The following is a 72,089-nucleotide window of genomic DNA, read 5'->3' as shown; positions in this document are numbered from 1 at the left end:
CGGTCCTCGCTGGGGACGATCACCCCCACAAGCACACCTGACAAAGCGACGAAACATTCAATCCAACGGGACCGTGTAGGCTCAGCCAAGATGGCGACCCACACAAACGTCAAACCGCCCAAGCACACGGGGGCCTTCATTGACTGGCTACGCACCTATTTCTGGGCGATACTTAAAGCCCGGAGACAACTCTACAGGCAGGCGATGAGAGAGGTGGCGGCGTAGATACGCCCGACCACCCGACGCACTCTACAATGGGACCCCCCTCCAGTCTGCATCAGAGCCGAAGCTCTAAAAGACGAGAGCCAGGGCCGGGCCCCTTGAATGCCGAAACCCACGAGCAAAAGCCAGAGAACAAGGCCCACAATACCCCTCACTCAGAGGTCCCAGCAACCAAAGACCAATACAATAAAACAATCTGGCGCACTCGAGGGGCTGGGACACGGCCGGCACCATGCAAAACCAAGGCCCGCCAGCGCATCTCCCAGAAGCAGAGACACAGAGCCGCGAAAAGCACCCAGAAGGGCTATGCTCCCATACCACAGGGACACACGGAAACTCCAGCCTGCAAAACAACGAGGGGAGCGGAGAATTGGCCAAACCGCCAAAGAAATACCCCCACCACCCAAGGTACTCACGGAGGACCGGGTGACAGCGGCGGAATCCCTCCAGCCTACTTGACCCGCGATGCCGAAACCCTGCTGGACTTTCTATGTGTTTTGCGGGCACCGACGACAGGAGTAGGCTGACTCCAACTGCCGCCATACGGCTAAGACAGCTACCACTCCACCAAGCCCACGCAGCCAAAGAGGACTCTGACTCTCACCATCCCTATCCAACTTCACACCCACTGCTCCCAAACTACTGGACCGCCAAACCCACCCTGCCTCATGGGACTCTGTCATGCCTGTAGCAGACATTGGAAAACTCTAGCCCGAACATGGCCAGCCTGATTAGCCTAACTGATCAATTTTTACTATGCTCGATACATGTATGTTTTTTCTTTTGTTTTTTTTACCTCCTGGCAGTGGTCACAGTGGGCTATTTAATACTGAGCATTGGTGTTGTCACTCACCTATAGGGTCCTGTGGAGTGGGACACTAGCAGGTCTGTGGTCACCCAACCTGTCTATTAGCCTGAACTCAATATGTTCCTATCCACCCAACATGTTACATACATGTTATGCTGTGTAAAGGCTATATATTCTGTAGGTATCTGCACTGCTGAAAATTATATATGCAAACGCAATACATTGGGCTCACCACGAGAGGTACACCTAAAAGTTGTCTGCGCCTGAGCGCACCGTCTTACCAGCAAGCAACATAATTTGAACAATCGCTAGAAATAGCTTAGTAATCAACACGCAGGCACCCATAAGCAACAGCCAGTTCGCCTATATTATCATAACTCAGTGTCTTAATGCTTTGGTATTTCTGCTTTATGTTCTTATATCGACTCTACCTAGGATTTAATGTGATAGTGCCCTGCCCCTCCATGGGAAACATAGATATAATTGAAGGAACACGGCCCCAGGGGCTACCCCCATTTACTGCCTTTGGCAGCTTAGCAAGTTTACTTACCAAGTGTAAATCACCCAGCCTTGTCAGTGCACTAGGCCAGTTCTCCTGCACTCTCCTACGCAGCACTACAAGGCTCCTCGTAGACCACCAGGCACACCACACACTTAACCCCCTTAATTGTCTAACCAAGATTAACGTGCTTAGCGCACACTCAAACACGATAATAGACCTCTACCTGACATCAACTGACTAGCGAGTTTACACCTTGCTTAACCTCAACGTTGGCGCTATAACACCATAAGCCTGTTTGTTACACCAATTTATGTCATTATGTTACAAGTTCAACCGTGATGTGTTAACATTAGACGTTTATACTTCCATTATGCATCTATATATACAAAAAATGTGCACTACTTAAATGCCATAGTTGTGAATCACTGTATTATGACCATGCTTACGAAAGCTATTGTGGCAGAGTAAGCTGTTTTGTTCACTCATGCACTCAAAAATAAAGAATTTAAAAAAAAAAAAAAAAAATTGGATGTGAGTATTCCTGTCCATCTCACTTATTATCGTATATACTCGAGTATAAGTCGAGTTTTTCAGCACATTTTTTGTGCTGAAAAACCCCAACTCGACTTATACTCGAGTTAATGTCTGTATTATGGCAACTTACTGTGACGAAGTGCCCTTCGCCACTTGGGCCTTAAGAGGACTGCTTGCCAGCCTCTTGCCATGTGATTATGGTCCCTGGGAGGTTTTGCCCTTTAATAACAAGATTTGGGCACAATGGATTTTCGTTGTGTTGCTGCTGGCCCTTTTACTTCCAGAGGAAGGGTTTGTACTTTTAAATTGGCACTTCGAATGCAGTCGAAGTGCGAAGTCGTTGAAGTGGCCGCCATTCGACAAACGAACACGTGGCGGCGGCCATTTTAACTTATTCGAACGCGGTCAGCGGTGTGTGCAGCCAAATCTATGGAACTGTTTGCGGCTACCCAAAGGAACGAACACCGCTGACCCGTACCTTCTTCGACACTGCGGCTGGAGACTAAGTCCAGTTCGAAGATTCGAACGCTCGTTCGAATGGGACTTAGTCGTTTTCACTTATAACTATCTCCCGAACGGCTGAACGGATTTGTATGATTTTTGGGTATGTTTGTATTTGGAATGTGTTGATTAATAATATGTAACTGTTATTAATATTGGATGTATGGTTTTAGAGTTATGAATGTTAGGTTAAAAGTATGTTTTAAACTGTACGTATAATTGGGTTACCTCTCAGGCTAAAGGGAGGAGATGTGTGGGATGTAACCATTGTGTGATTGGGTAATTCATAATTGTCTGTGGGCATCTCTCTTGCATGGGAGAATTGCATAAAAGCAGAGTGTGTGTCATTAAAAATCAGTCTTGTTCCAGCATTAAGCTTTGGCTCATGTGTGGATTATTTGGCGATACCAGCGATATTTGTTCCTGCGGATTATTGGAGTTATTCTGCTATTGGGAAAAGGAATACTAGACGGTGATACAGATGACTACCGTCACACTTACATTGCCATAATACAGACCAAGACCGCCGGGCTCATTACAAACCCGGCGGTCCTTTTGGCGGCTGGCAGAGAGCTGTAACTTACCTATCTTGCAGCTCCTGTCAGCTCCCTTCTCTCTCCTCCGGTCCGGTCAGCTCCCACTGTAAGTCTCGCAAGAGCCGCAAGAGACCGCGAGACTTACAGTGGAGCTGACAGGGGAGCTCAGCGGACCGGAGGTGAGAGAAGGGAGCTGACAGGAGCTGCAGGAAAGGTAAGTAAGAGCTCTCTGCCAGCCCCCTCCTACACAGGCCATCCACTGGATCACCAGGGAATGAGAGCCCCCCTCCCTGGCTGTGTATCAAGCAGGAAGGGGGGACGAATTTAAAATTAAATTATTAAAATTAAATTATTAAAATTAAAAAAATTAATAATAAAATGAAAAAATTATATTCAAATACTTTTTTTAAATATTAAATTTTAAAAAAAAAAATATTAAAATTAAAAAATTAAAAATAATAAAAATGTCCTCCCCCCACCCAGTTCACACACACTACACACAAACACACACTCATACAAACACACTCTGCATTATATACACACACACTCATACACACACTGCATTATATACACACACACACAAACACACTCATACAAACACACACACACTCATACAAACACACACACTGCATTATATACACACACACACTCATACAAACACACACACAATCTGCATTATATACACACACACTCTGCATTAACACAAACACACACACTCTGCATTATATACACACAGAGTGTGCGTATATAATGCAGAGTGTGTGTTTGTATGAGTGTGTGTGTATATAATGCAGAGTGTGTGTTTGTATGAGTGTGTGTGTGTGTATATAATGCAGAGTGTGTGTCTGTAAGAGTGTGTGTGTATAATGCATATTGTTTGTATGAGTATGTGTGTAATGCAGAGTGTGTGTTTGTATGAGTGTCTGTGTATAATGCAGATTGTTTGTATGAGTGTGTGTGTAATGAAGAGTGTGTGTGTATATAATACAGTGTGTGTGTTTGTATAAGTGTGTGTGTATATAATTATAAAAATCACAGAATTTCATAGCCCCAAGTTTTACCCTCGACTTATCCACGAGGCATAGCATATTTCACAATTGTTGGTCACAAAACTGCACTCGACTTATACATGAGATCGACTTATACACAAGTATATACGGTACTCTTGAGCGCTCCACTACGGTATATACCGGGGTTGAAAATTTGATTTAAACCTTGTTATATATTATCAAATTATGTTGTAGGTTTATACAATTTGCACTGATCTGCATGAACACAAAAACAATTTTGCCTCCATTAATTTTGTGAGGTCTTTGCAGTTGTACCATTGTTTGTCCGATTGTATCTGTTATTTTTTAAGGACCTTCCGAGTTTGCCTCCCAAGGTCCAGTTTTCCTAAAAGTTTACAACATGACCATACCCCCCTTTAAAAACTTTGAAAAATCAGAATGTGCCATTTTGCGGATACGAGTAGCTGCATGTGGAAGGATTTGCAGCATTTGCAACCAATTATTTTTAGCAATCGCATCTTTCTGTGGGGTAGACAAATATGCTTCATTAGGAAAATTCAACTGCATTTTCCTGCCTGTCATTAAGTCAAATGGAGTGTATTGTGTAGCTGAAGCCATAGTGCCTCTAATACCTATAAATACAGCAGGAAGTGCCTGTACCCATGTGTTCCCTTTCTCAAGTAACATTTTTGAAAGTCTAGATTTCAATGTTATATTCATACGTTCCACAATCCCAGCAGATTGTGGATGATATGGAACATGGTATCTTTTCTCTATGCCTAGAATAGCACACAGTGCTTGCATGACTTTCCCTGTGAAATGAGTACCTCTGTCTGACTCTAGAAGTCTAGGAAATCCCCATCTTGAGAAAATGTGTCCATAATGCTTCAGCTGTCCTTTGTGAATCATCTTTTGATAGTGGAATTACTTCCAACCATTTAGAGAATGCATCCGCAACTACTAACGCATACTTTAATCCATTTTACCTGTTGGTAATGACCCAATGAAATCAATTTGTAAGGTAGTCCTAGGACCACTTGCAGGTGCTATATGTTGTGTCGGTGTTTTTTGTCCTTTAAGTCTTGGATTTATTTGTGCACATATCAAACATGATTGTACTACCTGATGTACAGTGTTTTCCATGTTATCCCAATAAAACCTATCTCTGACTACCTCTAAAAGTTTTCTGCTGTCCAATATGACCTAAACTTTCATGATTATATTGTGTAAATAACACTTTTAGATGTTCTGGCATGACCGGACACAGTTCTCCATTTTGGTCATGACACAAAACCCTGTTCTCATGAAAAAATTGAGGTTTTGGATCAACCCAAGAAGCCGCAAGGGAAGAATCCTTTGCCTGTTCTTCTGCAAAAGACGGAGGCTGTGTGTTAGTCTTTCTAGCCACTGCTACTGACATAAACTCTGTCTGCAATGCATTTTCACCAGTTAAAGCTGCTCTTTTGCAAATTCATCAGCTATTTCATTTTCTTCACTAAGTACGTCTTTACCTATTTGGTGGGCAGGTACTTTAACTGTAGCATGTAAACATGGCTCTTGAGACGCAATTTCAAATATGGTCTCTAGTGTCTCTTTGTGTGCAAACACTTTATTTGAGGCATCTACGAAACCTCTTCTTTTCCATATAGCTAAATGTTCTGTTAGGGATCTGACCACATATCTCTAAGGGACGCCCTTCTTTTTCCTCAAGTGTTAGCATTGTTTTTAATGCTTCTAGTTCTGCTCTCTGTGCTGACAAATGACCTGGCAATTTATGTACTACTGAATATACTCGTTTTGGATACTATATAGCATAACCTGTATAGTACTTCCCATCTGAACAGAATCTGGATCTGTCAACAAACACAGGTTCATCAGATTCATTTGCTAAATTTCTGAAAAGAGAAAGAGAATTCTCTTCAACTTCTGCTAAATAGTGATGTACCGAACTGTTTGCCGGCGAACAGTTCCTGGCGAACATAGCGTGTTTGCGTTCGCCACCGCGGGCGAACACATGGGCGGTTCGATCCGCCCCCTATTCGTCATCATTGAGCAAACTTTGACCCTGTGCCTCACGGTCAGCAGACACATTCCAGCAAATTAGCAGCAGACCCTCCCTTCCACACCCTCCCACCTCCCTCCCAGCATCCATTTTAGATTCATTCTGAAGCTGCATGCTTAGTGAGAGGAGGGAAAGTGTAGCTGCTGTTCATTAGATAGAGAAATTGATAGCTAGGCTAGGGTATTCAGTGTCCACTACAGTCCTGAAGGACTCATCTGATCTCTGCTGTAAGAACAGCACCCCAAAAAGCCCTTTTTAGGGCTAGAACATAAGTCTGCTTTTTTTTTTCTGTGTGTTACAAATGGCTATTTGTAACTGGCCCTTTAAATGAAAAATTGCCCTGCTTCCCTGGATTGTGGAGAAGCCTATTTGCCAGCCTCCTGCCTCATGACTATGGCCCCTGGAAGATTGTGCCCCTGAAAATGTATTAACTTTTATTGGTGTGTATGGCCCTTTAAGAACCGTCTGGGGACATATTGTGACTTTGGTGAACAATGCCCCTTTAAGACTATGTCCCCAGACCTGTAAAATAACTTGTTCCTGGCTTTCCCCCACTTGGTTCAGTAAATAGGGCTTACTGAACCGAGTACCACACAGGCGGACCACCCAGAAGCTAAAGTGTGCAGGCAATTTACCTCCCAGGCTGTGAGGTTACTGCCGGTTAATTGCACGTGGCGGCGGCCATCTTGGTTTCCTCGAATGCGGTCAGCGGTGTATGCTAAAGATTCTGTGGAACTAAAATCGGCTACACATTCTGCCGAACACCGTTGACCCTTACCTTCTCCCATACGGAACTTGCAGCTCCAGAGACTAAGTCCCGTTCGAAATGGTCGTTTTTTCGCATGAAATTGACCGACCGCACAGCCCAAATCTATGGAACTGTTTTGGGCAGGAAATTGTGCTTGCGGTCGGTCATAAAGGATTTCCAGCTAACTTTTGATCCACTGGAGGGATTTGGCTGATTTTTGGAAGTGTTTATGTTTGATGTATGCTGAGTCTGAATATGCAACTTTTATTGAAATTGGATGTATGGTTTTAAAGTTACAGTGTGTGTGTAAAAACTGTATTTTTATTGTATGTAATAATTGGTTTAACTGTTTATCTGAGGGGAGGGAATGTGTGGGCTGCACCAGATGTGTGATTGGTGATTTTATGCCTCCCCCTGGGAGTGTCCTATTTGCATGTAACCTCAATAAAAGCCAGGCTGGGTGTTCCAGCATCTCAGACCTCTTCTGACCCTCTAACTTGCAGCCTCGACTCATGTTTGTAGGGGACAGCTATAATCACTACAGGGATTGCTATGCTCTTCATACTCCCTTAGCTACTGAGCTCTTGTAAGAGCTCTGGTTCCTGATCCTGCTTCGCTCGACAGAAGGAAGAGGTTCGCCTATTGGAACCTGGAGCCTGGTCGTAGGTCCAGGGCGCAGAGCAGACGGCGAGATACCAGCCCAGCAGCGGTGGTTCGTGGGGTCTGCAGTGCTTATGGTGGCTGCGGTGCTGATGGTCCTTTGGTGAGCGCTAGGAGCATCCATTTCGACGGTCCAACTTCCAGCCAGCCTGGAGGCAACCGTAACATTTGGTGGCAGCGGTGGGATGGCGTCCTAGCGCAAGGAGCAGCACCCCAACAGCACTGGTATCGTATGAGAGTTATTGAGGGCAACGCTAGCCTCTGCGCAGCGTCCCTACCGAGAGCAGCATGGAGCCAGCCAGTCCGTGCACAGCAGTCAAAACGGAGGAGCGGTTCCTCGCAAGATTGCATGATTTCCTATCCTGGAGAGATGGGGCAGTCTCAGACGAAGAGATGTATGGGTACAGACATGGAGCCAGACTTCAGCTGTGGGAAGAAGCCCTACAGGAAGTTCAACGTTGGCGAGGAGATCATAGTATCAGCCGAGAGCAGCAAATCCGGGCTCGAATGGCAGAGCGGATGCCCTTCCTGGGCAAACAACCCCTTCCAGTGTGGGTAGCTAAACTAGAGAATCTAGTATATGACGAACTGTGGCTCGACACCGCATACCAGGCGCTACAGTGGTACGCAACTCAGCTCGCTCCAGAGATGGCTGAGTATGAATTCCCAGAGTGTGGGGATTACGATGGCCCTGATCTATTCTGGGAGAATATGGACGATGATGACTTTGGTAGGGCTACAGATTCACGCTTCTGGGACCTGTATGATGACCGGGAAGACAAGCTGGGTCTCCCTAGAACTATTAACCTAGAGGCCGATCTGCGGTACCTAGTCACCAACGAATGGGACCTTGAGTGGAAGTACCAGCACCTCATCAATGGGTCCCGGGAAGAGACAACCGGTCCCCTTTCTCCACAGCATCCAGAGGTACCCCAGGAGAGCACAGCAGCAGAGCCAGGTCGAGAGCCCTTCAGCTGGCAGGATATCGTAGAGGTATACTGGGAGGAACCTCTGATGGCAGGTGGAGATGGGACCGCAGTCTCTCTACCGGCCCTACAGGGATGCTGGGCAGGCGGCCCAGATCCCCAACCCCAGGGTGAGTTACAGGGAGCGGAGAGCAACGACCTCCCTCCCCAGCGGCAGCGTGAGTTAAAGGGAGAGGAGAGCAGCGACCTCCCTCCCCAGCGGCAGTGCACTGTACAGAGGGAAGAGACAACCGGTCTCCTTCCCCAACCACAACCAGAGGTACCCGAGGCAGCAGGCCTCAAAGACTGGTCCTGGGAGGACCCCCAGCAGGCAGGTGGAGATGGGACCGCAGTCTCTCTACCGGCCCTACAGGGATGCTGGGCAGGCGGCCCAGATCCCCAGCGGCAGACCCAGCTACAGGGAGGGGAGAGCATCGACCTCCCTCCCCAGCCAGAGTGTGCCTTCCAGGGAGAGGAGACAACCGGTCTCTCTCCCCAGCCACAGCATGTTCCACAAGAAGCGGAGAGCATCGACCTCCCTTCCCAACAGCCGCAGGAGTATCAGGAGGAGGAGGTAAGCCAAGTCCCCCCTCCTCAGCTAACTCCTAACTGGGGCCCAGGGTTAACAGTGGAGATGTTAACCCCCACTGACCCCCACGTTCCCTTTGCCCCCGGGCAGGACTATGCCCTAATTTCCCCAGCAGAAGAGCTGGCAGCTGGGCGGAGTGCAGTTGGCCTCTGCCCTCCCTTTGACCCTTGCACAGAGATTGACATTCTGCCAGCTATCCCAGCGGAAGAGCTGGCATCAGGACAGAGCACCGCTGGCCTCTGCCCTACAGACCCCCTTGTTACAGGACTGGCCTGCAAACCCCCCACCCCAGCAGAAGCGCTGGCACCAGGGCAGAGTGCCGCTGGCCCCTGCCCCCCAAGTACTACCAGCTATTTGCCCAGCTGCACCAGGAAGGCAGCGAGTGCTGCATGTTTACCCTACAACCTGGGACCTACAGGCCAGTACTATTTATTGTGGGGGGGCTTCTCTGCCAATGTTTATTTGTGGGTGGGCTGTGAGACTAACTTAGGCACTGACCGACAGAAGGTCAGGTGCCTGGTTAGTCTCCCTCCAAAAGGGGAGATATGTTACAAATGGCTATTTGTAACTGGCCCTTTAAATGAAAAATTGCCCTTCTTCCCTGGATTGTGGAGAAGCCTATTTGCCAGCCTCCTGCCTCATGACTATGGCCCCTGGAAGATTGTGCCCCTGAAAATGTATTAACTTTTATTGGTGTGTATGGCCCTTTAAGAACCGTCTGGGGACATATTGTGACTTTGGTGAACAATGCCCCTTTAAGACTATGTCCCCAGACCTGTAAAATAACTTGTTCCTGGCTTTCCCCCACTTGGTTCAGTAAATAGGGCTTACTGAACCGAGTACCACACAGGCGGACCACCCAGAAGCTAAAGTGTGCAGGCAATTTACCTCCCAGGCTGTGAGGTTACTGCCGGTTAATTGCACGTGGCGGCGGCCATCTTGGTTTCCTCGAATGCGGTCAGCGGTGTATGCTAAAGATTCTGTGGAACTAAAATCGGCTACACATTCTGCCGAACACCGCTGACCCATACCTTCTCCCATACGGAACTTGCAGCTCCAGAGACTAAGTCCCGTTCGAAATGGTCGTTTTTTCGCATGAAATTGACCGACCGCACAGCCCAAATCTATGGAACTGTTTTGGGCAGGAAATTGTGCTTGCGGTCGGTCATAAAGGACTTCCAGCTAACTTTTGATCCACTGGAGGGATTTGGCTGATTTTTGGAAGTGTTTATGTTTGATGTATGCTGAGTCTGAATATGCAACTTTTATTGAAATTGGATGTATGGTTTTAAAGTTACAGTGTGTGTGTAAAAACTGTATTTTTATTGTATGTAATAATTGGTTTAACTGTTTATCTGAGGGGAGGGAATGTGTGGGCTGCACCAGATGTGTGATTGGTGATTTTATGCCTCCCCCTGGGAGTGTCCTATTTGCATGTAACCTCAATAAAAGCCAGGCTGGGTGTTCCAGCATCTCAGACCTCTTCTGACCCTCTAACTTGCAGCCTCGACTCATGTTTGTAGGGGACAGCTATAATCACTACAGGGATTGCTATGCTCTTCATACTCCCTTAGCTACTGAGCTCTTGTAAGAGCTCTGGTTCCTGATCCTGCTTCGCTCGACAGAAGGAAGAGGTTCGCCTATTGGAACCTGGAGCCTGGTCGTAGGTCCAGGGCGCAGAGCAGACGGCGAGATACCAGCCCAGCAGCGGTGGTTCGTGGGGTCTGCAGTGCTTATGGTGGCTGCGGTGCTGATGGTCCTTTGGTGAGCGCTAGGAGCATCCATTTCGACGGTCCAACTTCCAGCCAGCCTGGAGGCAACCGTAACACTGTGTAATGTAATTGCAGTTGCCTTCCTGATAGCTTCTGTGTCAGGCTCACAGTGCATACTGTGCCCATTTGCCCAGTGCCACCACTCATATCTGGTGTCACAATAGCTTAAGCTTGACATTTAAAAAGAAAAAAAATGTTTTCACTGTAATAGATTGAAGAGCAGTTAGTTGTCTGCCAGCTTCTGTGTCAGGCTCAGTGGATACTGTGCCCATTTGCCCAGTGCCACCACTCATATCTGGTGTCACAATAGCTTAAGCTTGACATTTAAAAATCAAAAAAATATTTTCACTGTAATAGATTGAAGAGCAGTTAGTTGTCTGCCAGCTTCTGTGTCAGGCTCAGTGGATACTGTGCCCATTTGCCCAGTGCCACCACTCATATCTGGTGTGACTATAGCGTGCCTTTAAAAACAAAAAAAGTGTTTCACTGTAAGCTAATAGCACTTAGTTGTCTGCAAGCATCTGGGTGTCAGGCCTTCAGTGTGTGCTCTGCCAACCTCAGCAAGTGTAATTTGCCACTCATATCTTGTGTCTGTATAGCGTGCTTTTACAAAGAAAAAAAGTTTTTCACTGTTATAGATTGAATAGCAGTTAGTTGTCTTCAAGCGGTTGTGTCAGGCCTACAGCGTGTACTCTGCAGACCTCTGCCATTGCACATTGCCACTCATATTTTGTGTCACAATAGCTTGCATTTAAAACCAAAAAACTTTTTTCACTGTTATAGATTGAATAGCAGTTAGTTATCTTCAAGCGGGTGTGTCAGGCCAACAGCGTGTACTTTGCAGACCTCTGCAGTTGCACATTACCACTCATATCTGGTGTCACAATAGCGTGCATTTAAAACCAAAATTTTTTTTTCACTGTTATAGATTGAATAGCAGTTAGTTGTCTTCAAGCGGGTGTGTCATGCCCACAGCGTGTACTCTGCAGACCTCTGCCAGTGCACATTGCCACTCATATCTGGTGTCACAATAGCGTGCATTTAAAACCAAAAAACTTTCTTCACTGTTATAGATTGAATAGCAGTTAGTTGTCTTCAAGCGGGTGTGTCAGGCCTACAGCGCGTACTCTGCAGACCTCTGCCATTGCACATTGCCACTCATATCTGGTCTCACAGTAGCTTGCACGCATAGTACCACTAATCCCCCAAAAAATGACAGGCAGAGGCAGGCCACCCCGCAGGGGCCATCGTGGTCGTGGTGCTGTGATTCCTTTTGGCCCTAGAATAATGCCCTGTTTTCAGAGGCCACGTACCCTGAACTTGAAAAGATCTGAGGACATAGTTGACTGGCTAACACAGGACACCCAATCTTCTACAGCTTCTGCTCGGAACCTTGACGCACCATCCTCCTCCAGCTTAGCTTCAGGCACCTCTCAATATACCACTCACCCGCCTGCCGCCACCAACAAAACTACTTTACTTGGTATGTCAGAGGAGTTATTCACACATCCGTTTGAAGAAATGAGTGATGCGCAACTATTATTGCCAGAGGATGTAGATAACAGGGATATGTCTCAGGCAGGCAGCATTACACACATGGACGTACGGTGTGATGATGATGATGTTGTACCCGCTGCTGCTTCCTTTGCTGAGTTGTCAGATACAAGTGAAGCGGTTGATGATGATGATGCGTCCATGGATGTCACGTGGGTGCCCGCTCGGCAAGAAGAAGAACAGGGCGAAAGTTCAGATGGGGAGACAGAGAGGAGGTGGAGGAGACAAGTTGGAAGCAGGGGGAGGTCGTCGCAAGGAGCTAGTGGCACAGTCAGACAGCATGCATCGGCACCCGGGGTCAGCCCGACAGCACGCCAATCAACGCATGCTGTGTCCACCACCAGAATGCCGTCATTGCAGAGCTCAGCAGTGTGGAATTTTTTTTGTGTGTCTGCCTCTGACAACAGCGATGCCATTTGCAACCTGTGCCAAAAGAAACTGAGTCATGGGAAGTCCAACACCCACCTAGGTACAACTGCTTTGCGTAGGCACATGATCTCACATCACAAATGCCTATGGGATCAACACATGAGTACAAGCATCACGCAAACTCTAAGCCGCCATCCTCCTCCTGGTCCAGCATCTTCAGCCACGTCAACCACTGCTGTCCTCCTTGCCCCCTCTCAACCATCCGCCACTCCGTCTCCCGCCTTGAGCAGTTCCCGCTCATCTGCCCACAGTCATGTGTCTGTCAATGACATGTTTGAGCGTAAGAAGCCAATGTCAGAAAGTCACCCCCTTGCCCAGTGTCTGACAGCTGGCTTGTCCAAACTATTAGCCCGCCAGCTTTTACCATACAAGCTGGTAGAGTCTGAGGCGTTCAAAAAATTTGTAGCTATTGGGACACCGCAGTGGAAGGTACCCGGCCAAAATTTCTTTTCACAAAAGGCAATCCCCAACCTGTACTCGATTGTGCAAAAAGAAGTAATGTCTGGCACACAGTGTTGGGGCAAGGGTCCATCTGACCACTGATACCTGGTCTGCAAAGCATGGTCAGGGCAGGTATATCACCTACACTGCACATTGGGTAAACCTGCTGACTGCTGCCAAGCATGGAATGCATGGCTCTGCAGAGGAGTTGGTGACACCGCCACGACTTGCAGGCAGTCCTGCTGCCACCTCCTCTACTCCTCCTACTCCATCCTCTTCCATAACCTCCTTGGCTGAGTCCTCTTCTGCTGCTGCGTCTTGCTCCACATCAACGGCACCCCCCCAGCTCCCCAGGTACTATTCCACATCCCGGATACGGCAGTGTCACGCCGTCTTGGGTTTGACTTGCTTGAAAGCAGAGAGTCACACCGGACAAGCACTCCTGTCCGCCCTGAATGCACAGGTGGAAAAGTGGCTGACTCCGCAGCAACTGGATATCGGCAAAGTGGTTTGTGACAACGGAAAAAATTTGTTAGCGGCATTGAAGTTGGACAAGTTGACACATGTGCCGTGCATGGCACATGTGTGTAATCTGATCGTGCAACGCTTTGTGCATAAGTACACAGGCTTACAGAATGTCCTGAAGCAGGCCAGGAAGGTGTGTGGCCATTTCAGGCGTTCCTACACGGCTATTGCTCACTTTGCCGATATCCAGCGGCGAAACAACATGCCAGTGAGGCGCTTGATTTGCGACAGCCCGACACGTTGGAATTCAACACTCCTAATGTTCGACCGCCTGCTCCAACAAGAAAAAGCTGTTAATGAACATTTGTATGACCGGGGTGCTAGGACAGCCTCTGGGGAGCTGGGAATTTTTTTGCCATGTTACTGGACGCTCATGCGCAATGCCTGTAGGCTCATGCGTCCTTTTGAGGAGGTGACAAACCTAGTCAGTCGCACCGAAGGCACCATCAGTGACATCATACCATTTGTTTTCTTCCTGGAGCGTGCCCTGCGAAGAGTGCTGGATCAGGCCGTAGATGAGCGTGAAGAGGAAGAGGAAGAGTTGTGGTCACCATCACCACCAGAAACAGCCTTATCAGCATCACTTGCTGGACCTGCGGCAACGCTGGAAGAGGATTGTGAGGAAGAGGAGTCAGAGGAGGAATGTGGCTTTGAGGAGGAGGAGGAAGACCAACCACAACAGGCATCCCAGGGTGCTCGTTGTCACCTATCCGGTACCCATGGTGTTGTACGTGGCTGGGGGGGAAGAGCATACCTTCATTGACATCAGTGAGGAGGAGGAACGGGAAATGAGTAGCTCGGCATCCAACCTTGTGCAAATGGGGTCTTTCATGCTGTCGTGCCTGTTGAGGGACCCTCGTATAAAAAGGCTGAAGGAGAACGACCTGTACTGGGTGTCCACGCTACTAGACCCCCGGTATAAGCAGAAAGTGGCGGAAATGTTACCGAATTACAACAAGTCGGAAAGGATGCAGCATTTGCAAAATAAATTAAAAAGTATGCTTTACACAGCGTATAAGGGTGATGTCACAGCACAACGGGAATCTAACAGGGGGAGAGGTGGAAGTCATCCTCCTCCTCCTCCCACGACCACGCCGGCAAGGACAGGGCGCTTTAAAGACGTGTTGTTGATGGAGGACATGCGGACCTTTTTAAGTCCTACGCATCGCCACAGCCCTTCGGGATCCACCCTCAGAGAACGACTCGACCGACAGGTAGCAGACTACCTCGCCTTAACTGCAGATATCGACACTCTGAGGAGCGATGAACCCCTTGACTACTGGGTGTGCAGGCTTGACCTGTGGCCTGAGCTATCCCAATTTGCGAAAGAACTTCTGGCCTGCCCCGCTTCAAGTGTCCTGTCAGAAAGGACCTTCAGTGCAGCAGGGGGTATTGTCACTGAGAAGAGAAGTCGCCTAGGTCAAAAAAGTCTAGATTACCTCACCTTTATTAAGATGAATGAGGGATGGATCCCGAAGGGACTGACACTGGGCGATACATTCGATTAAAAAAGGCCTGATGAGATGAGCTGCCTTGGGCTAAAAATGGTCCACACGCTGCTGTATTTTAGCTCTGAATGCCGGTTGACTTGCGTGACTTATCCGCCACCAACTAGGGTTTAAGCCGCCATGTTTTAGGGCACTTTCTGCCTGTGAAACAAACATCAATTTTTCTGGCCGCTGCTACAGCAGCGGCTGCAACAATACCAAATTTTTCAGGCATGTGTACATGCCTAACTTTTAGGTCCTTTGGTGCTGCACTGTTTTTTTAAAAAACAAACCAAAAAAAGGCACATAGTGACACTATGTAGGGGGAACAGTCCCTATTCTGCTCTGTGTCAGTGTGTATCAGGGATTTGACTATCTTTATTCAGATTCAAAAATTACAATTCCAGGAAAAATGTAACAAACATTTACAAGAACATGTTATGCACATCATAGAAACAACGTGAACCTCTTTAAAGCCACAAACTTAAAGGACCACTCTAGGCACCCAGACCACTTCAGCTTAATGAAGTGGTCTGGGTGCCAGGTCCTTCTAGGGTTAACCCATTTTTTCAGAAACATAGCAGTTTCAGAGAAACTGCTATGTTTGTGAATGGGTTAAGCCTTCCCCTTTTTCCTCTAGTGGCTGTCTCATTGACAGCCGCTAGAGGCGCTTGCGTGATTCTCACTGTGAAAATCACAGTGAGAGCACGCAAGCGTCCATAGGAAAGCATTATGAATGCTTTCCTATGTGACCGTCTGAATGCGCACGCAGCTCTTGCCGCGCATGCGCATTCAGCCGACGGGGAGGAGAAGAGGAGGATCGGAGGAGGAGAGCTCTCCGCCCAGCGCTGGAAAAAGGTAAGTTTTAACCCCTTTCCCCTTTCCAGAGCCGGGCGGGAGGGGGTCCCTGAGGGTGGGGGCACCCTCAGGGCACTCTAGTGCCAGGAAAACGAGTATGCTTTCCTGGCACTAGAGTGGTCCTTTAAGACAAAAAGTACGTACACACAATGTGTAAGGGTTTGAAAGAAAATTCTGAATCCTTACAGGTTTACTTTATCGTTTGTTTGATATTTGTGAACCATATATAAACTCCAAGCAGCGTGAAAACTATAAAAACTATAAAAACTAAAAAAAAAGTGGCCATGCTGATCAAATTAAATAGTATGCTTTACACAGCCTATAAGGGTGATGTCACAGCACAACGGGAATCTAACAGGGGAAGAGGTGAAAGTCATCCTCCTCCTGCCACGACCACGCCATATCTGCCAAGTGACCCTATGTAGGGGTAACAGTCTCTATTCTGCTCTGTGTCAGTGTGTATCAGGGGCTTTGAGGACAGGTGTCAATCCATACCTGCCAAGTGACCCTATGTAAGGGGAACAGTCCCTATTCTGCTCTGTGTCAGTGTGTATCAGGGTCTCTGAGGACAGGTGCCAATCCATACCTGCCAAGTGACCCTATGTAGGGGGAACAGTCTCTATTCTGCTCTGTGTCAGTGTGTATCATGGTCTCTGAGGACGGAGAACAGTCTCTATTCTGCTCTTTGTCAGTGTGTATCAGGGGCTTTGAGGACAGGTGTCAATCCATATCTGCCAAGTGACCCTATGTAGGGGGAACAGTCCCTATTCTGCTCTGTGTGAGGAGGAGGAACAACGAGAAATGAGTAGCTCGGCAGCCAACCTTGTGCAAATGGGGTCTTTCATGCTGTCGTGCCTGTTGAGGGACCCTCGTATAAAAAGGCTGAAGGAGAATGACCTGTGCTGGGTGTCCACGCTACTAGACCCCCGGTCTCTATTCTGCTCTGTGTCAGTGTGTATCATGGTCTCTGAGGACGGGGAACAGTCTCTATTCTGCTCTTTGTCAGTGTGTATCAGGGGCTTTGAGGACAGGTGTCAATCCATACCTGCCAAGTGACCCTATGTAGGGGGAACAGTCTCTATTCTGCTCTTTGTCAGTGTGTATCAGGGGCTTTGAGGATGGGGAACAGTCTCTATTCTGCTCTGTGTCAGTGTGTATCAAGGGCTTTGAGGACAGGTGTCAATCCATACCTGTCAAGTGACCCTATGTAGGGGGAACAGTCTCTATTCTGCTCTGTGTCAGTGTGTATCATGGTCTCTGAGGACGGGGAACAGTCTCTATTCTGCTCTTTGTCAGTGTGTATCAGGGGCTTTGAGGACAGGTGTCAATCCATACCTGCCAAGTGACCCTATGTAAGGCGAACAGTCCCTATTCTGCTCTGTGTCAGTGTGTATCAGGGGCTTTGAGGACAGGTGTCAATCCATACCTGCCAAGTGACCCTAAGTAAGGGGAACAGTCCCTATTCTGCTCTGTGTCAGTGTGTTTCAGGGACTCTGAGGACAGGTGTCAATCCATACCTGCCAAGTGACCCTATGTAGGGGGAACAGTCTCTATTCTGCTCTGTGTCAGTGTGTATCATGGTCTCTGAGGACGGGGAACAGTCTCTATTCTGCTCTTTGTCAGTGTGTATCAGGGGCTTTGAGGACAGGTGTCAATCCATACCTGCCAAGTGACCCTATGTAAGGCGAACAGTCCCTATTCTGCTCTGTGTCAGTGTGTATCAGGGGCTTTGAGGACAGGTGTCAATCCATACCTGCCAAGTGACCCTAAGTAAGGGGAACAGTCCCTATTCTGCTCTGTGTCAGTGTGTTTCAGGGACTCTGAGGACAGGTGTCAATCCATACCTGCCAAGTGACCCTATGTAGGGGGAACAGTCTCTATTCTGCTCTGTGTCAGTGTGTATCATGGTTTCTGAGGACGGGGAACAGTCTCTATTCTGCTCTTTGTCAGTGTGTATCAGGGTCTTTGAGGACAGGTGTCAATCCATATCTGCCAAGTGACCCTATGTAGGGGGAACAGTCCCTATTACGCTCTGTGTGAGGAGGAGGAACAACGAGAAATGAGTATCTCGGCATCCAACCTTGTGCAAATGGGGTCTTTCATGCTGTCGTGCCTGTTGAGGGACCCTCGTATAAAAAGGCTGAAGGAGAACGACTTGTGCTGGGTGTACATGCTACTAGACCCCCGGTCTCTATTCTGCTCTGTGTCAGTGTGTATCATGGTCTCTGAGGACGGGGAACAGTCTCTATTCTGCTCTGTGTCAGTGTGTATCATGGGCTTTGAGGACAGGTGTCAATCCATACCTGCCAAGTGACCCTATGTAGGGGTAACAGTCTCTATTCTACTCTGTGTCAGTGTGTATCATGGTCTCTGAGGACGGGAACAGTCTCTATTCTGCTCTGTGTCACTGTGTATCAGGGGCTTTGAGGACAGGTGTCAATCCACACCTGCCAAGTGACCCTATGTAGGGGGAACAACAGTCTCTATTCTGCTCTTTGTCAGTGTGTATCAGGGGCTTTGAGGACGGGGAACAGTCTCTATTCTGCTCTGTGTCAGTGTGTATCAGGGGCTTTGAGGACAGGTGTCAATCCATACCTTTCAAGTGACCCTATGTAGGGGGAACAGTCTCTATTCTGCTCTGTATCAGTGTGTATCATGGTCTCTGAGGACGGGGAACAGTCTCTATTCTGCTCTTTGTCAGTGTGTATCAGGGGCTTTGAGGACTGGTGTCAATCCATACCTGCCAAGTGACCCTATGTAAGGGGAACAGTCCCTATTCTGCTCTTTGTCAGTGTGTATCAGGGTCTCTGAGGACAGGTGTCAATCCATATGTAAGGTGTCAATATGTCATATGTCAGGTGTCAATCCATATCTATTGCGATTTAGGAATGTTACGTGATTTCTGCTCTTTATGGATTAAAACCAGTCTCTGCATCAACTGTGTAATTTTCCATGGTAGTTTGGCCATGGATCCCCCTCCGGCATGCCACAGTCAAGGTGTTAGTCCCCTTCAAACAACTTTTCCATCACTTTTGTGGCCAGAAACAGTCCCTGTGGGTTTTAAAATTCGCCTGTCCATTGAAGTCAATGGCGGTTCGCCCGGTTCGCCGGTTCGCGAACGTTTGCGTAAGTTCCCGTTTGCCATTCGCGAACCAAAAATTTTGTGTTCGCGACATCACTACTTAGGGCTGAGATATGCCACCGGGTGTTCCAAGCCATCTTCCCCCACTTGGCTCAGCACGGCTCGCAGCCCAAACATGGAGGCATCTGTATGAACGAGAAATGTCTTATTAGGGTCTGGGGCCGCCAATACTGGAGCTTCACTCAAAACCGTTTAAGTCTCTGGAACGCCGTTGCACACTCCGGGGACCACGCTACCTGCTTGTGTAGGGACTTTTTGGTCAGATCAGTGAGGGGTTTTGCTAGGCTGCTATACTCAAGGACGAACTTTCTATAATACCCTGCTGTGCCTAGGAAGGCCAATACCTGCGTCTTGATGCGGGGCTGAGGCCAATTGGCTATGGCCTCTACCTTGGCTGGTTCAGGTCGCTGTTTTTTAGACCCTACTCTATGCCCTAGGTATTGGACCTCTGCCATACCCACATGGCATTTCTCGGGTTTCAGGGTGAGACCGGCTTCTTGTAACTTCTCAAATACCGAAGCCAAGTGCAACAGGTGTGCCTCCCATGTGCCGCTATAGATGGCAATATCATCTAGATAGGCACATGCAAAGTCCTGCATTCCTTCCAGAAGTCGTTCCGCCATCCTTTGAAACGTAGCTGGGGCATTCTTCATCCCAAATGGCATAACCCAAAATTGGTATAGCCCGAATGGGGTGACGAATGCCGACTTAGGGATGGCGGCCGGGTCTAGCGGAATTTGTCAATATCCTTTGCACAGGTCCAGGGTAGTTAGGAAGGGCCCGCTGGCCATGCGATCGAGCAATTCGTCGATCCGTGGCATGGGGTATGCATCAGTGATACACAAAGAGAAGGAAAGGAACCACGCTCCAAATAGTGATTAATATGTAAAATATGTAAAATATACGTACATAGAAACACTAGACAATTCTTGTTTTTCCTCAGACATAAAAACAGAGACAATACATCATAGTGTAATATATTGAGACAGAAAAATGGATAGGGTGAATTGAGGTAATATTGCACTCACATTTGGTAGAGCTTTCCAGGAGCTCTACCGTAATGTAGCTTGGACGGAATTATCCCCGTCTAAGGATCTGTATCACAGCCGGTGCTTCCAAATTTTCAATAGTGGTAGTATTTATAAAAAAAATGGAAAGAAAACTCCAATGGTGTAATATGTACTGTTAAAATGTATAAAAGTACAAATGAAAGGTATAGTACTCACATTTCCTAGAGATGAGAGTCTTGGAATGCATCAGCGGCCATATTGGGACCGTGTGCGTTCCATTTCGGGAGGAGCCATTCGGCAGTATCACAGCATAAAATTATACAAGCTGAAAAATTAATCTTTGCGTAATTCGTATTGAGATTGTTAGTCCTGTAAAGTCAATGGAAAATAAAGAAGTGTATATCTACAGTCTCTGCTTGTCTTTCTTTCTTCCTTCTTTTGATTTCATGTGGAGTAGTCCAAATAATCCTTCTTAAAGTGATGGGGCTCAAATAGCAGCGTAATTTCGGCCATATTGATAGATGGCATATTTAGAACAAACATAAGCAGATATACAGATGTTATATGATAAGCATTAATTTGTATACAGTAGTATAGTGTTGATATATATAAAACCTTGATATATAAAAACCACAAAGGGTGTATGAATAAATAATAAAGCATACAGTTGTATATTGTGACATATCTTGCAAATAAGTGCCATGAAAAAAATGCTAAAAGATGAATATATAAATACAAGTATGCTTATATTAAGATTTTTCATAAAAATACATACCGTATATACTCGAGTATAAGCAGAGTTTTTCAGCACATTTTTTGTGCTGAAAAACCCCAACTCGGCTTATACTCGAGTCAGAGTCTGTATTATGGCAATTTACATTGCCATAATACAGACCGGGGGAGAGGGGGGCTGGCAGAGCTGTACTTACCTGTCCTGCAGCTCCTGTCAGCTCTCTCCACCTCCGCGCCGTCCGTTCAGCACCTCGGTCAGCTCCCAGTGTAAGTCTCGCGAGAACTTACACTGGGAGCTGACAGAGGGAGCTGCACAGACCGCGCGGAGGAGGAGAGAGCTGACAGGAGCTGCAGGACAGGTAAGTACAGCTCTGCCAGCCCCCCTCTCCCCCCACTGAACTGCCAATGACACTGGACCACCAGGGAAGGAGCCCCCCTCCCTGCTATGTATCAAGCAGGGAGGGGGGACGAAAAAAAATAATAATACAAATAAATAAATTAATAATTCCATTAAATAATAAATAATAATAATAAAAAAATATAATAATATTAAAAAATAAAATAATTAATAAAATTATTAATAATATATCAAAATGCCCACCCCCACCAACACATACACAAACACACACTTCATTCATATACACACACTGCACTCACACGCACTGCACTCATACACGCACTGCACTCATACACACACACTGGAAATAAATATTCAATTAATATATACACACACACACTGCACTCATACACACACTGCATTCATACACGCACTGCATTCATACACGCACTGCACTCATACACGCACTGCACTCATACGCACACACTGCATTCATTATATACACACACTGTAAATAAATATTCAGTTAATATAATTTTTTTAGGATCTAATTTTATTTAGAAATTTACCAGTAGCTGCTGCATTTCCCACCCTAGTCTTATACTCGAGTCAATAAGTTTTCCCAGTTTTTTGGGGTAAAATTAGGGGCCTCGGCTTATATTCGGGTCGGCTTATACTCGAGTATATACGGTAAGTGATAATATGATGTGGTTATATAATAGGACTGTATTATAAAATAAGAGATGGAGTGAGAATAATATATGTAAGTTAAAAATAAGATAAGATAAAATAAAAAATTGAATGGTAACAAATATTTTATAATTGTTAGGGGAGCACCCAACTTAAAGATGCATCTCACAAAAAACTACACAAAGATAGAAAGCAAAGCAAACGATAATTTTTTAAATAGCACAAAAGGTTTTTACAAATACAACACATGCGCAGCATGTAAAAAGACTAAACAAACATCCAGATTAACAACTACTTTTAAATCAAATAACACTGGTAAAACTTATAATATTAAAGAGATTATCACATGCAACAGTAAAAAATGTAATATATTTATTGGAGTGCCCGTGTGGCCTCCAATACATTGGACGAGCCATCAGGCCCCTAAAAATAAGAGTAACAGAACATTGTAGAAACATAGAAAAGGGATATAAGAACCATTCTGTTTCTTCTCATTTCTGCACCCACAATAACAATCCTAAAGATCTCACTTTTATGGGGATCACCACCGTAAAAAAATCACTGGAGAGGAGGTGACCACATTAAAAAAATAGGACAGACAGAGATGGAATGGGTTTATCATTTAGACACGTTATACCCAAATGGTTTAAACATAGAATTTGATCTGTTCAATTTTTTATGAAAACTAAATAAACAAAAACAATTATAAAAACTTTTTTACCATTCAATTTTTTATTTTATTTTTATCTTATTTTTAACCTACATATATTATTCTCACTCCATCTCTTATTTTATAATACAGTCATATTATATAACCACATCATATTATCACTTATGTATTTTTAAGAAAAATCTTAATATAAGCATACTTGTATTTATATATTCATCTTTTAGCATTTTATTCATGGCACTTATTTGCAAGATATGTCACAATATACAACTGTATGCTTTATTATTTATTCATACACCCTTTGTGGTTTTTATATATCAAGGTTTTATATATATCAACACTATACTACTGTATACAAATTAATGCTTATCATATAACATCTGTATATCTGCTTATGTTTGTTCTAAATATGCCATCTATCAATATGGCCGAAATTACGCTGCTATTTGAGACCCATCACTTTAAGAAGGATTATTTGGACTACTCCACATGAAATCAAAAGAAGGAAGAAAGAAAGACAAGCAGAGACTGTAGATATACACTTCTTTATTTTCCATTGACTTTACAGGACTAACAATCTCAATACGAATTATGCAAAGATTAATTTTTCAGCTTGTATAATTTTATGCTGTGATACTGCCGAATGGCTCCTCCCGAAATGGAACGCACACGGTCCCAATATGGCCGCTGATGCGTTCCAAGACTCTCATCTCTAGGAAATGTGAGTACTATACCTTTCATTTGTACTTTTATACATTTTAACAGTACATATTACACCATTGGAGTTTTCTTTCCATTTTTTTTAGAAATACTACCACTATTGAAAATTTGGAAGCACCGGCTGTGATACAGATCCTTAGACGGGGATAATTCCGTCCAAGCTACATTACGGTAGAGCTCCTGGAAAGCTCTACCAAATGTGAGTGCAATATTACCTCAATTCACCCTATCCATTTTTCTGTCTCAATATATTACACTATGATGTATTTTCTCTGTTTTTATTTCTGAGGAAAAACAAGAATTGTCTAGTGTTTCTATGTACGTATATTTTACATATTTTACATATTAATCACTATTTGGAGCGCGGTTCCTTTCCTTCTCTTTGTGTATCCTTTTGTAACAAGGTTGGGAATCCTTGTATTAGGTACCCGCAGCCCATTTTTTACTATATATTGGAGTGAGCACCTATTATACCCTTTTTCCACATGCTTCAGTGATAGTCCGGTCGTTCAGTTTCCGGTAATCAATACAGAAGCAAGTTGTACCGTCTAGCTTCGGTACTAAAACCACCAGAGACGCCCAGAGCCTTTGGGAAGCCTCAATAACCCCTAATTCTAGCATTTCCTGGATTTCCTTCCACATGCGAGTTCGTACTGCTGCCGGGATACGGTACGGCTGTTGCCTCAAGGGGGTATCCCCCTGCGTCTCAACCCGGTGCACTGCGGCGGAGGTGAACCCGGGTAGAACTGAGAACAGCCCACTGTATTCCTGCAGCAGTTGTTTAGCATCTGCCTGCTGAGTGGGATCTAGTTTCTACCCCAACCCGACCTGTTCTAAGGTACCTTGATTAGCAGCCAGCAGGTCAGGTAAGGGGAGTCCTTCACTATCATCCGTGGACGGGGCACATATAGCGGCCACGTCCTCTGAGCGCTCGAAGTACAGTTTCAACATGTTCACATGAAAAGCTCGTCTGATCCTTTCATCTGAACATTTGGCTACAATATAGGGGGTGTCGCTAATTCGTTCCACCACTTTAAAAAGCCCCTGCCAAGCTGCCTGGAGCTTGTCCTTTTTGGAAGGTCTGAGGGCTAATACCTTTTGCCCTACTTCCATGTTCCTATCTCATGCTCCCCAGTCATATCATTGTTTCTGACGTTTCTGGACCGTTTTCAGGTCCATGCAGTAAATAGAGGAAACAAACCGAATAAAGAAGAAAATTTTAAATAAAAGTTTATTTTCTTCACACAGTTCAAAGCAGATTTGGCCAAAAAGGAGTTACAGGGAGCCAAAGGTGCCGTCCTTCCGCCCCAGCAGCAGAGTGAGTTACAGGGAGCCAAAAGGTGTCGTCCTTCCTTCCCAGCGGCAGAGCGAGTTACAGGGAGCCAAAGGTGCCGTCCTTCCTCCCCAGCGACAGTGTGAGTTATCTATGTAGGTGTATTGGTATTTAAGTATACTCATTATACATCTACCTCCTTGTCTCTCCCTTGCCTGTTATTTTTAAATGTTTTCCTTAGGCCTATTAAAGGTAGGGCCCCCCTCTCCCTTTAGGACTTTTGGTCCATCCCTGTCTAATCAGGTGTTGACACGGGTGCCTGAGGTTAACAAGCAGCATACGGTTGGTCTGTTAGTACGATAGTCAAACAAAATAATACAATTGAAGGCGAACACGGTAAACCAACCAACCACTGCAACATAAAGGCCATTTCATTTTGAATACTGCAGCTTTAAAATGTACAAACAGATGCAGAATATATTCAGCTGGACTTTTCATTTTGTAACTATATTATTACTTTACTATAATGATGCTACCATTGTTACATATAGTTTACTACTGTAATTTTTTTCTACTTGCGGTTACATGTAGTTATTAGCAATTATTTAATTGTTTATAACAAATGCCTGGCTTACTCCATTCCTCCTCCCCCAGCTTGCCACTTCCAGTTGTAAATTCCTTTAACCCCTTAAGGACCAAACTTCTGGAATAAAAGGGAATCATGACATGTCACACATGTCATGTGTCCTTAAGGGGTTAAAGTAAAGTAACTGTTTTATGTCTTCATAGACCCAATCCATCCCTGCAACATGAAGGCCATTTCATTTTACTCCGCTCTACCCACCCACCCTGGTTCCTTCTAACTATATAACATGCACCTCCAGCTGTTTGGAACCACACCAATCACCTTTCTATTACCTTCACATGCTATCAGCTGCTGCAGTTATACCATTAACTTTCTCTGCCATCACATACAAATTCCTCTGAAACCTCTTGTCTCATAGCCCCATTTCAACCTTTAGATTGTAAGCTCATGGGCAGGGCCCTCTACCGGTTGTATCGGTCTGTTCTTATTGTGTTTGTCTTTTTCGGAATTGTACAGTGCTGCGGAATTTGTTGGCGCTTTATAAGTGCCAGTAACAATAACAACCATGAGCATGGAAGAGAGCTTTAATAATCTAGGGACAGGGTGGTCTGTCACATTGCTTCCCCCTTGTGGGACACTTTGGTAGACCCAGTTTGACCTTTTTCAGGTCAACTTCAGGATGTCTGGATTTGGCTTAGTTGGTGATCGGTTTGTCAGGACAACCCATCGGCGTTGCCATTTTGCTTACCGGGTCGGTAGTGGATGATCACGTTTTAGGGCCAAACTCCAGCATAGCAGTTGGCCATTGTCTCCAGTGACCCGGTTAAGCCATACCAACGGGTTGTGATCCGTAATTAAAGTAAATTCCTGTCTGTCCAAATAAGGAGTCAATTTCTTCATGGCCCAACCTAACACCAAGCATTCCTTCTCGACTGCCGCATAGCTCACCTCCCGGGGTAACAGTTTCCTGCCGAGATACGCCACAGGTTGCTCTCCTCCATCTTCCCTGACAACCTAAAATTGCCCCCAGTCCAAACATGGACACGTCTGTGTGGACAATAAAACATTTGTTAGGGACAAGGGCAGCCAAGACAGAGGCATTAATTAGTGCTTATTTAGCAACTGAAAGCGGCTTCACATGCTTGAGACCACAGGACCTGCCTAGGTAAGCTTTTCTGTCAGGTCAATCAGGGGCTATAGTCGGGTACAAAGTGCCTATAGTACCCAGCTATCCCTAAAATGGGTCTTTGTGCATGGTGTGGGCCAGTTAGCGACCACCTCAATCTTAGCAGGTTCTGGACGCTGCTTTCCACACCCCACCCAGTGTCCCAAGCAATAGACCTCTGCCATGCCAAGAAGGCACTTGTCTGGTTTCAGAACCAGGTCTGCGTCCCGAATCTTGTCCAGCACTATCCCTACATGAATCAAGTGTTCCTCCCAGAACTCACTGTAGATCGCAATGTCATCCAGGTAAGTACAGGTGAAATCCTGGAAGGCATCGAGAAGTCTAGCCACCATGCGCTGGAAGGTGGCTGGGGCCTTCTTCCCAAATGGCATGACCCTAAACTGGTACAAGCCAAACAGGGTAACAAAGACCGACTTGGGGAGGTCTGCATTACTTTGCGGAAACTAAGGCACAGGATCCAAGTGTATCCTGAGTATGGGAAGCACACAAAAAAAGGTGAGATTATGTGGTTACTAATTAAATGTGAAGCATGTATTAAAAAGGTAACAGAAATCCAAGATATGGGAGCTTACCAAGGCCATAGGCAATACAGAGACAGACCATCTCCAGGATTAAATGCTTTGCAGCCTTGAAGTTAGAACTGAGATCATTAATCTATCAATGCCCACAGGGCAGCCCAGCTCACTAGGAGCACTGTTTACTCCCAGGGAAACAAAAGTAGCAAATTGCTGACCAAAGTACTTAAACCCAAACTCCAAAAAGCCTACATAGCGAAAACAAGAGGTGCTCACTTTTACACCACCATAGCGACAGAATTCAGCTCCTTCTATCACAACCTTTATAAGCTCCCTCACCCAGGAGGTTCAAAATCTGATATCAGATGCTACCTTTCTAAATACAGAACTAGCAAGAGTTCAGCTTAATAAAGTCCTAGATGAGCCCTTCACTACAGAGGAGGGGGTAATTAGATTGTTGCCGTGTGGGAAAAGCCCAGGTCCAGATGGGCTAATGGCCTGATATTACAAAGTCTTTAGGGATCTACTGGACAAAACACCTTTAACTAGCTGCTGCCCTCCTTCCCCAAGGGTCCACTCTGATCATTTGGGGTTTGTGTTGGGAAGGCAAACTAAAGTCATCGATGATACACAACGTGAGAGCTCTCAAATGTTGGTTTAAAATGTCCTCTCATTTTGGAGGCTTTGTGGCATGGGACAAGGTTCCACAGCTGGGTTTAAGCTCTCTATTAAGGCTTCTTGGGCTGCATTAGGTTAAATGGGCAGTCAACATCCTTTGCAATAGGCAGTGGAACCAGGCAGGTATGCCCCTATCCCCAGTGCTCTTTATATTTGCTATAGAACCCTTTGAGTGCCATTTGGAAGAGTTCACAGATCAAAGGGTTCCTTTATTCAGGGGGTGAGGATAGGATTTGGCCTTTGCAGATGTCCTCTTCACCATCACAGATCCAGTTACCTCACTAAGGAGATTGAGCTTGTTGTTCATTCTCCAACTTTAAAATCAATGCAGATAAGTGAGATTCTGGGACTAGCTTTGACCCTGTGATTTAAATCCCATTTGAAAGCAATTTTTTGCTACAAATGGTTAGTTTGGAAGCTGAAGAATGTGTCCAATGGACTATGGAGCCCTCTAGCAATTGGGGGGAGGGGGGTTTAGTTACATTTGTAAAGGCTAGGAGATTCAAAACCCAACCAATATGATATGCATATAGAACTATTGCTAAGTACATGCACTGTGTTTACTGCTAATAAACCCAATTAGACAAAGTCACTGTATTTGTGGTACCTTTGGTTATCATTTATAGGACTACACACTGGAAGTAAAGCAGTGAGAAATCTCATGATCGGGAGTAAAATAACGTGCTTTAATTGCACACTTGGTATAAGCCTGGGGGGCTGTGCACTCATTGAGTGCCTTGTGGAAATCAGGAATGCTATAGAGTTAAGGAAGCCCACAGGATCAGACAGACATATGTAGCAGAAAAAAGCATTTTACAATATTGTTTATTTTTACACCAAGACAGAATATGAAATGCATGTAGCTTATAGCAGTGTTTCCCAACCCAGTCCAGGATTTAAGGATTACCCAGTTTTGTCCAAGGTGTTTTTAGAAAAAAAAAAAGAAAAAAAAACACCTTTGACAAAACTGGGTAATCCTTAAATCCTGGACTGGTAGGTGTGCCTTGAGGACTGGGTTGGGAGACACTGGCTTATACAATTCCAATTACACCGAGAGACATTCTGTACAACATTTATCCACAGGACACATTTCACTCAGAGGATTGTACAGGAGCCATCCACCTCATGGTTTGTAGTCTTCCTGGGTGACCATCAGGTTATAGTGAGTGACCCCTTTCCACATTCCCTGGATGGTGGTCTCATAGCCAAACAAGGTGCGGATCTTGGCACGGAACGGCACATCCATTTCTCCCTTGGTCACAGATGCCACCATACGTATTGAATGTCCACCTGGTACCTCCACATCAGAGCTGGATGAGAAGGTAGTCTGCAGAAGACAGAAGGTTAGAAACTGAAGTAATGGGGCAAACTGGAAACCTGCAGGATTTTAACCCTTCTCAGTGGGACTGCTCTGCAGTACAATAAGGTTAAGTGAGAGATTAGAAAGGCACACAGGATTTTGTTGTGTGGTTCTTATTGAAGCCTTCTTGCCCCTGGCTAGAATAAGAGGACAATAGACACCAAAACTGTAGCTTCATGAAGCAGTTTAGGTGCATCGATCATGCCCCTACAGTCCTACTGCTCAATTATGCCATTTAGGAGTTCAATCACTTTGTTTAGGCAGCCTTAGACACCTCCCTGCATGTGGTCTGCACAGACTTCCAAAACACTTCATGAAAAAGAAGCTTAGATATTACAGGTTCCTTTATTGCACAGTCTGTTTAATCTAAAATTAATCATCTTCTGCTCTGTTAATATCTTCCTAGACACTACAATAGCCTCATGTGGGAGTACAGTTCAGTGAAGAAAACAGGCGATCAGATTTTAGATAGCAAGCCTGATTGAAAGTTAAACCATTTCTCCATTCAGAATGACACAGCCGGAGGAGCTAGGGCTAGAAACCAAAAAACTGGACTGCAGGGGCATGATCTATACACCAAAACTGCCTCATCAAGTTCATGGTTTTAATGAGATATAGATAATGCAGCAGACTACAAATTAACCAGTAATTTGTAAAGAGGTAGTGTTATTTTTAGAGAGGAGGTTGGGCAAGAGGGTACACTGATCTGGGCCAGTACCATTAAGCTATTTGTGAATAGCTAGCCTCCACCTTGTTATTGGAGTGACAGTAACAGGCCCAACATCTACCAAGCCAGGATACCTATAACCAGTGGGACTGTTGCTTTAGAAGCAGATACAAGTCATACATGGAGAGTCACAATCAGAAAATGGAAACCAGTTGAAGAATTACCCTCATAGCCATGTGGTTGTTGTGACTTTACTGTAAGCAACAAACCAATACTAATGCAGAGAAGCTTTTCTCACCCTCATTATACAAGCCATGCTTACCTGTGTAGTGTTGGTTGTGGTGAAATTCCAGGTATGAGTTGTGCTCACATTGATGGAAATCTTGGTCTCTGTTTCCCCTATGAATGGGACTCCAGCTTTAAAGGACATCTCAGCTCCAACTGCTACTGTGAATCCATGTTCCTGGCTGAAGGTACTGCTCTCAGTTATGGTTTTTGAGAAGCTAGAAAGAAAACCTTCACATTAATATATTAGGAGAGATTAGACTTCATGGAGCAGGGCTTGGGCTAGTCGCACCCAAATCTAGTTCGTAAAATAGATGTTTGCCAAGGATGTGCCTTGGTAATAAAAAAAAAAAAAATCCTGCAAATAATTTTGATCTGTAATATCTCAACCTTTTTGTTTGCTTAAAATTCAGAAAGACTTACATTCCATTGGCTTCTGGAATTCATGTACCCATTAATCCCAGTTGAGCAGATGGCTCAATAATGCGAGTGCAACATAAGTACCAAGTTAATGAACAATCCATTGAAATTCTGAAAAGTCAAGAAAGACAGTCCTTACTTCTTACTTTGAAATCCATATTAAAAAAAAAATAAAATGTGAATAGATCTGACAGTTTTGTACATTTGGACTCTTCAAAGATAGGATTAAATGAATTGCACAGGTCTATTGACCCAGTTCTCCAGCTACTTTGTTTTGTCAAGATTCAGTATTGACCACATGTGGGATATTACTAAATGTATGGACTGTTGGGTATGCTATAGGGATTGCAACTAGTCTGAGGACCAATTTTCATTTAAGAAGAAAAAAAAAAAAATCCACCAAATACCAGCCACAAAAGCCAAGGATACACGTTACACTCCTGAGAACAAGCCCCTAAACAATTTGCCTTTTGTATCCTAGAAGGAAACCTTTCCACTGAAACCTGATCGGTTCCATCCAAATCTGAAATTCAAGGAGAGCGTCATGTGTAGAGATCCAGCTACACCAGACAGACTCATTTCATGAAGGGCTACCAGTCGCCATAGGACAGGTTATCGACTCCTTGTATTCATAGATGGCCTTGGCATTGTTACCCCATTCTCTATACAGCCATTTTGATAATGGGCTACAGTGGCTTCCTATCCACCACCTGTGCAATCCAAGTACACCATATACTGCAGGCATTTACCTCACTAACACCATAGAACAAACATTGCCAACAATCAGAAGTATTAACAGAGGCAGCACAATAGAGTTTCCATTACTTACGAGAAGGTGTGCTTTAATGGAGTGCTGCTCTTGTTGTTATAGATCTGGGTCTGAACCACCTCTGTGCCTTGGGATAGGATTTTCCCTGAATCTGGAAGGAATTCAAAGCTCACAATACTCTGGATGGTTTTATCAATGGTGAAGGAAAGGAGGGGGTAGACATTGTAACCCCAGCCCAGTTTCTGTGCCTTTTCAATATAGTTGGTATCAGCAATGGTCGGGGTTGGTCCTTTATAGATGTTGCCATTCTTTGAATCCACACACCACAGGTCTGACTCTAGGGTGAAAGCCATGAAATGGGTCAGGATGCGCCAGCCTCCTTTTCCAATGGTTTTGCTGGAATCAAGCCAGTTATCGTCTGGTTTGGTTGGGGGGCTTCTCATCACAAGCTTGTCGTCACTTGTCACTGCATACAGGATGCCTTTAGGGTCAAAGAAAAGGGCATCAAATTCATTCCAGCTGTTGGTTCCTATTTTGGTGGCTTGGCCATAAAGCCAGGACACATTTTCATTGCTTGGTGCTGGACCCTTGTAGAACTCCCCTTTCTTGGTAGCTGCATACAGAAGGCCATTTGGATCAAAGAACATGAATTTAAACCCATCCCAGTCAGTTTTGCCCACTCTCTTGGCAGTAGAGAACCAGTCCAGGTTTGGATCTGAAGGCATAGCTCCCATGAAAAGCTCTGTACCACGCACAGCAAACAGCACCCCTTCTGGGTTAAAGGCAATCTTACTGACATTATTCAGCTTCCCTACAATGCTAGATCTGGCATCAAAGTTATCCAGAAGATTCTTGGGTGGTAATCCAGCTCTGCTAACATAATCCTTCACAGCAAACAGGAGGGTGTCTGGAAGTTCAAAAGCAAGAGGTTATAGCTATCAGATGCAATTCACAACATGGGATTGTTCACAAACAGATTGTATTTAGAGTTTAAATCTTTAGCTCTACAGGCTAAGCATAGTGTAAAAGAATACCTCTTTATAGAGATAGATAGAATGGTCACATTAGGAATTAGACTATTACCAGTGAAGCAGGCTAGGGTGCAAGTTATTCATTAGAAATGTGAGCTATAAAAATGGGTTTCATCTTCAAGTTTGAAGAGCTCAAAACCTTTTTGCACTTTGTTTTATTAGAATATTTAGAAAATCTGCATGGAGGAAATCCAGGATCAGTAATATCATTGAAGCATAGTTCATTTGCGGTCAAGTGGCAAAGGATGCTGAGCACTGACCCAGAACAGAGGGAAATCGGTGCTGAATATTGGTTATTACAGCTGTTGGGAAACATTAATTTACTTATGCAATGCTCAGTGAGTATTCCCCTAGACATACATACATATATATATATTTTATGTTACAGGTGGTCAGTCTCATGTCCTGCTTTTTTCTTACGTAGTTAGAGTATCACGCTATACATAACTTGAAAGACTGTAGGCCTGATTAAAAACGTCCTGCAACACACACACAATTCTTAAATGGGTTCCTAAATCTAAGACTGTCTCTTGCATCAGTTAACAGGAGACTAACAGCATTACAAATTTTGAAAAATTAAATACTGGTTCTGAGACTTCCATGATTGGATAATGTAATGGACCATTTCAGCATATGAGGGGTTAAAATCCGTTTAGGCGATAATCCCCTTTTCTCAGAAAGGCACAGCTACTGCAGAACATCAAAACTCACGAATTGGATATAGGTGAATGCATTAAACTCCCGAACTGCATACCAGGGAATAACATAGCACTCCAAGCTGGAACCTCACGAATAGCTGCTAGCAGATGAATAGGAAAAGCAGACATCAGCTTACACTCCTAGCAGTCAATCTCCAACAGCATACAGTTAATCCCCCCAAGAACGCGACAAGGCTCCGTGTTGAAGGTCAAGCAGTGGTCTGAGGTGCTGGGGCACCCAGCCTGGTTTTTATTACACGAGTACACATACAGGCCACACCCAGGGGGAGGCATAAAATAACCAATCACATACATGGTTCAGCCCACACATCCCCTCCCCTCAGATAACATTAAACCCAATTATCCGGTACACTTTTCCAGCCAAGTTCTGGATGTACCCCAAAAACCAGGGGGTACACCTTTAAATCCAGCATCGCTGGATAGCCCTTATTCAGGGGGACAACATATTCAAAATTCAAGTCATTCGGATGAATGGTTCGGGAGATATGGGTTTCCAAAGATTTGACCGACCGCATGGGTAAAGTATCCGAAAACAGTTCCATGCATTTTGGCCCTGCGGTCGGTCACAGAAAAGGGAATAGAAACAGGCGAATTACTTGGGTTATAGAGACTAAGGGGAATTCGCATGAATCCCCTAGTTCGTGCGTTTCTTTCTACTGAACGTCGGGTCGTTCGGTAGTTTCCCCACAAAATCCTGGAAGTCTGGAGGTCTCAGCGGTGCTTGCCTAGTCGAGTGTCCGATTTCAGTTCCAGACACTCGACGGCAAAACACCGCTGTTCGGTAGTTTAAGATGGCCGCCGCCACGTGTTCGTCTCCCGAATGGCGGCCACCCAGAGGACACAGAATACATTGCCAATTACCTGTTTGCAACATTGTTGCAAACGGTAATTGGAGGCACACTTATTCCTGGGTGGTCTGGTTGTTCGGTAGTTTCACTCAATATACTGAATGGAGTGATTCTACCGAACAATCAGATGAATACTGCATATCTATATCCCAGGTTAACTCAACACATAAATACATACAGGATATTAAAGGCAGGGTTAAAGTACTATGTTCCACAGTCTTAAAGGTACAGTATCACAAAAGTCCCAATAAGTTCACGGATGGCTCTTAAAGGCCCAGTAGCAGTAATATCAATTATTACATGCCCAAATATAGTTTTTATAGAGCAATATGTCCAGGGGCCGTAGTCGCAGGGCAGGAGGCTAGCAACCAGGCCTCTCCAGTTCACAGTGGCGAGAGCTGGTTTCGCCACAGATAATGTTGCAGTTTATGTATACACCCTTAGACAAACTGTTTTATATACACACACACACACGATTGTGGCAGACTGCCTGGGTATCTCTGCCAATCATGCTTCCTAGTCCTCACCGAGTACCATTATCACTGCAGCTTGGCGCCCCCCCTAGACACTGCCTTTTATGCAAACCCCATTAAAGCAATGCTTTAATAGCCCTTACAGTGCAAGGTGGTACAAGGAAAGTATAGTGCAGGAATACAGATGTGTATTCCCATCATTGTAGTGTCCCTTTAACCTTCATAACCAAGATGCTCCATTCCTTTTATTAATTGTATAGTCTGCCTCTATTTCTAGTGCCATAACATCCCTTTGAATTGCCTCATTGACATCTGTGGTTATTGCTTACAAAACAATTTGAGCTATGGGAATTGTGCTTTAGCTCTAGTTCAATTTAAAACTAGCGAGGGGAAATACGAAGTGAGCCAGTAAGCTTGCTCATACATCCCAACAGTCAGGCCTGAAAATGGAGGATGGGTGGCAATGCCCAGAAAGTGCTCTCATCAGAAAGATAAAAAAAAAAATAAAAAAAAAAAAAAACACAAAAACACCCACATGAACACCTCATGTTCTAAGCCGCCATGGAGAGCAACATTAAACTTAGTGTGCTAGGAACAGAAAGTCTAGCTGGGTGATGGCTGAACAGACACAATAAATAGCAGGTTTAGTTTAATTCTCTAACTCTGCTAGTTATCTTGGTTTTACCAGGCAGATTTAACCCTGGTTTTACCAAGGACGAGACATTCAAAACAAACATACCAGCTTTGGAATGTAGATAATTGATATCCAATTAGTTCCCTGAATCCAGCAACAAGATCTCAGGGATGAGAGACCATTATAGAAATAATAAACTATTACAGGAGACAGAGAGCAGAACATCCAAGTTTAAACAAGTACAACAGCCCTCCATTGGGCCTCTCTCACCAAGTGTATAATAAAGACTACAATTTATTAAAGAGGGAAAATGCAGGGTTGTTCTGAGAAGCTTTAGGTCCCCTTGTAAGAACAGTTGACACAACTAAAGTTGTTAGAGAATTGGCAATGGGTTTTACCTCTACAGAGTCCAGACAGGTTTAGTGTAGTTACATTCAGACACAGCAACAATATGACGCTCCTAGAGTAACACTTGGAGTGTATGTTATAGGGAGAAGCATCTTAGACACAATGAAGAGAAACCATTTACCTGGTGTATCCATTTTCATAAAGAGATCAGAAAACAAGCTCCCAAATCTCTAGACTCCCTGCAGGGATCCTTCGTATTTCCTTTTGGGATCTCTAGCTTGTGCCGATCAGGCAATGTCACCAGATATCTCTGTATCAGTTCAATACCATCAGTGGTTAGCTTTATAGTCAGGACCCCTCCCCACACACAGCTGTACCTGCTTTAATGATCAGGAATACAGTAGATTCTCACAAGGTTATTCACTAAGCACCAAATATTTGCAGATCAAATCTGAAAGGCAATACAGAGGGGTTATGTTTAACAATTCTCATTGGTGCAAATGTTCCATTTTATTATGTATAATAATACATAATTGTATAACAGATGGGGATCTTCCTTTTGGACACCCTTGCGATTGGGGGCAAGACATTTTTGCACCAGGGTGTTCCCTATGTTAGTTCCGCCATTGGTTTCAATTTCTCTAATTCCCACTTTAGTAAATGAGAAGATCTGCAGATTGTCCAAGCTTGTTTTAGATATATCTCCAGTGAAAACATTCAGCAAAAATTCATGCATGTTTTCTTTGGCGCATATCTATTATATAGTGATTTTTACCTCCCTTTTTTTTATCTTGGAGTGTTCCTTTAAAGAAAATGGAAGAAATGATTAGATATACCCTATTAAAAATATGCTTGCATTTTTAGGACGATGCAGACTGGTGAAATGGAGCCCTGTGGATCCAGAATCACAGTGATTTATGGGAGAAAAAAAATAGCAAAATCTGAAAGAGGAATAAAAAGTGTCAAAAACACATTTTGGCCCACTACAACAAAGGATGGAAAATATGTCCCCAATGTATTAAAAATCTTATTCATAATAAAATGGAACATTCACACAAATTTGTTGAAAGTGAATGTCAGAAGTTTTATACATAATCCCCATCACTTTTTGACTATTTTTGTCTCAGTTTTGCCATTCAGATTAGAGTTTAGTGAATGACCCTGTGATAGTGAATTTCATTCCTGCTTATTAAACCAGGTACAGCTGTGTGTGGGGAGGGGTCCTGACTATAAAGCTAATCACTGAGGGTATTGCCCTTATACAGAGATCTCTGGAGACTTTTCCTCAGCTATACAAGCCAGAGACTCCAAGATAAAACAAAAAAAGGATTTCTGCTGGGAGTCTAGAGATTTGGGGCTTGTTTTCTGATCTCTCTTTGATAATGGATACACCAGGTAAGTGATCCCTGTGGATTTTTAAGCTCATTTTGTAGGGTTGTATATACTGAGCATTACTAGGGAGTCTCTCACATTATAGAGAACTATGTATGTAATGTTTTTTTTTAGTTTCTCATAGACCCTCTGTTATTAATGATATTAAATTGACACTATAGTTAGTTAATAGAATCACTACAGATTAATGTAGTTGTGGTGTCCACCTATTGTCTCTGGAGGTTTTTCAATTTAAACAATGCCCTTTCAGGTAAAAGGCAATGTTCCCATTATTGCCTAGAAATGCCTCTGGTGGAACTCTAGATGGTCACTAGAGGAGCTTCCTGTGTCAGTTCTGCACAATGTGCAGTACTGACACTTAGTGCCTCTACATTCTGCAGGAATGTTCCTCATAGAGATGCATTAATTCAAATCACGTCTACAAAATGATGCCTTGGGGGGGTGGATTAGACACGGCAGCAGGAGCCCTGAGAACTACATTTACAACAGCACTTGCTATGTAGGCAAATAGGTGGCTCAGGCGAATAGTCTTGCTGTGCAATAACCTCCCATCTTCCTACAGGAAAGCCTTGTACTGGCTGATATCAAACCTGACTATCTCTGCCACATAGGCAGCACTATCTTCTGTGAGAATAGCATGGGATCAAAGTGTCTAAAATCACCTTTCCGACTGATCTAAGGAGGGCTGGGAATCTAAACAGGCACTGCAGTATCAGGAATACATGTTTATAAATTCTCTGAATTAAAAATCTTGGAACTGTATGGCATTCGAAATGAACTTCAATCTAAAGCCAAAACCGGAGTCTTAGCTGATATGTCACATCTTCTCAGGTTTGGCTGAAATTGCTGCTTAACTTGATGTGCCATACATGTATAAATTCTCATTTATTATTAAAAAAAAAAGCCAAACTTTATACTGTGTGTGTGCATAATTTAGTGAGGGGGGGGGGGGAATACTGAGTATAAGCCGAGGCCCCTAATTTTACCCCCAAACAACGGGAAAACTTATTGACTCGAGTATAAGACTAGGGTGGGAAATGCAGCAGCTACTAGTAAATTTCTAAATAAAATTATATTAATTGAATATTTATTTACAGTGTGTATATAATGAATGCAGTGTGTGCGCATGTGATGCAGAGCCTAGGTGGGGGTGGTCATTTTTTATTTAATATTTAATATTTATTTTTTTGTCCCCAATCCCTGCTTGTTAGCTGGCCAGGGAGGGGGGGCTCTCACTCCCTGGTGGTCCAGTTGTGTGCACTGTGTAGGAGGGGGCTGGCAGGAAGCTGTAACTTGCCTTTCCTGCAGCTCCTGTCAGCTCCCTTCTCTCTCCTCCGGTCCGTGCAGCTCCCTCTGCAAGTCTCTCGGCCGCACGGAGCGTTGCCACGGTAACCCGTAGCAATGCTTTGACCCCGCGGCTCTCGACTTGCAGAGGGAGCTGACCTGGGAGTTGCACGGACCGGAGGAGAGAGAAGGGAGCTGCAGGAAAGGTAAGTAACCGCTTCCTGCCAGCCCCAGGTCCTTGTCTGTATTATGGCAATGTAAGTTGCCATAATACAAACAATTGACTTGAGTATAAGACGAGTGGGGGTTTTTCAGCACAAAAAATGTGCTGAAAAACTCGTCGTATATACGGTACATTTGTTTTGATTTACAGAGTACATAATGTATATGGCTTCAGTTTATTACCAGTCTCAGGTCACAAAATACAAACAACTTTAGAAGTTGACCATTAACCTTTCTATACAAACATACATCACAGGTTAAGTGTGCATTTTGATGGATCCATGTTTTGGAGAATTAAAATTTTTAGGGTGTGGGTTTTTTGTTTTTTCTTATAAAGAAACTAAATTAGTTTTGACGCCGAGGGTATATCTAAAGGAAAGGGGTTAAATGATTAGAAAGGGGCAGGTCTGCACAGATCCAGGTCCCTCCACTTTACTGGCATACAGGAAGGCAGACCAAAAGTCCCTGCAGCGCATAATTGCTCTGACTTGCTGTCTCGGTGATCACATGTGCTGAGACAGCATGATTGGTTGCTGCCTGTCTGCCACGGACATCGAGGCACAATTAAAGGGACCCTAGTCACCCAGACCACTTCAGCTCAATGAAGTGGTCTGGGTGCTAGGTCCCTCAGGTTTTTAACCCTTCAGATGCAAACATAGCAGTTTCAGACAAACTGCTAGATTAACATTTGGGGTTAAGCCAGCCTCTACTGGCTGTCTTCTGGACAGCCACTCGAGGTGCATCTGTGATGTTGGAGGCATATTATGCCTCCATCGCGTAGAGCGTCCATAGGAAAGATTTGAGAAATGCTTTCCTATGGACACTTTGCGCGCGGCACTTGCGTGCACGTTCGGCTCAGCTGACCTCAGTGGGAGGAGGAGAGGTCACCAGTGCCGAGGAAGCCTGGCGCTGGATGAAGGTAAGTGGCTGAAGGGGGTTTCAACTGCTTCAGTGCCACAGGAGGGGGACCCTGAGGGTGGAGGCACCCTCATGGCCCTAAATTGTGAGGAAAACCACTTTGTTTTCCTGACACTATAGTGATCCTTTAACCTGACAACTGCGGAGATCTGGGGTTAATTTTAGTAAATAACAGAAATGTAATGACTTGGGACAGCCTTATTTCTTGGGATCCAGTCCATATTTTGGCCTCAAACCCCACAGTACCTCTCTGCTAGGAGCACCTTATTGTCTATGTATATAACAGAACTCCACCGCAATAATGTCTCTAAACTACTAAATGTGTTTAGAAATTGGTCTGTGTAAATAAGATGCATTATTCCTGTTCAAAACTACACTTTAATTCTACTACTTGTTGGTAAAAGGCCTAAAACCTCTCAGAACCATTCGATCTTTGGCCACACCATGAATCTCATCCCTAAATGAGTGTTCTCTTTTTGTCCATTTGAAATCTCCTGGAGGTATAAAGAAAATGATGGATCAGTGCTCCTCAAGGCAGTCCATATTTAGGGATTACCTGGGTATATCTAGGGTGTTTAGTTTATATTTTCTAAACGCCTTGGACACACGTAATCCCCAAATCTTGGACTGTTAGGAGTGCCTTGAGGCGCACTGCTGTAGACCATACGAAATGCCTCGGTGTTCTTGAAGGGATGTTTGCTGTGCTGCTTGTTTTTTTAACTGTTTCAAACTACAATCAGTATCTTGGCTTATGACTTGCATCACCTGTCATTTCAAACTGTTGTGAATTACTTCTAACTAACCTCTTCCTATTGACTTCCAGACACCCTCCTGTTTGCTGTGAAGGATTATGTTGCCAGAGCTGGATTACCACCCAAGAATCTTCTGGATAACTTTGATGCCAGATCTAGCAGTGTAGGGAAGCTGAATAATGTCAGTAAGATTGCCTTTAACCCAGAAGGGGTGCTGTTTGCTGTGCGTGGTACAGAGCTTTTCATGGGAGCTATGCCTTCAGATCCAAACCTGGACTGGTTCTCAACTGCCAAGAGAGTGGGCAAAACTGACTGGGATGGGTTTAAATTCATGTTCTTTGATCCAAATGGCCTTCTGTATGCAGCTACCAAGAAAGGGGAGTTCTACAAGGGTCCAGCACCAAGCAATGAAAATGTGTCCTGGCTTTATGGCCAAGCCACCAAAACAGGAACCAACAGCTGGAATGAATTTGATGCCCTCTTCTTTGACCCTAAAGGCATCCTGTATGCAGTGACAAATGATGACAAGCTTGTGATGAGAAGCCCCCCAACCAAACCAGACGATAACTGGCTTGATTCCAGCAAAACCATTGGAAAAGGAGGCTGGCGCATCCTGACCCATTTCATGGCTTTCACCCTAGAGTCAGACCTGTGGTGTGTGGATTCAAAGAATGGCAACATCTATAAAGGACCAACCCCGACCATTGCTGATACCAACTATATTGAAAAGGCACAGAAACTGGGCTGGGGTTACAATGTCTACCCCCTCCTTTCCTTCACCATTGATAAAACCATCCAGAGTATTGTGAGCTTTGAATTTCTGCCAGCTTCAGGGAAAATCCTATCCCAAGGTACAGAGGTGGTGCAGACCCAGATCTATAACAACAAGAGCAGCACTCCATTAAAGCACACCTTCTCGTAAGTAATGGAAACCTCATTGTGCTGCTTGCTCCTGTCTGCTGGCAATAATGCTTGTACTTGGGTTAGAAAGGTAAATGCCTGCAGTGTATATACAATACTTGGAATGCTCAGGTCTGTGATTTGGTGGTGTATAGACCACATCTCTAGTCCTATTCCATGATCTAGATGGTTACAATGATAATGGGTAAGTTTGCTGAGGACATCGAAGAATAAGGGTGTTCAAATGGCTTTTCTTAACTTTCCTTTCAGCCATTTAGTAGATGGCTCCATAACTTGCCCCTCACGTGGCACTGTCATGAAAGAGTAATCTGCACTCCATATGGTCTAATGGACCTATGAATTTCAGAAGGCACTTGGTTTTTTTCTCATTAAGATTTTCTGACTTTTGAGCAAACTGAAATTCCAAATGAATATATCTCCCTTTTATCCTTGCTCAAAAAAGCCAAATTAACCAACTGGATGGGAGTGGAGGTGGTGGTGGTAAACGAGCCTGAATCTTGATCCAAGTATTCCAGTCTATCAAACTATTAATGACTGGTTTATTTTTAGCTTCTCCAAAACTGTAACTGAGAGCAGCAGCTTCAGCCAGCAACATGGATTCACGGTTGCTGTTGGAGCTGAGATGTCCTTTAAAGCTGGAGTCCCATTCATAGGGGAAACGGAGACCAAGATTTCCATCAATGTGAGCACAACTCATACCTGGAATTTCACCACAACCAACACAACACAGGTAAGCATGGCTTGTGGGAAGGGAGAAAGTATTCTCTGTTGCTTAGACTTGGCATACTGCTTACAGTGAAATATCAAAACCCACTCTGCTATTCGGTTTATTCTTCAACTGGCTTCAGTTTCTTTCTCATGACTCCATGTATGACTTTTATCTGCTTCTTCTAAAGGCACAGCCCCACTGGTTAAGACATCCTGACTTGGTAGTTGTGGGCCCTGTAACTGCATATCTAATAAGGCAGGTGGCTGGGTAAGAACCTTGCTAACTGGCTTTGGTCAGTGTACACTCTTACCCAACCTCTATAAAAGCTGTCATAAAATACACGATACCTACTTATGCTGAACTTGCCAACTTGTATTCTGTTGGCATTTTACAGTAAATGCTTCTTCTCAAAGGGATACTACAGGCAACAAAACAACTTTATCTTAATGATACAGTTTTTGGTGTATAGATCATGCTCCATGGCTCGGAGGCTACTAACCGAGCAGGAGATGAGGAATTCTAGATTAAACAGACTATGTAATAAAGGAACCTGTAATATCCGAGCTTCATGTTTGGGAAGGTTGTTCAAATCATGTGCTGGGAGGTGTGACTAGGGCTGCATAAACGGTGATTGATCTCCTGAATTGAGCAGGAAGCTTGCAAGGGCATGATTTGTACACCAAAACTGCCTAATTATGCTAAAGCTGTTTTTGTGCTTGTAGTGGCAAATGGTTAATAAGAACCACACAAATTCCTGTGGTGTGCCTCTGTAATCTCTCACCTACCTTCATTGTACTGCAGTACAGGCAGAGGAGGATTGAAATAACACAGGGCCCTGAGCAGATTTCCAGTTTGCCCCATTCCTCCTTCAGCTTCTAACCTTCTGACTTCTTCTGCAGACAACCTTCTCATCCAGCACAGATGTGGAGGTTCCAGGTGGACATTCAATACGTATGGTGGCATCAGTGACCAAGGCAGAAATGGATGTACCGTTCAATGCCAAGATCCGCACTTTGTTTGGATATGAGACCACCATCCAGGGAATGTGGAAAGGGGTCACTCACTATAACCTGATGGTCACCCAGGAAGACTACAAACCATGAGATGGATAATCCTGTGCATTCCTCTGTATGGAATATGATCTGAAATATGAAATGTTGTACAGATAAATCAAACTTTGCATAATTCCATTCATGGTCTAATAGGAATTGTATAAATGGCAGGAATGTCATGTTCTGTCTTGGTGTACAAAAACAAATTAAACTTGTGCATGTCTTGCAATCCCTTGTTCCACTGACTTTCAATCGGTTTGCTTTACATCAGGTAGAATGTTCAATTCTAGCTATCTTTTTCCTTATCTAAACTGTAAACCCCCTTCTAATGTACATTTGCTTCACACTATAACCATCCTGACTAGTAGCCTAGAGGTCAGCCAAATGACTATCCATCTCTGGCATTCCATGACTGTTATATAATGCAGGGATGGTCGACATTTTTGCAGGTTAACTCTGCCCTAGGAAGGGAGTCAACCATCCCCCTATGCTGTGAACCACAGTGGCATAGATGTTGCTTCATGGCTTGGTCTGTTCTGCAGGCATGTTTGTTTTAGAGAAGTGGAGGGTTCTGGTATACCTATTGTGTACACAGCGGAGAGGGAGACTAACTAACACGGAGTCGCTCACACTGGGAAAAATAGGGATTCACAAAACCTATAGACAATAGCTGGAAAAACAACACTCTAAAGAATAGTGTGTGGGTACCAGGAGCTGACTCGTGATAATGGCTTAAAACAGAAAAAGGACTTCTAAGATATGAATGTGAACTGTAGGAGCTTAAAGCTATCTATAATCTAAAAAGGAATGAATGAAAAAATATTTCAAATATCTTTTAAAAATAAGGTAGTCCCTTTAAGAATGTAAATCAAAAAGGTAGTTTCTTAAAAAATAAATGACATAAAAATACAGTTAATAAATGTCAAAATCGGAAATAGAGATGCAATAAGATATGCCCATAAAGGATGAAACATGTAAAATATGAGATAAAAATATATGCATAAAATGGAGGGAGAGTGGAGATTACTCTGCTGGGTTGGTGTCTCTAGACAATCTGTATCCTGCCATATAGGTCTGGCTAACGCGTTTCGTAGGTGGAACCCTACTTCAGTTTTAGAGGTAATGGGTAGATGATGAAAAGAAGCTTAATATCACTACTTGACCAAGAAATACTCATTGTTCTTGTTCTCCTCTTCTCCACCCACCCATGACTATCTCTCTTTACCATTACTTCCATCTGAATCAGAGGGTATTGCTTCAAAGTGTTCTCCTGAAATAAAGTGGAGAATAGGATGAAGGGGCACACCCATAAGGCCACTACTCCATAATTCTTCTTGACCTATCCTCCGCCATTGACACTGATCGTATCCTTCTCCAAACTCTTTGAATCTGTCTCTGTGACACTGTCCTTTTCATGATTTCCCCCTCCTATCTCTCCCAACACTAATTCAATGTCTCCTTTTCCAATGACCCTTGCTCCCCCTCATCCTCCCCTTTTCTTTTCATACTGCCTCTCTTAGCAAACTCATTCCTTTGGATTTTACCACCTGTATGCCAATGACACCCAGATATCTAGTCTCTCTTGATCTCTGTCCCACTGTCCTACAATGTGCCACTACTTGCCTTTCTTTAATCTGACTGTCTGTGCTCCAGCTTTCTGAAACTCACTCTCTCTAAAAGAGCTTGTGTTTCTGTAATAAGTGGTCTGTCTTCTCAGTTGAACACGTTTTATCTAATACGTAATGGAATGTAGGAGAAGCAAAGTTGGTTGAGGTGTGCCGAAATGCCCGCCTGCCAACGTCAAGGCAGACCCCCAGGGCCGGACTGGCCCACCGGGATACCGGGAAATTTCCCGGAGGGCCGCAGCAAGCTGGGGCCGGGCAGACTGCAGAGAGACCTGTCAGTCTCCCTGCACAGGGAAAATCAATTTCGCAGGCATGCCCTGCCTCCACAAGCCACACCTCCTGCCTGGAAGCTCCGCCCCCGCACGCAAGCCCCGCCCCCACGCACATTGATGATGCTGGAAAGCTGCTCACTGGACCAGCAGCAAAGGTATTTATATTTACCTTTTAACAGCTTTCCCTAGCCACCTCACAGGCCCCCTTACCCACCTCACAGGCCCCCTTACCCACCTCACAGGCCCCCTTACCCACCTCACAGGCCCCCTTACCCACCTCACAGGGCCCCTTACCCACCTCACAGGCCCCCTACCCACCTCACAGGCCCCCTACCCACCTCACAGGCCCCCTCACAGGACCCCTACCACCTCACAGGCCCCCTTACCCACCTCACAGGCCCCCTTACAGCCCCCCTACCCACCTCACTGGCCCCCTTACAGCCCCCCTACCCACCTCACAGGCCCCTACCCACCTCACAGGCCCCCTTACTGCCCCCCTACCCACCTCACATGCCCCTACCCACCTCACAGGCCCCCTTACAGCCCCCTTACCCACCTTACAGCCCCCTTACCCACCTTGCAGGCCCCCTACACACCTCACAGGCCCCCTACCCACCTCACAGCCCTCTTTAAGCCCCTTTACCCTCCTCACAGGCCCCCTTACCCACCCCACAGGCCCCCTACCCACCTCACAGCCCCCTTTAAGCCCCCCTACCCACCTCACAAGCCCCCTACCCACCTCACAGCCCCCTTTAAGCCCCATTACCCACCTCACAGCCCCCCTTACCCACCTCACAGGCCACCTTACCAACCCCAACGGCCCCCTACCAACCTCACAGCCCCCTTTAAGCCCCCTTACCCACCCCACAGGCCCCCTTACCCACCCCACAGGCCCCCTACCCACCTCACAGGCCCCCTACCCACCTCACAACCCTCTTTAAGCCCCCATACCTACCTCACAGGCCCCCTTACAGCCCCCTTACCCACCCACAGGCCCCCTACCCACCTCACCGGCCCCTACCCACCTCACAGCCCCCTTTAAGCCCCCTTACCCACCTCACAGGCCCCCCTACCCACCTCACAGCCCCCTTTAAGCCCCCTTACCCACCTCACAGGCCCCCTTACCCACCTCACAGGCCACCTTACTAACCCCACAGGCACCCTACCCACCTCACAGGCCCCCTACCCACCTCACAGCCCCCTTACCCACCTCACAGGACCCCTTACAGCCCCCTTACTCACCTCAAAGGCCACCTTACCCACCCCACAAGCCACAGGCCCCCTACCCACCTCACAGGCCCCCTACCCACCTTACAGCCCCCTTACCCACCTCACAGGCCCCCTTACAGCCCCCCTACCCACCTCAAAGGCCACCTTACCCACCCCACAAGCCACAGGCCCCCTACCCACCTCACAGGCCCCCTACCCACCTCACAGGCCCCCTACCCACCTCACAGGCCCCCTTACCCACCTCACAGGCCCACTACCCACCTCACAGGCCCCCTACCCACCTTACAGCCCCCTTACCCACCTCACAGGCCCCCTACCCACCTCACAGCCTCCTAACAACCTCACAGCCCACCTTACAGTCCCCCTACCAACCTTACAGAATCCCTACCCATCATACAGAACTCCTACCTACTCACAGTCCCCCTACCCACCTTACAGCCCCCCTACCCACTCACAGTCCCCCTACCCACATACAGAACCCCTACCCACTCACAGCCCCCCTACAGCTACCCTATCCACTATACAGAACTCCTAAACACCTCACAGTCCCCCTACCCACCATATTAGAAAAATAAATATATATCAATAATATGTAAGGCGTATATGTATGCATGTCTTGCCACCCCAGATGACTGAGTAATCTATAACACACACACACACACATATATATATATATAATGTGTTTATATATTACTCAATCATCTAGGGTGGCAACACATAGCCGTACGTATTACATGTGACAATACATGGCGCACTGACTTATGGGGCTGGCATAGGTTTTTTCCAGGGCTGCTTTGTATCCCCAGTCCGGCCCTGCAGACCCCCCTAAGCGGGTCCTAACACTGACCCTTCAGCCTGCTTCCTTGAGCTTCTGGCAAAGATATCTCTAATGAGACAGAAATGGGTATTTTTTATATACACCCCTATACTTATTAACCCTTAATAGGGAACACATGGGATGGGTAGCAGCATTGTAACGAGGCTGTGTGATGCAAAGTAAATACAAATACAAAAAGAGAAGTCCTGCGCTTAAGCAGCAAGGACTACAACACAAATAAGATGCTTGATATGTAGGTTCAGAGGAAAAGGCAAAAAGTACAATAGTTTAAAAAAGTCTTGAATCCAGCAAACTCTACTTGTGACATGGAACAATATACAAAGCCCTGGCGTGAGTGACAGAGTAGTCGTGAAGCGTGTGTATGTGTAACTGTGCTTAGTCCAAGATTCTCATGAAAAGGTTGTATCCTGGTAGTAGGTCGTAGGGAGACCTTAAACTGAGCATGCAAGAGCTTCAGCGGCTGTGTTGTGGACACCAGGAATGTAAAAGCAGACTAAAAAGAGCTGAGAGGTTGCTGCCAGGCAAGTCAGCCTGTAAAAATAGCCACAAAATGGTTAGCGAGGATGGCCGCCTGAACGTAGGCCAGGTGTCATAGTGAAGGGTGAATAGATAGTAGATTAAAGGCGTTGGATAAGTCCATCTTGCTCAACCAAGCCTTACTACTTGCTAAGTGATCGCTTGTATGGCATGATCGATTTGCGTAGTGCAGTGAGAATTCCATAGCGGGAATGAGGGAGTTTGATGCTGGGAATGGATGTAGAGTGCGGTGCAGAAGAGGTCTATGATCCGATGTATTATAGAGTATAGTGAATTTCTACATCGATGGGAATGCTACGCCAAGATGAGAAGTGTGAAGACCGTAAGGAGGTGATCGTGAACCCAGCGTATGACTGCTGTGGACAGAAGGTGGTCCACCGTAAGAGGGTCAATGGGTGAAGATAATAGAGTTAGGGCCTACGAGTGTACCTGTGGGAATGGCGATAAGGCCCATGTGAACCCCTGTGAGAAACCCGGCACCAGAATCTACCAGATGCCTAGCTGGGTGTAAATGTAGATAGTATATTAGGATAACAATGTTAACCTTAGTTGGGCGTATCTTAGGTGACAGATGGGCTGCATATGTGGACTAGGTGTAGGTTCTGGAGCAGATGTGCAAAACCCTGCATGTAGTGAAATAGCATACCCCAGGATTAAAGTCATAGTGCACCCGAGCCTTCCCCAGAAATGAAATGGTCAGCCCAGCATGTCCCTCAGGCAGCCTCCCTGACTAGTGCGTGGGTTGAAGGGGTGGTGAGAAGTGGAAGTAGCTGTCTCTATGCGAGAGGCAATGATAAACAGAGGAATGGAAAGCTTGGTTAAGTCGTGGGTGTCACTCTTTGGAATACTGAAATGTCGCCAAGAATATAACCTTTGTACTGTAGGGAGGCTTGTGAAGTTAAGTAGTTATGTTAGTTTAACGTCCTTTCCATCGAGAATTATTTTCTCCATGGAAATTGGAACAGGGTGGGCCGGTGAGACGTATGGAGTAGTGATAGTGGGGGACGGGGAGGGAAATGAGGGGTAAGCCAGACTGTATGACCGAGATCGCCAGGTGAGCGCCTGCCGGGCTTAACAAGACACCTGGTGTGGCTATAGCCGATTTCATTTATCAGCCTGTTAATCATTTGGAGGCTGGCCAGGATAGCGACTGGGGTTTCCTGATTTGAATCTGAGGAGTAAGCTGACGGCACTTGTGAGCTAGAGCTGGGCCTAGGAACATTGGGCTGAGCCGTTGTGAGCCAGTGTTGTTCTGCCTTACTGGCAGTGGCTGGGCAGGGGATACCCCTGTGTCAGAGCTCTGCTGATATTTTTTGGAATGTACCAGAATCCCAGGTAACTGAGGGTAGAAGGGGTGAGGGATTCCTATGGAGACCCTGGCCAGACTGGCGTGCTGGGTATTTCGTCCAACAGGAGACCGATTATTGGGATGGATACTTGTGACATTCTGAAAAAGAAATAATGATTTGGATAAGTAATGTGTCTTAGAGGTATGGATGAGACCTTTGGAGAACTGGCCTGCTAGCTAGTGCCGAAGCGAAGAATTTAACTAGTACCAAGTGAAAGGTGAGGCCCTGCTAGTGCCCGGTGGCGGAGAGAGGCTCTACCTATGATTTGGGCCGAGGGGATTTTGTGGCCACTTGAACGAGGTGGCAGGATCTCGGATTCTCGGTGACCGTAAGAGATTAAAAACGTGTGGCCGTGACATGGGAAGCCCTAACTGTAGCCCTAAAGAAGGGCGAGCGAGGTGGCTAACTATGATTTGGTTGTGGGGCTGAACCTCCATGTTGAGGTGGGGTGTAGACCTCGCGGGACCGTAGTATTACTTAGGATAGCTAAGGCCAGTGCCTAACCCTCAATGCCAGTTATCTAGCCTATTGGGGCTTGTCTCTTAGAATGGTGTGATGTAACGTATGAAGATACTTAACCTTGAGTGTCTGTCCTCTTTATTTGGGCAACGCGCCGGAAGAGTACAATATATTCTTGCGTCTGCAGGGAACGGGCCCAGCCGGGAAACCTTAGGGGGAAAAAGATGACTAGTGGCCCTGAGGCGTGCCACTAATATAATGAGTGTAAAAATGTTTAACGTATGAGAAGGTGTGTATCAGAGATACTGTAACGTACAAACGTGGGTAAGCTGAGGGACCTGAACGTTGGTCCGTAAATTAGAGGCAAGCCCCTGGGTTCCCATAAATGTGAATCATTTGAATGATACGAAGGCAAAGTGAGGCCTTAAGGAGAAACGTAATCGTAGTGAGTAAGATTACCAATACCGGATACTGCAATGCAGGGAACCTGGTAGCCTGTAGGTTGTTGATGGCGTAGGACTTGGTGGCAATGACACAAGTCTAAGTAATAATATGTAGAAATAAATGACAAAACATGTACCGTTAAATATAGTAGTAATATGGTGGATTATGATTATGAGATTGCTGTTGACATTTTGTGAGGAATCTTAACCCAGGTACGTTTTGAAGTGTAGAGCCCACTTTGGGAGGTGGGGGGTTGTATGAAGCCGTGGAGGCTGAATGAGGCCTCAAGGGAAAACATAAATATAGTAAACCTTCTTACCTGTTACCGAAATGCAGGATACTGGGTACCTCTTCTTGGAGCACTGTTTGAAGATAAGTATAAGTAGTAGCAAGGTGGTGTAGGTTTGTGTGTTTGATGTTTTAAACGCCGTGAGGAAACTCAGAACTGGCCTGTTAGAAGTTTTAGAACCCACTTTGGGAGGTGGGGAGGCTGAATGAGGTCGGGAGGCTGAATGAGGCCTCGAGGGAAAAAGAGATCTGGTAAACCTACTTACCTGATACAGTAATACAGGGTACAGGGATACCGCTTCTTGAAGGCTGATTGGAGGAAAGTGGAGGTGTATTATATACGTAAATTATAAAAGAAAGAGTCAAACTGTGCCTTTAAGAAGATTCCCCTGTGAAAAATAGATGTCCCACAATTATGTGACCATGGCCAGATTTTTTTTTTTTTTTTAAAACATATATTTCACCCAGTGGTGACTTTAAGGACCATATAATAAACTTAACATTATATAGGAAAAAAATAAATATGTGAGTGCTTGGTGTAAGTAAAGAGACATAACTAGATATTTTATAGTAGATTAGTAAATTTAAAACATCAACGTGTAAAAATTGGATGTGAGTATTGCTGTCCATCTCACTTATTATCGTATATACTCGAGTATAAGTCGAGTTTTTCAGCCCCTTTTTATGTGCTGAAAAACCCCAACTCGACTGTGACAGAACCATCCGTCTGTCTATTTTCTGTGGATTCGTCTATTTTATTCCGTCCGTCCAAATGACTGTTTCCAGTATCATAACCATACGAATGACTGTTTTCCACGAATAAAGCTACCGAACGGATGGCCACCCAGAAGAGAAGTGTGCTTCTGGTTAACCTTTTAATCCCAATTAGAACGTTGTGGTTAACTGCAGACACTTCTCAATTAAACCGACTTCAGGGTGGCCGTCGTACGTATGTCGACCACGAGGCAGCGGCCATTTTAAACCGTACGAAAGCCCAGCGGTGTTCGGCTCTGATTCCATGGAACTAAAAACGGACACTCTTTCTGCCGAACACCGATGAAACCATGGGTCACTTGGCTGTCTCGACAAAGCCGTACGAATACCAGCTGTTCGGGAGTTTTACCGTCGACGAAAAGTACTTAACCCAGATAGCCTTCCCATGGAGTCGATCGCCTGCCGAAAAACTACAAGAACTTTGACTCCTTGGCGATTGAACTATACGTATGGGATCTGAGCGCTATTCGTCAATAATGTGCCCTCAGATCCCGGCTATCTGGGGATATGTGATATGGATGTGAAATGTACAGTTATTATAAAGTTATGCATTTTTATGTACTTTCTGGTTTTATATTTAAAATGGCGATAGGTCTTTGTCCTGGAGATAATTGCATTTTTTCCCAATTATCTCCAGGGCAGGAAGGAGGAAACCATATTGCATTGTGGGAAAAGTCTATGCCTGTATGTCTGGAATGTCCTACTGTACATCTGTAATTTCAGTCTTCCATTTGGTCCCCTAGGGGAGTGTCCACCAAGTGGAAGACCCGCATAAATACGGGCGGGTAGCCCACAGTAAAGCCAGATCCTGTTTGACCCTCAATACGGAGCTTCTGTCTCGTTATTGGGGGGATTTATTATTCACGCTTAGAGACTGCTTATGGGAAACGTATGCCGCTTGGTGGTCGTGGTTCGGCTGTTAGCGGCAGTTCGTGGAGTTCTGTTCGGGAACCGAAATTATACGAACAGAGAATTGATACGGTGAGAGGGGAAGGTGAAAAGACGGCGCTTTTACTTATAGACACAAAGGGTGTTGTAACATCGACTTATACTCGAGTTAATGTCTGTATTATGGAAACTTACTGTGACGAAGTGCCCTTCGCCACTTGGGCCTGGAGAGGACTGCTTGCCAGCCTCTTGCCATGTGATTATGGTCCCTGGGAGGTTTTGCCCTTTAATTACAAGATTTGGGCACAATGGATTTTCATTGTGGTGCTGCTGGCCCTTTAACTTCCAGAGGAAGGGTTTGTACTTTTAAATTGGCACTTCGAATGCAGTCGAAGTGCGAAGTCGTTGAAGTGGCCGCCATTCGACAAACGAACACGTGGTGGCGGCCATTTTAACTTATTCGTACGTAGTCAGCGGTGTGTGCAGCCAAATCTATGGAACTGTTTGCGGCTACCCAAAGGAACGAACACTGCTGACCCGTACCTTCTTCGACACTGCGGCTGGAGACTAAGTCCCGTTCGAAGATTCGAACGCTCATTCGAATGGGACTTAGTCGTTTTCACTGTGTAAAATAGACCGACCGCACAGCCCAAATCCATGAAACTGTTTTGGGCATGAAAAGGTGCCTGCGGTCGGTCAAAAGTGACTTATAACTATCTCCCGAGCGGCTGAACGGATTTGTATGATTTTTGGGTATGTTTGTATTTGGAATGTGCTGATTAATAATATGTCACTGTTATTAATATTGGATGTATGGTTTTAGAGTTATGAATGTTAGGTATAAAGTATGTTTTAAACTGTACGTATAATTGGGTTACCTCTCAGGCTAAGGGAAGGAGATGTGTGGGATGTAACCACTGTGTGATTGGGTAATTCATAATTGTCTGTGGGTGTCTCTCTTGCATGGGAGAATTGCATAAAAGCAGAGTGTGTGTCATTAAAAATCAGTCTTGTTCCAGCATTAAGCTTTGGCTCATGTGTGGATTATTTGGCGATACCAGCGATATTTGTTCCTGTGGATTATTGGAGTTATTCTGCTATTGGGAAAAGGAATACTAGACGGTGATACAGATGACTACCGTCACACTTACATTGCCATAATACAGACCAGGACCCCCGGGCTCATTACAAAGCCGGCGGTCCTTTTGGGGGCTGGCAGAGAGCTGTAACTTACCTATCCTGCAGATCCTGTCAGCTCCCTTCTCTCTCCTCCGGTCCGGTCAGCTCCCACTGTAAGTCTCGCGAGAGCCACGAGAGACCGCAAGACTTACAGTGGAGCTGACAGGGGAGCTGAGCGGACCGGAGGTGAGAGAAGGGAGCTGACAGGAGCTGCAGGAAAGGTAAGTAAGAGCTCTCTGTCAGCCCCCTCCTACACAGGCCATCCACTGGACCACCAGGGAATGAGAGCCCACCTCCCTGGCCGTGTATCAAGGGGGACGAATTTAAAATTAAATTAAAAATAATTAAATTATTAAAATTTAAAAACATGTAATAATAAAATTAAAAAATAATACTAAAATACTTTTTTTAAATATTAAAAATAATAAAAATGCCCTCCCCCCACCCAGTTCACACACACTACACACAAACACAAACTCATACAAACACACACTCTGCATTATATACACACACACACACTCATACACACACACACTGCATTATATATACACATACAAACACACACTCATACAAACACACACACAATCTGCATTATAAATACACACACACCCTGCATTCACACAAACACACACACTCTGCATTATATACACACAGAGTGTGCATATATAATGCAGAGTGTGTGTTTGTATGAGTGTGTGTGTATATAATGCAGAGTGTGTGTTTGTATGAGTGTGTGTTTGTATGAGTGTGTGTGTGTATATAATGCAGAGTGTGTGTCAGTATGAGTGTATGTGTATAATGCAGATTGTTTGTATGAGTATGTGTGTAATGCAGAGTGTGTGTTTGTGAGTGTGTGTGTATAATGCAGATTGTTTGTGTGTGTGTGTAATGCAGAGTGTGTATTTGTAAGAGTGTGTGTGTATATAATTATAAAAATCACAGAATTTCATAGCCCCAAGTTTTACCCTCGACTTATCCACGAGGCATAGCATATTTCACAATTGCTGGTCACAAAACTGCACTCGACTTATACATGAGATCGACTTATACACGAGTATATACGGTACTCTTTAGCGCTCCACTACGGTATATACCGGGGTTGAAAATTTGATTTAAACCTTGTTATATATTATCAAATTATGTTGTAGGTTTATACAATTCGCACTGATCTGCATGAACCCAAAAACAATTTTGCCTCCATTAATTTTGTGAGGTCTTTGCAGTTGTACCATTGTTTGTCCAATTGTATCTGTTAATTTTAAGGACCTTCCCAGTATGCCTCCCAAGGTCCAGTTTTCCTAAAAGTTTACAACATGACCATACCCCCCTTTAAAAACTTTGAAAAATCAGAATGTGCCATTTTGCGGATACGAGTAACTGCATGTGGAAGGATTTGCTCCAAATTTATCTGCAGCATTTGCAACCAATTATTTTTAGCAATCACATCTTTCTGTGGGGTAGACAAATATGCTTTGTTAGGAAAATTCAACTGCATTTTCCTGCCTGTCATTAATTCAAATCGAGTATATTGTGTAGCTGAAGACATAGTGCCTCTAATACCTATACCTAATACCAGGAAGTGCCTGTACCCATGTGTTCCCTTTCTCAAGTAACGTTTTTAAAAGTCTAGATTTCAATGTTGTATTCATACGTTCCACAATCCCAGCAGATTGTGGATGATATGGAACATGGAATCTTTGCTCTATGCCTAGAATAGCACACAGTGCTTGCATGACTTTCCCTGTGAAATGAGTACCTCTGTCTGACTCTTGAAGTCTAGGAAATCCCCATCTTGAGAAAATGTGTCCATAATGCTTCAGCTGTCCTTTGTGAATCATCTTTTGTTAGTGGAATTACTTCCAACCATTTAGAGAATGCATCCGCAACTACTAACGCATACTTTAATCCATTTTACCTGTTGGTAATGACCCAATGAAATCAATTTGTAAGGTAGTCCTAGGACCACTTGCAGATGCTATATGTTGTATAGGTGTTTTTTGTCCTTTAAGTCTTGGATTTATTTGTGCAAATATCAAACATGATTGTACTACCTGATGTACAGTGTTTTCTATGTTATCCCAATAAAAACTATCTCTGAGTACCTCTAAATGTTTCTGCTGTCCAATATGACCTAAACTTTCATGATTATATTGTGTAAATAACACTTTTAGATGTTCTGGCATGACCGGACACAGTTCTCCATTTTGGTCATGACACAAAACCCTGTTCTCATGAACAAATGGAGGTTTTGGATCAACCCAAGAAGCCGCAAGGGAAGAATCCTTTGCCTGTTCTTCTGCAAAAGACGGAGGCTGTGTGTTAGTCTTTCTAGCCACTGCTACTGACATAAACTCTGTCTGCAATGCATTTTCACCAGTTAAAGCTGCTCTTTTGCAAATTTATCAGCTATTTCATTTTCTTCACTAAGTACGTCTTTACTTATTTGGTGGGCAGGTACTTTAACTATAGCATGTAAACATGGCTCTTGAGACGCAATTTCAAATATGGTCTCTAGTGTCTCTTTGTGTGCAAACACTTTATTTGAGGCATCTACGAAACCTCTTCTTTTCCATATAGCTAAATGTTCTGTTAGTGATCTGACCACATATCTCTAAGGGACGCCCTTCTTTTTCCTCAAGTGTTAGCATTGTTTTTAATGCTTCTAGTTCTGCTCTCTGTGCTGACAAATGACCTGGCAATTTATGTACTACTGAATATCCTCGTTTTGGATACCATATAGCATAACCTGTATAGTACTTCCCATCTGAACAGAATCTGGATCCGTCAACAAACACAGGTTCATCAGATTCATTTGCTAAATTTCTGAAAAGAGATATATAAATATAATAATAATAATAATAATAATAATAACCCTTCCCCTAACTGCACCACTAAACATACCCCCTAACCCTACCCCTTTTGGGGATAAAATCTAGATACGAAACTCTCTTAGTTAGATGGATATTTTGCTGGAGCCGCACCCTCTTGGATAGACAGACAGGATCCTGGGAATCAGTCAAGAAGACAAGAGATGTGTTCTATAACCAATTTAAAGTTTATTATAAAGTCATATGCATTTATACCCCATTTTCATGTCGGTGGGGGCCATGAGCATTAGTGACATAATTTGTTTTTCACAAGTTATAAACAGCTGTTTCTAGTTATAATCTTTCGTCATATAATGCATTACATATTTGATTAAAACCAGATATTTACAAATACCGATATCTTGGACAATTAACAAGAACATTTAGAAATCAGTACTTTTCCCGTAACTAGGATTTTATATAAATCCTATTTCCGAGAATAGAAGATGAAATGCCAAATGTATTCTTTGTTCAAATTAACCCTTATATGAACAGCTAGGATAGATCGCAAAATGGATATTTGTATCTACAACCCCTAATCCTTAACCCTACCCCTAACCTGACCCCTAACCCTACCCCAACCCTAACTCAAACCCTACCCCTAACCCCACTACTAATCCTACCCCTACCCCAACCCTAACCTTACCCCAACCCTAACCATACCCCTAACCCTCACCCTACCCCAACCCTAACCCTACCCCTAACACGAACACTAACCGCACCCTTAACCCCTACTCTAACCCTTTTTTACATAACCCTACCACTACTTTTACCCCTAACCCCACCCCTAACTGTACCCCTAACCCTTCCCATCCCTTACTCTACCCCTAACTTTAACCATAAGCCCAACCCTAACCCTAACCCTTCCCCAAACCTAACCCTCTGCCATTTCTTCGCACTTTGCTGGGCTCAGCTTCATGTTTAAGTTGGGAGGATGCTACTAAAGCATTTATAGTCTGCCAGGCCCTTAAGGGTTTGCAGTATTGGGTGTCCTCGCTGGTCTCGAGGCGTCCTGTCTCATTCATTACCTAGGGTTTCCCATCTATTTCGGCTGGCTTTTTCCCTGGCGTTCTTTGGGGCCATGCGGATTGGGGAGCTGGTGTGCCCTAGTCATCAGCGGGGAGGGAAGGGGGAGGGAGGGTGCTGTTTAGTGATTGTAGCGGAGAGCTGCTATTACGCAGGTTATCTCCACTTTAGATCCCAGTAAGGCTCAGGAACAAGTATTATAAATCCATACGGCAATAATTCCAGCAGGCAAAACAATCCAGCAATATCCCAACATCAATCCCAATGACTGGACGACACACAGCATCAGGAGCAGAACTGGCTTTTAATTCACACAACTTCCTTATAAAGCATTCTCCCATGCAAGGGAGGAGTTTGCAATAATTATTACAGTAGCCAATCATCCACGAGTTGCCACCCACACATCCCCTCCCCTTAGTGTGACACATAATCCCATTATACAGGACACACATTCCCTGAGTTTCTGGATGTACCCCTAAACATAGGGGTACCCCTTTAAATGTTACATCCCCTGGTAGCCCTGATCTGAGTGAGACACATATCCAAAAATCACCCAGATCGGACCAGGGGCTCGGGAAATTTATGGAAGTACTAAAATGACCGACCGCACTGGTCTTAATAGCCGAAAAGGGTTCCATGTGTTTTGGCCCTGCGGTCGGTCACAGAAAAGGGAATATAACACACGAATGGCTTATGTTAGGAGAGCTTGGAAGGTTTTGGGTAATTTCCCTTGTTTGTGGCTTTCAAACTACCGAACGGGAAGCTGTTCGGTAGTTTGTATACGAATTGGCAGCAGTATGGAGGTCTCAGCGTTTGCCTAACCGAGTGTCCGATTTGGGTTCCAAACACTCGACGGCAAAACACAGCTGTTCGGGAGTTTAAAATGGCCGCCGCCACGTGTTCGTCTCCCGAATGGCGGCCACCCAGAGAACAAAGAACCCACTACACGAACCGCCAATTAACCGTTTGCAACATTGTTGCGAACAGTAATTGGAGGCACACTTACTCCTGGGGTGGTCTGATTGTTCGGTAGTTTCATTTGCATAGTAATTGGAGTGATTTTACATTTTACGAGTGCTACATACATTTCACATATACAGGTACAATTCAACCGAACACATAGACATAAATGCAATTTTTTTAGGACAGTCCAATGCCATCCGCTACAGTGATGTTACTTGCACAGCGGATCAGATTTCCTTCAGGATTCTTCGCTCAAAGGCTGATGTCTTTGGGAGGGGTAAGTGGGTCCGAATGGGTGTTGTTCTGGGTTCCGGCATTTGTCCCGTTTTTTCCTTTGGTTACTTATGCCCAGCTTCTCCAGCCCTCCCCATTTTGGTGCATGAGCTTTCTCTCCCACTTCAAAGTCATTAGGGTGTTCCGCTTGGGGCTCGAATTTCTGGTTGTTGATGGCAGGGAGTTCCAGGGGCACTCATTCCGTATAGAGACAGCTACTGAGGCCTCTAGGCTTGGCATGCCAGCGCAGGTAGTCCAAAGAATCGGGAGGTGGGATTCGGGGCATTATATTTCTTATGTTCGCCTGGCTGGTCTCCTGAGTTGATTTCTCGCCACAGATCCGGTTCCCCTCAGGATTTGGATCATGGGACACTCCTATGTCTATTGGTTGTGTTTTACGCCTTCCGAAGGGGAGGTTAGGTGGTTTGGTACAAGAGGCATGAGGTTGGTGCGGCTCCCCCCTGACTTAGTTCAGTGGTCCCGCCTCCTGGGGGTTCCGAGTGTCCTGGTTATCCACCTGTGGGGGAATGACCTGGGTTCAGTGACGGACGTTAAACAGGACATGGCACACATATTAGTTCTATTTCCTGATGTATTGCTCGTCATTTCTGGCAGCGTGCTCGGAATCAGAGTGTCATGGAGCGCTGCCGTTGGAAACTGAATAGGAGGGTTTCTAGGTTTGTTTTGGGGGTTCGCTATAGGGTTTTAGAGCGGGATGCAGCCAATCTATTTCGAGGGGATGGGGTGCACTTGACGGAGGTTGGGCTTGACCTCTTTAATCTCGCTCTGCAGGAAGTGATGGAACAGGCCATGGGTGGTCTTGGTGGGGTCCCCCGCTGATTTTAGGCGTAAAACAGCGGGGTTGTGGCTGGGGTTATGTCCTTGCCAATTAAGTTTGAGATTGTTAGGTTAATTATGTGGAATGAAGTCAGCAAGTATCAGGTCTCAACCTCCCCTGCTCTGAAGGGTTAACCTTAGGTTACCTGTTATGACGTGCCCACCGAGCGAGGAAAAGGTCGGCTGGTGGTAAGCATTGGAAGGAAAAGGAATTTATGCTGAGGTGGGAGGTGAGAGGAAGTGGTACATAGGCGCATGGTCAGTTTATTGACAAGGACAGTTGGGTTATATTTAATATTAAAATAAATTATGGATGTGTTATACAGTAATTATCATATGTTATAATAAATGCTGTGGCCTGTTTTATCCATACTAGGTTGTCTGTCATTATTTGGGGGGAGAATTGGGTTAGTTTATGTTATTATGCTGCATCATTATGCTTCCCCACTACGTACATACATGAATCCTGCTGCCTTGACATATGATCAGCCTTTTTAATTTCGGTTTCTGCCAATTGTTTAGACATCCTCCCTAAAAAAAATGTATTTGGACCAATTCTTCATGTACAACCTCTTTTTTTTCCTGTATGAAGAGCACGGGTTACATGAACATCTAGCTGTAGACCTGTAGTTTCATTAAGACATGATAAGACAGTAAGTAATACAGGTTGCATCAGCTGGATAACTGGTAGATAGTGATGTACCGAACTGTTCGCTGGCGAATAGTTCCCGGCGAACATAGCGTGTTCGCGTTCGCCGCCGCGGGCGAACACATGGGCGGTTCGATCCGCCCCCTATTCGTCATCATTGAGCAAACTTTGACCCTGTGCCTCACGGTCAGCAGACACATTCCAGCAAATTAGCAGCAGACCCTCCCTTCCACACCCTCCCACCTCCCTCCCAGCATCCATTTTAGATTCATTCTGAAGCTGCATGCTTAGTGAGAGGAGGGAAAGTGTAGCTGCTGCTGATTAGATAGGGAAATTGATAGCTAGGCTAGGGTATTCAGTGTCCACTACAGTCCTGAAGGACTCATCTGATCGCTGCTGTAAGAACAGCACCCCAAAAAGCCCTTTTTAGGGCTAGAACATCAGTCTGCTTTTTTTTTTTTCTGTGTAATGTAATTGCAGTAGCCTGCCTGCCAGCTTCTGTGTCAGGCTCACAGTGCATACTGTGCCCATTTGCCCAGTGCCACCACTCACTCGCTGGTGTCACAATAGCTTAAGCTTGACATTTAACCCCTTAAGGACCAAACTTCTGGAATAAAAGGGAATCATGACATGTCACGCACATCATGTGTCCTTAAGGGGTTAAAAATAAAAAACATTTTCTCACTGTAATAAATTGAATAGCAGTTAGTTGTCTGCCAGCTTCTGTGTCAGGCTCAGTGGATACTGTGCCCATTTGCCCAGTGCCACCACTCATATCTGTTTTCACAATAGCTTATGCTTGACATTTAAAAATATTTTTTTTTTCACTGTAATAGATTGAATAGCAGTTAGTTGCCTGCCAGCTTCTGTGTCAGGCTCACAGTGGATACTGTGCGCATTTGCCCAGTCAGTGCCACCACTCATATCTGGTGTCTCTGTAGCGTGCTTTTACAAAGAAAAAAGGTTTTCCAGTGTAAGCTAATAGCAGTCGGTGTCCTTAAAGCGGGTGTTTCAGGCCTTCAGCGTGTGCCCTGCAGACCCCTGCCAGTGTACTTTGACAGTTGCCACTCATATCTGGTGTCTCTATAGCGTGCTTTTACAAAGAAAAAAAGGTTTCCAGTGTAAGCTAAAAGCAGTCAGTGTCCTTAAAGCGGGTGTGTCAGGCCTTCAGCGTGTGCCCTGCAGACCCCTGCCAGTGTACTTTGACAGTTGCCACTCATATCTGGTGTCTCTGTAGCGTGCTTTTACAAAGCAAAAAAGTTTTCCAGTGTAAGCTAATAGCAGTCAGTGTCTGTAACGGCTACCCAGATATTGAGAGGGTATCTGCCGCTGGAGACGTCCTTTTCCCTGCAAGCTGCTGTGGAGAAGTCAAGCTGGTATAATCCCATCCACGATATCCAGAGAGAATCAGGTTCAGCTGCAAACAGGAACAGAGTAATCTTCCCAAATAATCCCCTTCCAAGAACGAGACGAGGCTACGTTTTGAAGGGTCAAGATGAACTGAGGACTGGAACATCCAGCCTGCTTTTTATTAGGAACAGATACATACAGGACACTCCCAGGGGGAGGATGAAAACAACCAATAAGACATATGGTAACACCCCCACGTCTCCTCCCCTCAGATAACTACATAACATAATTAAAATGTCCACATTTTGACACAAGTTCTGGATGTACCCCAAAAACAGGGGGTACAGCTTTAAATCCAGTATCGCTGGATAGCTCTCCTTCAGGGGACCAATATATCCAAAAATCAGCCCATTCGGATGTATAGTTCGGGAGATACAGTGTTCCAAAGTTTTGACCGACCGCACAGACCAACTAGCCGAAATTAGTTCCATGAGTTTTGGCCTTGCGGTCGGTCTCCGTTCGCACGGTAAAAAGACCCGAAAACCTGGTCATCCATACGAATCTCGGTGGTCGCTGAAATCCCCATAGATGGTGAAGTAGAACTACCGAATGGTGGGACGTTCGGTAGTTCCCATACGAATTTACGGAGGTCTGGAGGACTCAGCGGTGTTCGCCTGTTTGTGTATCCGTTTTCAGTTCCATGCGGTTACAGGCAAACACCGCTGTTCGTGCACAAGATGGCCGCGAACACGTGTAAAAGTCCCGAAATGGCGGCCACCTATATTTTACACACAGAATTCGTACGGAACCATGCGAACAGGAGACAATGGAATGAATGGAAGTTTAAACTGTAATTCCCTTGTTTGCTTCAAAGTTACTAGGGACTTGTAAGGATCCGTTACACTGCTCCCCTTTTGTGGAACACTCCGGCAGACCCGGATTGATCCTGTTCGGGTCAACGTGGGGCTGTCCGGTCTGCTGCTACGGTAAAGTTCCGTTTGCCTGGATAATCCATCAGCGTTTCCATTGAAGCGGCCCGGGCGATACTGGATGCGGAAATTATATGGCTGTAGTGCTAAGCTCCACCTTAGCAAGCGTCCATTGTCTCCAGCTACTCGGTTCAGCCATACCAGGGGGTTATGATCGGTGATCAGGGTAAACTCCTGTCCATATAAGTAGGGTGTAAGTTTCTTTAGGGCCCAAACTAGGGCTAAACATTCTTTTTCCACTGCCGCGTAACTCACTTCCCTGGGCAATAGTTTTCTGCTGAGATACGCGACAGGGTGTTCTCCCCCATCTTCTCCGATCTGGCTCAGAACTGCCCCCAGTCCATACATGGATGCATCTGTATGGACGACAAATCTTTTGTTAGGAACGGGGGCAGATAGAACAGGTGCATTGATCAGAGCATTTTTCAAGGCTTGGAAGGCTGTCTCACAGGCCGGAGACCACAGGACTACCCTAGGCAAGTTCTTTTTCGTTAAGTCGGTCAGGGGTTTAGCGATAGTGCTATAGTCCGGGACAAATTTTCTATAGTATCCTGCTGTCCCCAAGAATGCCAATACCTGCGTCTTGGTGTGGGGTGTGGGCCAGTTAGCTACCGCCTCAATCTTAGCGGGTTCCGGGCGTTGTTTCCCACATCCTACCCTGTGTCCCAGGTATTGGACTTCGGCCATGCCGAAGTTACATTTTTCTGGTTTCAGAGTCAGGCCTGCGGCCCGAATCTGATCCAGTACAGCCTCTACATGTCGCAAGTGTTCCCCCCATGTTTCACTATAGATCGCTATGTCATCCAGGTATGCGCAGGCAAAGTCCTGGAAGCCATCAAGAAGTCTATCCACCAAGCGCTGAAAGGTAGCTGGGGCGTTCTTCATCCCAAATGGCATGACCTTAAATTGGTACAGGCCAAATGGGGTGACGAACGCCGACTTGGGGATAGCCTCCTTGGCCAGGGGGATCTGCCAGTATCCCTTGCATAGATCAATGGTGGTCAGATACCTCCCCCTGGCAATGCGGTCTAATAGTTCGTCCACTCGGGGCATGGGGTAGGCATCTGTTACGGTACGGTCATTGAGTCGCCTATAGTCTACACAAAATCTAGTAGCTCCGTCCTTTTTGGGTACTAGGACTACGGGTGAAGCCCAGGGGCTGTCAGACGGTTCTATGACTCCTAACCTTAGCATTTCTTGTACTTCCTTTTTCATTTCTCCCCTGACTGCCTCAGGGATTCGATATGGGGTTTGCCTAAGGGGTACTTGTCCTGGGGTCTCGACATAATGGGTCGCTAGCGTGGTGTACCCTGGTTCCTGGGCGAACGTTAATTTCTTTTCCATTATCAACTGTCTAAGTTGGCCCTTTTCGGCTGCGGTTAGCCGCTCCCCTAGTTGGATGGTGTCCAGTAAGCTAGGGGATTTTCTGGGTGCTAATAGGTCTGGGATAGGTAGGCTGTCGGGGTCCTCGGTAGCAGAAATGCATATAGCGGCAACATCCTCTGGCAGCTCTTGGTATTCTTTCAATAAATTTACATGAAAGGTTTTCTGAATTCTCTCATCTTTATTGCTGGCAATCACATAAGTAGTGTCGCAGACCTGCGCTACTACTTTGTAAGGGCCCTGCCAGGATGTCTGGAGTTTATTTCCCTTTACCGGTCTAAGTACCAGCACTTTCTGACCCACCTGGAAAGTTCTCTGTCGGGCGCCCCTATCATACCAACGCTTCTGTCGACCCTGGGCCGCATGGAGATGGTCCCGTGCCATCCGGGCCAACTGCTCCATGCGGTCCCGCATCTCCAGAACATACGGTACAATAGGGATCCCTTCAGATTCCATCTCCCCTTCCCAATGCTCCCGGATGAGGTCGAGGGGACCTCGTACCCTTCTTCCGTAGAGCAGTTCGAACGGGGAGAACCCAGTGGATTCCTGCGGCACCTCCCGATATGCAAACAAGAGGTGCGGCAAGAATCGCTCCCAGTCTCTGTATTCCGCGGTAAAGGTCCTCAGCAACTGTTTTGAGGTACCATTAAAGCGTTCGCAGAGACCGTTCGTCTGGGGGTGGTAGGGTGAGCTGAGGAGGTTCTGAATACCGCAGACCTTCCATAACTGTTGGGTCAGATCTGCGGTAAATTGAGTCCCCCTGTCAGATAGTATTTCTCGGGGAAAACCTACTCTAGTGAATATCCCCACTAAGGCACTGGCGACAGTGTCGGCCTGAATATTTGCCAGGGCGACGGCTTCCGGGTAGCGGGTAGCGTAGTCCACCACAGTAAGTATATATTTCTTACCGGATGGGCTAGGGTTAGGTAGGGGCCCCACCAGGTCGACTGCCACCCGGCTAAACGGTTCCTCGATTATGGGCATAGGTGACAGTCGAGCTTTAGGGTGATCCCCTCTTTTCCCCACCCTCTGGCATATGTCGCAGGTACTGCAATAGCGCCGCACATCCTTGGAAATATTCGGCCAGAAAAAGGTCTGGGCTATCCGATAGGTTGTGCGGTTACCCCCCAAATGTCCTGCTAGGGGAATATCATGGCCAATTCGGAGAAGCTCCAACCGGTACTTTCTGGGTACCACTAGTTGGCGTTTCTGTGAAGGGGCACAGCCCTTCTTTCTACTCACAGTCAGTCGGTATAACCTGTCATGTTCTCATACAAAACGTTCATGCTCATTCCCCCCACTAGCGGCTATCTCCCGGTACGTCTGTAGGGTGGGGTCCTCTCTAGTCTCCCTCCCAAACTCTTCTGGGGTGTCCCACGTTAATGGCTTCTCCCTTATGTGTGACCTACGTGTCCTTGTGTTGCTTACCTGGGTCTCCTGGCCTGTGGTGGCGTCATCAGTAAGCCTGCTCTGTGCTCGGGTGGTTACGGGGCAGGCTGCATCGGTGGTGGGCAAGTAGGCTGAAGTCAGAGGGCCAATATCGTTGCCCAAGACGACCTCAGCAGGTAGATTATCCATGATGCCCACCGTGGTCTTTCCTGACCCAACCCCCCAGTCCAAGTGTACCCGGGCCGTGGGTAAACGAAATACAGCTCCCCCTGCAACACGGACAGCAACGGTGTGTTTGGCCAAAGGCTCTGGTTTTACCAAGTGTCGCTGCACCAAAGTAATGGTAGCCCCTGTATCCCTCAATCCTTGGGCTATTTGTCCATTCACGCGTACCTCTTGCCTATGGTGCTGGCGATTATCTGGGGAGGCGGCTTGTATCGGATCTGCCTCATACAAAATGCCCAGGCATTCCTCGGGGCCCATTTCGGCCTCTATACAGTGGGCAGCAGAGGTACGGGTGTGGTTGTTCTCTGTGGAGTTGCGCCTCCAATTATTATTAGCGGCTGGTCCTAGCGGGCAATACCTTGCGACATGTCCAGGGTTGTTGCACCGGTGACAGATGATCCTATGCGAGTCTCGGGGGTAGTTGTTGTGTCCTTGAGGCCGGGTTGGTCCTGGTGGTATGGGAGCCCGGAACTCTGGTCGAGACGAGGCAGCCGGGGGCCGTTGCTCCACTTTGATAGCTGGCCTTGGGGTATTTTGGCTTACCCTCCTGCTTTCAGCGTACTCGTCTGCCAGCTGCGCTGCCTCTTTTAAATTGCTAGGGCGTCTGTCCCTTACCCAATCCTGCAAGTCAGCAGATACACCTTGGAAGAAGTGTTCCAATAAAAACAGTTGTAATACTTCCTCTCCCGTGCTAGCGTTGCAGCCTTGCATCCAGTGTGATGCCACTCGCTGTAACCTATTAGCCCATTCCATGTGGGAGTCCACAGCTTTCTTTTTGGACTCCCGGAAGCGGCGACGGTATGTCTCTGGGGTTACAGCGTACCGGCGGAGTAGTGCCTCTTTTACTTTTTGGTACTGTGCAATCTCCTCTGTAGTCAGTGCTCGAAAAGCCTCATTTGCTTTTCCTGATAGCTTCCCAGCCAGAATAGTGACCCATTGCTCTTGCGGTATTTGATGTAGAGAGCACTGCCTTTCAAAGTCAGCCAAATACCCATCAATTTCCTCTTCATTTTCCACAAAGGTTTTAAATGCAGTGAAGGGAATTTTCTTTACCGTAGTAGTGGGTAGCGGGGTAGGAACTGTCTGTGTAGTGAGCTGTCTGGCTCTTACCAGTTCCATTTCTTGTACCCTCTTGGTTTGGATCTCTTCCCTTGTTTCCCGGAGCAGTTGGGTTATTAGTTCTGTAGACGTGACTGAATACAACGCTAATCTCCGCTGTACAATTGCCGTAATCACATCGTCCTCACTGATGGGTGCCATGGGTTCAGTTACCTCCATGGACCTATCCATCTCGTCCAGCTCCAGCAGGTCAGCTATCAGCTCCCTCCGTGGTCTGTTGCTGGCACTCCTACCACGATTCTCCAATAAATCCTTTAGTGTGGGTCTTTTCAGCTTGGCATACTGTGACTCCATTCAGTGCTTGTTCTTTGGATAAAAGGACCATCCCGCCGCTTGCCACCAATGTAACGGCTACCCAGATATTGAGAGGGTATCTGCCGCTGGAGACGTCCTTTTCCCTGCAAGCTGCTGTGGAGAAGTCAAGCTGGTATAATCCCATCCACGATATCCAGAGAGAATCAGGTTCAGCTGCAAACAGGAACAGAGTAATCTTCCCAAATAATCCCCTTCCAAGAACGAGACGAGGCTACGTTTTGAAGGGTCAAGATGAACTGAGGACTGGAACATCCAGCCTGCTTTTTATTAGGAACAGATACATACAGGACACTCCCAGGGGGAGGATGAAAACAACCAATAAGACATATGGTAACACCCCCACGTCTCCTCCCCTCAGATAACTACATAACATAATTAAAATGTCCACATTTTGACACAAGTTCTAGATGTACCCCAAAAACAGGGGATACAGCTTTAATATCGCTGGATAGCTCTCCTTCAGGGGACCAATATATCCAAAAATCAGCCCATTCGGATGTATAGTTCGGGAGATACAGTGTTCCAAAGTTTTGACCGACCGCACAGACCAACTAGCCGAAATTAGTTCCATGAGTTTTGGCCTTGCGGTCGGTCTCCGTTCGCACGGTAAAAAGACCCGAAAACCTGGTCATCCATACGAATCTCGGTGGTTGCTGAAATCCCCATAGATGGTGAAGTAGAACTACCGAATGGTGGGACGTTCGGTAGTTCCCATACGAATTTACGGAGGTCTGGAGGACTCAGCGGTGTTCGCCTGTTTGTGTATCCGTTTTCAGTTCCATGCGGTTACAGGCAAACACCGCTGTTCGTGCACAAGATGGCCGCGAACACGTGTAAAAGTCCCGAAATGGCGGCCACCTATATTTTACACACAGAATTCGTACGGAACCATGCGAACAGGAGACAATGGAATGAATGGAAGTTTAAACTGTAATTCCCTTGTTTGCTTCAAAGTTACTAGGGACTTGTAAGGATCCGTTACAGTGTCCTTAAAGCGGGTGTTTCAGGCCTTCAGCGTGTGCCCTGCATACCCCTGCCAGTGTACTTTGACAGTTGCCACTCATATCTGGTGTCTCTGTAGCGTGCTTTTACAAAGAAAAAAAGTTTTCCAGTGTAAGCTAATAGCAGTCAGTGTCCTTAAAGCGGGTGTTTCAGGCCTTACTTCAGCGGGTGCCCTGCAGACCCCTGCCAGTGTACTTTGACAGTTGCCACTCATATCTGGTGTCTCTATAGCGTGCTTTTACAAAGAAAAAAAGTTTTCCAGTGTAAGCTAATAGCAGACAGTGTCCTTAAAGCCGGTGTGTCAGGCCTTCCGTCAGCGTGTGCCCTGCAGACCCCTGCCAGTGCACATTGCCACTCATATCTGGTGTCACAATAGCGTTCATTTAAAACCAAAAAACTTTCTTCGCTGTTATAGAGTGAATAGCAGTTAGTTGTCTTCAAGCGGGTGTCAGGCCTGCAGCGTGTACTCTGCCAACCTCTGCCAGTGCACATTGCCACTTATTTCTGGTGTCACAATAGCGTGCATTTAAAAACAAATTTTTTTTTTCACTGTTATAGATTGAATAGCAGTTAGTTGTCTTCAAGCGGGTGTGTCAGGCCTACAGCGTGTACTCTGCAGACCTCTGCCATTGCACATTGCCACTCATATCTGGTCTCCCAGTAGCTTGCACGCATAGTACCACTAATCCCCCAAAACATGACAGGCAGAGGCAGGCCAACCCGCAGGGGCCATCTTGGTCGTGGTGCTGTGATTCCCTTTTGGCCCTAGAATAATGCCCAGTTTTAAGAGGCCACGTACCCTGAACTTGAAAAGATCTGAGGACATAGTTGACTGGCTAACACAGGACACCCAATCTTCTACAGCTTCCGCTCGGAATCTTGACGCACCATCCTCCTCCAGCTTAGCTTCAGGCACCTCTCAAGAAACCACTCACCCGCCTGCCGCCACCACCAAAACTAGCACCACAGCCACTTTACTTGGTATGTCAGAGGAGTTATTCACACATCCGTTTGAAGAAGTGAGTGATGCGCAACCATTATTGCCAGAGGATGTAGATAACAGGGATATGTCTCAGGCAGGCAGCATTACACACATGGACGTACGGTGTGATGATGATGATGTTGTACCCGCTGCTGCTTCCTTTGCTGAGTTGTCAGATACAAGTGAAGCGGTTGATGATGACGATGCGTCCATAGATGTCACGTGGGTGCCCGCTCGGCAAGAAGAAGAACAGGGCGAAAGTTCAGATGGGGAGACAGAGAGGAGGAGGAGGAGACGAGTTGGAAGCAGGGGGAGGTCGTCGCAAGGAGCTAGTGGCACAGTCAGACAGCATGCATCGGCACCCGGGGTCAGCCCGACAGCACGCCAATCAACGCATGCTGTGTCCACCACCAGAATGCCGTCATTGCAGAGCTCAGCAGTGTGGAATTTTTTTTGTGTGTCTGCCTCTGACAACAGCGATGCCATTTGCAACCTGTGCCAAAAGAAACTGAGTCGTGGGAAGTCCAACACCCACCTAGGTACAACTGCTTAGCGTAGGCACATGATCGCACATCACAAACGCCTATGGGATCAACACATGAGTACAAGCATCACGCAAACTCTAAGCCGCCATCCTCCTCCTGGTCCAGCATCTTCAGTCACGTCAACCACTGCTGTCCTCCTTGCCCCCTCTCAACCATCCGCCACTCCGTCTCCCGCCTTGAGCAGTTCCCGCTCATCTGCCCACAGTCATGTGTCTGTCAAGGACATGTTTGAGCGTAAGAAGCCAATGTCAGAAAGTCACCCCCTTGCCCAGCGTCTGACAGCTGGCTTGTCCGAACTATTAGCCCGCCAGCTTTTACCATACAAGCTGGTGGAGTCTGAGGCGTTCAAAAAATTTGTAGCTATTGGGACACCGCAGTGGAAGGTACCCGGCCGAAATTTCTTTTCACAAAAGGCAATCCCCAACCTGTACTCGATTGTGCAAAAGGAAGTAATGGCATGTCTGGCACACAGTGTTTGGGCAAGGGTCCATCTGACCACTGATACCTGGTCTGCAAAGCATGGTCAGGGCAGGTATATCACCTACACTGCGCATTAGGTAAACCTGCTGACTGCTGCCAAGCATGGAATGCATGGCTCTGCAGAGGAGTTGGTGACACCGCCAGGACTTGCAGGCAGTCCTGCTGCCACCTCCTCTACTCCTCCTACTCCATCCTCTTCCATAACCTCCTCGGCTGAGTCCTCTTCTGCTGCTGCGTCTTGCTCCACATCAACGGCACCCCCCCAGCTCCCCAGGTACTATTCCACATCCCGGATACGGCAGTGTCACGCCGTCTTGGGTTTGACTTGCTTGAAAGCAGAGAGTCACACCGGACAAGCACTCCTGTCCGCCCTGAACGCACAGGTGGAAAAGTGGCTGACTCCGCAACAACTGGATATCGGCAAAGTGGTTTGTGACAACGGAAAAAATTTGGTTGTGTTTTACGCCTTCCGAAGGGGAGGTTAGGTGGTTTGGTACAAGAGGCATGAGGTTGGTGCGGCTCCCCCCTGACTTAGTTCAGTGGTCCCGCCTCCTGGGGGTTCCGAGTGTCCTGGTTATCCACCTGTGGGGGAATGACCTGGGTTCAGTGACGGACGTTAAACAGGACATGGCACACATATTAGTTCTATTTCCTGATGTATCGCTCGTCATTTCTGGCAGCGTGCTCGGAATCAGAGTGTCATGGAGCGCTGCCGTTGGAAACTGAATAGGAGGGTTTCTAGGTTTGTTTTGGGGGTTCGGGGGTTTCCGGTTCGCTATAGGGTTTTAGAGCGGGATGCAGCCAATCTATTTCGAGGGGATGGGGTGCACTTGACGGAGGTTGGGCTTGACCTCTTTAATCTCGCTCTGCAGGAAGTGATGGAACAGGCCATGGGTGGTCTTGGTGGGGTCCCCCGCTGATTTTAGGCGTAAAACAGCGGGGTTGTGGCTGGGGTTATGTCCTTGCCAATTAAGTTTGAGATTGTTAGGTTAATTATGTGGAATGAAGTCAGCAAGTATCAGGTCTCAACCTCCCCTGCTCTGAAGGGTTAACCTTAGGTTACCTGTTATGACGTGCCCACCGAGCGAGGAAAAGGTCGGCTGGTGGTAAGCATTGGAAGGAAAAGGAATTTATGCTGCGGTGGGAGGTGAGAGGAAGTGGTACATAGGCGCATGGTCAGTTTATTGACAAGGACAGTTGGGTTATATTTAATATTAAAATAAATTATGGATGTGTTATACAGTAATTATCATATGTTATAATAAATGCTGTGGCCTGTTTTATCCATACTAGGTTGTCTGTCATTATTTGGGGGGAGAATTGGGTTAGTTTATGTTATTATGCTGCATCATTATGCTTCCCCACTACGTACATACATGAATCCTGCTGCCTTGACATATGATCAGCCTTTTTAATTTAGGTTTCTGCCAATTGTTTAGACATCCTCCCTAAAAAAAATGTATTTGGACCAATTCTTCATGTACGACCTCTTTTTTTTCCTGTATGAAGAGCACGGGTTACATGAACATCTAGCTGTAGACCTGTAGTTTCATTAAGACATGATAAGACAGTAAGTAATACAGGTTGCATCAGCTGGATAACTGGTAGATAGTGATGTACCGAACTGTTCGCTGGCGAATAGTTCCCGGCGAACATAGCGTGTTCGCGTTCGCCGCCGCGGGCGAACACATGGGCGGTTCGATCCGCCCCCTATTCGTCATCATTGAGCAAACTTTGACCCTGTGCCTCACGGTCAGCAGACACATTCCAGCAAATTAGCAGCAGACCCTCCCTTCCACAGGTTTCCAGTGTAAGCTAAAAGCAGTCAGTGTCCTTAAAGCGGGTGTGTCAGGCCTTCAGCGTGTGCCCTGCAGACCCCTGCCAGTGTACTTTAACAGTTGCCACTCATATCTGGTGTCTCTGTAGCGTGCTTTTACAAAGCAAAAAAGTTTTCCAGTGTAAGCTAATAGCAGTCAGTGTCCTTAAAGCGGGTGTTTCAGGCCTTCAGCGAGTGCTCTACAGACCCCTGCCAGGATACTTTGACAGTTTCCACTCATATCTGGTGTCTGTATAGCGTGCTTTTACAAAGAAAAAAAGTTTTCCAGTGTAAGCTAATAGCAGTCAGTGTTCTTAAAGCGGGTGTTTCAGGCCTTCAGCGTGTGCCCTGCATACCCCTGCCAGTGTACTTTGACAGTTGCCACTCATATCTGGTGTCTCTGTAGCGTGCTTTTACAAAGAAAAAAGTTTTCCAGTGTAAGCTAATAGCAGTCAGTGTCCTTAAAGCGGGTGTTTCAGGCCTTACTTCAGCGGGTGCCCTGCAGACCCCTGCCAGTGTACTTTGACAGTTGCCACTCATATCTGGTGTCTCTATAGCGTGCTTTTACAAAGAAAAAAAGTTTTCCAGTGTAAGCTAATAGCAGACAGTGTCCTTAAAGCCGGTGTGTCAGGCCTTCCGTCAGCGTGTGCCCTGCAGACCCCTGCCAGTGCACATTGCCACTCATATCTGGTGTCACAATAGCGTTCATTTAAAACCAAAAAACTTTCTTCGCTGTTATAGATTGAATAGCAGTTAGTTGTCTTCAAGCGGGTGTCAGGCCTGCAGCGTGTACTCTGCCAACCTCTGCCAGTGCACATTGCCACTTATTTCTGGTGTCACAATAGCGTGCATTTAAAAACAAATTTTTTTTTTCACTGTTATAGATTGAATAGCAGTTAGTTGTCTTCAAGCGGGTGTGTCAGGCCTACAGCGTGTACTCTGCAGACCTCTGCCATTGCACATTGCCACTCATATCTGGTCTCCCAGTAGCTTGCACGCATAGTACCACTAATCCCCCAAAACATGACAGGCAGAGGCAGGCCACCCCGCAGGGGCCATCTTGGTCGTGGTGCTGTGATTCCCTTTTGGCCCTAGAATAATGCCCAGTTTTAAGAGGCCACGTACCCTGAACTTGAAAAGATCTGAGGACATAGTTGACTGGCTAACACAGGACACCCAATCTTCTACAGCTTCCGCTCGGAATCTTGACGCACCATCCTCCTCCAGCTTAGCTTCAGGCACCTCTCAAGAAACCACTCACCCGCCTGCCGCCACCACCAAAACTAGCACCACAGCCACTTTACTTGGTATGTCAGAGGAGTTATTCACACATCCGTTTGAAGAAGTGAGTGATGCGCAACCATTATTGCCAGAGGATGTAGATAACAGGGATATGTCTCAGGCAGGCAGCATTACACACATGGACGTACGGTGTGATGATGATGATGTT

The 72,089-nt window shown here is 45.8% G+C and overlaps 2 protein-coding genes across 2 annotated transcripts; one reads left to right on the top strand and one right to left on the bottom strand.

Moving 5' to 3' along the window:
- Positions 1–28,743: 28,743 nt before the first annotated feature.
- On the bottom strand, positions 28,744–35,596 carry LOC134615290 (uncharacterized). Its single transcript, XM_063459786.1, has 4 exons — positions 35,478–35,596; positions 31,304–32,150; positions 30,092–30,272; positions 28,744–29,069 (listed from the first exon to the last, which is right to left on the bottom strand). Exons 1-4 carry the CDS (start codon positions 35,494–35,496, stop codon positions 28,866–28,868), a joined length of 1,251 nt encoding a protein of 416 aa, XP_063315856.1. The 5' UTR covers positions 35,497–35,596; the 3' UTR covers positions 28,744–28,865.
- Positions 35,597–36,571: 975 nt separating this feature from the next.
- LOC134615289 (tachylectin-2-like) lies at positions 36,572–42,608 on the top strand. The gene is made up of 4 exons (XM_063459785.1): positions 36,572–36,691; positions 39,936–40,782; positions 41,335–41,515; positions 42,394–42,608. The coding sequence occupies exons 1-4, from the start codon at positions 36,679–36,681 to the stop codon at positions 42,595–42,597; spliced, it is 1,245 nt and encodes a 414-aa protein (XP_063315855.1). The 5' UTR covers positions 36,572–36,678; the 3' UTR covers positions 42,598–42,608.
- The last annotated feature ends 29,481 nt before the right edge of the window (positions 42,609–72,089 follow it).

The sequence above is a fragment of the Pelobates fuscus genome, chromosome 6 (assembly GCF_036172605.1).
Source record: "Pelobates fuscus isolate aPelFus1 chromosome 6, aPelFus1.pri, whole genome shotgun sequence".
Lineage (NCBI taxonomy): Eukaryota > Metazoa > Chordata > Amphibia > Anura > Pelobatidae > Pelobates > Pelobates fuscus.
This window is presented reverse-complemented; position numbering and strand designations above follow the sequence as displayed.

Excerpts from the sequence above, each read along its gene's own strand:
- LOC134615290 (XM_063459786.1), bottom strand. Across the intron at positions 30,273-31,303 it reads CCATTAAAGCACACCTTCTC|CTTCTCAAAAACCATAACTG; the intron begins GTAAGTAATGGA and ends TTTTCTTTCTAG. Across the intron at positions 29,070-30,091 it reads CCACAACCAACACTACACAG|ACTACCTTCTCATCCAGCTC; the intron begins GTAAGCATGGCT and ends TGTCTTCTGCAG.
- LOC134615289 (XM_063459785.1), top strand. Across the intron at positions 40,783-41,334 it reads CCATTAAAGCACACCTTCTC|CTTCTCCAAAACTGTAACTG; the intron begins GTAAGTAATGGA and ends GTTTATTTTTAG. Across the intron at positions 41,516-42,393 it reads CCACAACCAACACAACACAG|ACAACCTTCTCATCCAGCAC; the intron begins GTAAGCATGGCT and ends CTTCTTCTGCAG.